A 72,089-nucleotide genomic window follows, 5' to 3' on the forward strand; every position below is an offset into this window, starting at 1 on the left:
TTATGTACCAGTCACTTATTTACTTCTGCTGTCGACCAAAACTTCAGATTACAATGTCTATGTGTTAGGATTAAGGAAAGCTATTCCACTCATTATTCAATATGCTATCAGACGGTCCCATTATTACAAAAAACGGAGTATTCTCAGCTCATCAAACAAAAATAAAAGTCACTTCATCAGAATAGATCATGACAAAACCTGGATTTTTTTGTAAAGGATTCTTTGGCCTTTTGACCTCTGATAGATGCAGACTAACTTTCTGAGTTTAATTTATCCACTTATTCATCAATTTGAGCATTTATCGTGTCTATTTGGTGGAGAAATTACATTAAAAGAAGGTAATGGAAATTAAAAATACCCATAAATCAGCTTTAAACCGACTGTCTAGAATACTTACACTCACTACTTTAGGACTTTAGGCTGTAAAGGAAAAGTCTGTCATCTTGGCTCCTGGTTTTCACCCAAAGGTATTAGTTAAAGAAATACCCAGATGGTTTCAAAAGTAGTGTTTTTTCCACATGTATTTCCCAGCATATCCTAAATGTGTTGAGTTTTCTGCGGCAAGGCGACGCTTACCCTTTAGTTTACACTAAATATTATCAAAGGAGGATTACAAAAATGCAGATTAAGTGAATTCCAGAAGTGAGTGACTTGATTTCCAGCCAGTTGTATTCATAGAAAGAAATGGACACCGATTCATTCCCCATTGTAACTACCTGTGTACGAACATATCATATCATGTGGATCATAGTTGAATATTATTAGTTGTGCGCTGTGAGGAATCCCTCCATTTTGTTCACTGTACAAACTCCGTGTTTCTGTTTCTCAGTTGCTTTGGAGGCATTTATTACCCATGTTGTGTTGTAATGGTTGATTTTTGCTGATTGTGTTAATTTATTCTGTCGTGGGGAACATAGGACTTCTGGGAGCAGACCACCAGGGGGCGCTGTGGGCTTAATTCATATGTATCTACCAAAAAAAACAAAACGTGAAAGCTCCTGTAGGTGCGGCTTTTCTTAACATTATGAAATCACCAATGATCAGAGGTGTTAAGAAATGCTGCCTTTTATAATGATGGGAATGGAAACCTGGGATCAAACCAACGGGAGGATAGGAACTGTCTGAATGTACCATCCAATGTGAAGTATATATTTTATATGCATTTATTTCTTGTCTTCTTGTGTTCACTTCTGCGTGCTTTTGTTGTTCATTGATCTCGGAAAGCACGAAGAGTGTGTGCAGACGGAGAGATGTGTTTTCTAAAAAGCTGTTAATGTAGGAAATGATCCATAACCGCCCCGTGAGGCGCATCCCAACGTGATAGATGACACGGAGAATAGGAATATTCAGCAATATATCGTAAACAATATCTATTTAAGAGTTTATTATGTAGTAAGGAAAATATGAAAACGGTCTGGTTCATAGAGATGTGTGTTTAGTGATGAAGGAAAGTGAGGTTTTGCAGATTGTGGAAAACAGCGCTGTAATGCAGCTCAGTGTCCATTAGATTAGAAGGACACTTTAAATATTATATTTTGGCTCATTATTGGCTTCTTATCCGGCCAGTTTCGTGTGTGAAGTAAAGCAGCCAAGACATTTTTTTGATTGAGATTTAATTTGGTTCATATGTGTCTCTTCTTTCATTCACACTTAAGATATTACCACGTGGTTTTATGGCCTGGATGCAAAGTCAAATAAGGATACTAAAAGTTAACATGGACAAATAAGAGTGGAAGGAAATGATTGTAGTTCATAATCTTCCTTTTGTAGAAGTAGTTTCATTGTAAGGCTTTAAGGCAAAATAAGGATATTGATGCAGCCTGGATTTAATTGATTATTATTATTATATATTAATTCTGATTACAAATCAAACGTATATTCTTATAGAGATGGTACTGGTGGGGGTTATACGTGTGTCTTCAAAAAGTATGACGGTGGTTGTTTTTCAAAGATGTCTCGATGGACCTTTGAAGCAACGGTTTCATTTGGGACGTAATGGTGTGTTAAAGTATCTGTGTGCGAGTATTTGACTTGTGATTCAGTCTTAAAGGTTTCATGGAAAGACAGACTCTTGATGGATTTGGATAAACTCAAAGTCAGCGGATTAAATTCTGCAGATTCATCTGAACAAGTCATTTTGAACACTGTGTTGTTGTTACTGATCCGTCTACCTGAATGCAGAGGAAACGCAGAATGTATTTGATTTTTCAGAATGAAAGCTTCACACCGCGGGACATCAGGCATCTGCTCATTTCCATATGGTGATTTCTCTTGTGTTGATTCAATGCCTTTCTTTCTGTGACAATTAAAGGGCAACTCCACCTTTTTTTTTTTCATTCAGAATGAAGTCAGTCTTTGCGGTAAATGAACCACTTCTCCCAAAATATTTTCTAATTTATATCGCTCTGAAATCTTTACTTTAATCACGAGTGTTCACCAAACACGACTGAATTCATCTGGATGTAAAAAAATGTTCCGCGTTGCTCTTTAAAAGGTTTGAATGAGTGAACCTCAGAAATGTATCTGTACAAAAATATTGCTGATAATCATTCCATTGCACATAGTTTACTTTGCGTTTATATGCAATATCTTAATTTTGTGGGGAAAATCTGTTTTGTTGTTAATGTTATTATTATTGAAAAAAAAGTGTAAATATTCCATTGAGGCTAGTGAGCCGAATTACATTTATATAAAAATCTTCTGATCTTATGGATTAAAATGATATTAATAAGCAGCAGACTTTTTAAGAAACTATATTTGTTACACTTCTATTGTGAATAAAAAAATCTTTTAATACGTGTGTTTTTTAAAGTCTTTTTTGAAGCATTTTTTCGTCATAATACAAAAATAAATAAGGTTTTTGTATTTTTTAAAACCAATTCCTACTGATTATAATACATTAACCTCTTGAGGGTTATGATACGTTCTTTGTAACCAGTTACATAATGAACGGAAAAGAGGCTGAAATAGACCAAATAATATGTTCCTAAGTATGTTTTAAAGGTCACCTATTAGGCAAAGTCCACTTCTCCATGTCTCTTCTACATCAACATGTGTCCCCTCTTCCTCATGTCTCTTCTACATCAACATGTGTCCCCTCTTCTTCATGTCTCTTCTACATCAACATGTGTCCCCTCTTCTTCATGTCTCTTCTACATCAACATGTGTCCCCTCTTCTTCATGTCTCTTCTACATCAACATGTGTCCCCTCTTCTTCATGTCTCTTCTACATCAACATGTGTCCCCTCTTCTTCATGTCTCTTCTACATCAACATGTGTCCCCTCTTCTTCATGTCTCTTCTACATCAACATGTGTCCCCTCTTCTTCATGTCTCCTCTACATCAACATGTGTCCCCTCTTCTTCATGTCTCTTCTACATCAACATGTGTCCCCTCTTCTTCATGTCTCTTCTACATCAACATGTGTCCCCTCTTCTTTCTGAAAGTTTCAGGAACAAAGATTCTCTCTCTTTTTGATCCATTTCTATAAAAACCTGTCTGAAAATGAGCTGATCAGATTTTGGCCACTTTATGATGTCATAACCATTAGCCAATCAGCAACCAAGGTACCCCCCCCCCCCCCCCCCCCCCCCCCTGAATATCACCTGAATTATTAGCCGCATTCACACCGCAGGACTTTCCCTGGTACTTTGGTTCTTGAGTTCCGTTAGTACCAATAATGTCGCGTTCACACCGCCGGGACTAATCGGTGCCGGGAACTCTTTTGGCCATTTTCAGTCCCTGCTAGAGAGGTGGTACGAACCTGGTGATAAAAGAGTGCCAATTTCTATTCTATTTCTATTGGCTGGGCGACTTGCAAACCACGCCCCGTTAGACTCTGAATTTGTTTTGTTAGGCAGCCATTTTTTTCCTCGCTACAAAACCACATCCACACCTGAGCGAGTAGTTTTTTTGTACTTTAAAGCAGTTATGACCACACGTACTACAACACCGGAGCGGTGGAATGATGAGGAAGTGTCGGCGCTTCTGGCAATTGACTCTGAGGACGGGATGCAGCAGCTTCTACAGAAAGCAGTTCCCAACTCCAAATGTTTTGAGCGATGTTCGCAAAAGCTACTTGAGCGGCGTGATGCCGTTATTGTTATGTCTTGACTGTGCAATAAAACAAACAAACTGGCGAAGCTTTATTTATTGTGTCCCACCCCAAATTTGCAGAATAGAAGAACGTGAGAGCAGACAGGTGGTTGAATTTATCTACAATGTTGCAACCTTGTGCAGCAATGGAAGAAACACAAGTCTTACACACATAAACAGAAGTCATGTATCATGTCATTTGTTTTAGATAAATAAGGGAAAAACACCAAACAACGGTTAATGTACTTTTCCAAAATCAGCCTGAGGGGGTAATATATAATAAATACATAAAGATAAAGTCCATTGTTATAATGGGGTATTTTATTTGTAAATGACCCTTATAACCCAGCCTCATGGTGCACATGATTCTTTGATTGGACATTTTGTTGGTTTGAGTCATTTGAGCTCGGATTCTAGTAGGGACATAAAGTAACACGTATCTTAGGAAGATATGAACTTCATCTTGGTGAAGTTGATGCTGAATTCACTATTTAGTAGATAATCATGTGACATTTTATGTTTGTACTACGGTCTGTCTGCTGAGCCTACCTATTATATATATATACTTACTTTGAGTTTTGCCTATTTCTTTTGAATATTGTAAAGGCCTATATTCTTTGTTGCATGTGCAAATGTTTGTTATGTTATTTTGAGCAAACACATCACAACATCTTCTAAACCATCGGAGGCCAAGCAACACTTCAAACTGTGAGTAATTTAAGGAAAGAAACGAGTTAGAACTGTCTGTTTAAGGCCACTGGAAATACAAGGAAGGAAGCCACGACAATATATATATATCATGTACAGCAGGTGGGCTTTATAGCCCCTCCCCCGTGTAGTTCTTCTTCTCTCATTTTTTTTTGTACTCTCCGTGAAGTGGTTTTGCGGCCTGCCAGTAAACTCCGAGAAGAAGAAGACGAAATGACGTCAGCGTAATCTTGACTCGGGGAAAGTACTGCGGTGTGAATGCGATTGGCACTAGCCCCATGGCGGATTCAGTGCCGTGGTACTTTAGTGCCGGCACTAAGGTACGGCAAGTCCTGCGGTGTGAAAGCGGCTAATGTGTTCGTTGTAACCAAATGTCTCTCAGAGGGGCGTGGGGAGGTGCTCCTTATTTTCATCTAAAGTAACAGACTTTGGAAAACAGGGCTGAAACAGAGGGGATTATGGGTAATGCTGCAATGATCTGTTTGGTGTTTGGAGCCAAACACTTCAGAGACATGTTTTGTATATATCTGAGACCTGTAATATATTGATGAAAAGCAGTATATTAGTGGACCTTTAAATAGTAAAGAATCCCTCAAAAATAGTTTAAATGTCTCCTTAGGATAATCCTTAGCTCGTGAACATGTAAGGCTACTAAACACATAAAGTTATTAGAATCAATTACTATATACTGTATATAATGATTTGCCACAGTTTTGACCACTTTTTCACTCTTTCTATTATAATTCAAGTTATGAAATGAGTCCATTGACAAATGTTACGGATTTAGATTCTCTCTTCTGTTTTACAGGAAATATAACAGAGTATATATTCCTTACTGACACACAGGCCACTTTGTTCCTCACTAATTTAATTATTTCAGACTTATTCTCTCCGTCTATCTCTCTGCCATGTTTCTGTTCTCAGTCTGAGGTGCCGCTGTGGGGAAGCAGGAAAAAGAAAAGATAATTGTTCATCTTTATCACCTCCGCTCTGTCCCGACACGATGAAAACAATACTGTCATCTTTTCAATTCATCCTTTATTGCTTTTGGAGGGAAGGGACCAATCAGGAGGAACGGTTTCCTGATAGGAGGACACTTTATTTGTTTGAGAGGTTTTTCATATCCAGCCTCTTACATTTTACAGGAGGGATGCTACGGTAAGAAAACAGTTTTTAAAGTAAGTAAATGCAAAAATATGACTGATGTATTTCAACTTTTCACATTCCTCCTTTCCTGAAGTTTGTTATATCGGTTTTTATGCATGTAAAATATTTAGTGATTTAGAGACATCATTACATAACATTTGCGCTTCTATTGGCTAGCGCTCCAACACATTGTACTGTACGTGATAAGGGGCGGGACATCTCTAAACGGTTGACCAATCACAACAGAGCCGGCCAGCTAACCAATCAGAGCAGACTGGACTCTGGTTTTCAGACAGAGGGTGAAAAGAGGTGCTGCAGCACAGGCAGTATGAGAACAATAAAGAGCTTTTTGAACATTAAAGCATGGAGACATGTAGAGACACTACATACTGATATACACCTGAACATCAGCAGGAGAGGACTCTTTAAAGTAGAGACACTACATACTGATATACACCTGAACATCAGCAGGAGAGGACTCTTTAAAGTAGAGACACTACATACTGATATACACCTGAACATCAGCAGGAGAGGACTCTTTAAAGTAGAGACACTACATACTGATATACACCTGAACATCAGCAGGAGAGGACTCTTTAAAGTAGAGACACTACATACTGATATACACCTGAACATCAGCAGGAGAGGACTCTTTAAAGTAGAGACACTACATACTGATATACACCTGAACATCAGCAGGAGAGGACTCTTTAAAGTAGAGACACTACATACTAATATACACCTGGACATCAGCAGGAGAGGACTCTTTAAAGTAGAGACACTACATACTGATTTACACCTGAACATCAGCAGGAGAGGACTCTTTAAAGTAGAGACACTACATACTGATTTACACCTGAACATCAGCAGGAGAGGACTCTTTAAAGTAGAGACACTACATACTGATATACACCTGAACATCAGCAGGAGAGGACTCTTTAAAGTAGAGACACTACATACTGATATACACCAGAACATCAGCAGGAGAGGACTCTTTAAAGTAGAGACACTACATACTGATATACACCTGAACATCAGCAGGAGAGGACTCTTTAAAGTAGAGACACTACATACTGATATACACCTGAACATCAGGAGGAGAGGACTCTTTAAAGTAGAGACACTACATACTGATATACACCAGAACATCAGCAGGAGAGGACTCTTTAAAGTAGAGACACTATATACTGATGTACAACTGAACATCAGCAGGAGAGGACTCTTTAAAGTAGAGACACTACATACTGATATACACCTGAACATCAGCAGGAGAGGACTCTTTAAAGTAGAGACACTACATACTGATGTACACCTGAACATCAGCAGGAGAGGACTCTTTAAAGTAGAGACACTACATACTGATATACACCTGAACATCAGGAGGAGAGGACTCTTTAAAGTAGAGACACTACATACTGATATACACCTGAACATCAGGAGGAGAGGACTCTTTAAAGTAGAGACACTACATACTGATATACACCTGAACATCAGCAGGAGAGGACTCTTTAAAATAGAGACACTACATACTGATATACACCTGAACATCAGCAGGAGAGAACTCTTTAAAGTAGAGACACTACATACTGATATACACCTGAACATCAGCAGGAGAGGACTCTTTAAAGTAGAGACACTACATACTGATATACACCTAAACATCAGCAGGAGAGGACTCTTTAAAGTAGAGACACTACATACTGATATACACCTGAACATCAGCAGGAGAGGACTCTTTAAAGTAGAGGCACTACATACTGATATACACCTGAACATCAGCAGGAGAGGAGTCTTTAAAGTAGAGACGCTACAGTATACTGATATACACTTGAACATCAGCAGGAGAGGACTCTTTAAAGTAGAGACACTACATACTGATATACAACTGAACATCAGCAGGAGAGGACTCTTTAAAGTAGAGACACTACATACTGATATACACCTGAACATCAGCAGGAGAGGACTCTTTAAAGCAGAGACACTACATACTGATATACACCTGAACATCAGCAGGAGAGGACTCTTTAAAGTAGAGACACTACATACTGATATACAACTGAACATCAGCAAGAGAGGATTCTTTAAAGTAGAGACACTACATACTGATATTGAACATCAGCAGGAGAGGACTCTTTAAAGCAGAGACACTACATACTGATATACAACTGAACATCAGCAAGAGAGGATTCTTTAAAGTAGAGACACTACATACTGATATTGAACATCAGCAGGAGAGGACTCTTTAAAGTAGAGACACTACAGACGGATATTGAACATCAGCAGGAGAGGACTCTTTAAAGTAGAGACACTACAGACGGATATTGAACATCAGCAGGATAGAGCCCCTTTAAGTTGTTTAATGGCAGCAAAAAGCAGGACTTTCAGAATTCCTTTATGCATAATCAGTTTTCTTTCCTTGCAGGCTTATGGTGATGATGAAGATGATGCAGTGACCTACACTGTGATAGCTCCCTCCTCTTCCTCTGCTGCCTCCGCTGATCCCAGCCTCCTCATTGTCAACAAACCAACAAAATAGTTTAATGCTGTATTTTAAACTATGGCACAATTGTTATAAACATGTTACAAGGGCAAAGCGAGCAGAGTTAAAATAAGATTTATATTGACCAGGTTTTTGCTTTGTTTGGCTTAATAGCATCAAAGTGAGAGTACAGCAAAACATGTGAGTCCCTCTAGAGGTGGATCGTGGAAAAGGGGCAGACATGTTGGAGAGTTACTGTATTCTGTATTCTTACTTTTTACAGTGTGGGCATAATGAAGGTTTTGTAAAGTTGATTCTGTCTTTTTTATTACAGTTTTTTCTTTAATATAATTCAATGGAGTATTGCTTTTTCTTCAGTACATTTGACTGTTTTGTACTTTACTAAATAAAGTGATATATTGGCCTTACAAGAGTTCAGATGTATTTATTGGTATGTTTTTTCCTAATATGACTTTCTCTAAACATCAGGTGTGTTCTTAAAGTACACAGTTTCACTAGTGACTCCACTGATCAACAACACTGCCTTTTGTTATCGCTGCATATTCATTTATACATTAAGGTATATTCATATCCACCCCTTGCTGTTTATTTTTATGTTTTATATATATTCATTACTTTATGTACATCACTCTGCACGGTTCTGCTTCTTGATCTTATCTGGTCAGCATCAGAGGGTAGCACCTCCAGAGCTCTGCTGCTGCTGTTAGCCACATCCTCACAGAAACACTTCTCCTTCAGTTCTCAGAAGAGAAATGAAGAAGCTGCCGGTCAGAGACTCTGACAGTCGAGAGCCAGAGCCCGAGAGAGAAGCACGATGTCTGAATTCAGAAGGATCATGATGTCTTCATTCCTGATGCTGCTGCTCCACTTTCCAGGTGAGGATGCAGAGAACACACTTTAAATAAAACAGCTTTAATATCACTAACGGTACTTTACTACGTACTGTTCCTTTAACTGAGAATGATGAGTTGTGTTTGTAACGTGGTGACTTTAGTGAACTCTGTCTGTGTGCTCAACAGCAGCAAATGGGGAATATTCCTTCTTGACTGTCAGAGCTGGAGATGAAGCCACTTTGCCTTCTGACAATGTGAAACATGATCAGGATAAGTGTGACAGTACTACCTGGATCTTCTCTTATTCAACAAGCACACCAGCAGTGACGCTGTTTAAAGGCGGGCAGATTCTCAAAGAAGCCAAAGCTAAATCAGACAGACTGAGACTAACAGAGAAATGTTCTCTGGTTATAAAGAAGGTCAAAGAGGAGGATGCTGGTCTTTACTCCTGCAGACAGTTCAGATCAGGAGAACAACAAGGTCAAACGTCTTGGGTTTATCTGTCTGTTGTTTCCAGTGAGTATTTACATCATAACAGTCTTGTTGAAACCATTTCTTGAAACATTAAAATAATTATGATTACAGGGATGAAGTTAATGTTACTCTTGTTGTCTTTCTCTCACAATATCTCTATCTTCAGTGACTGAGCATCAGGTCAATGGTGAGGTGACGTTGCGCTGCTCTGTGTTGACATATGGAGGGTGTAGACACACAGTAGAGTGGCTGTTTGAGGATCAAAATGTGGCTAAAGATAACGGAGACATTCAGACATCACGGACCTACTGCTCAGCTGCCGTTACATTTTCTAGTTATTCAAATGAGATGCCAATCCATCGTGGGTTGTTTAAATGTCAGTTGATGTATAGTTACAATAAAGAAGGAAAACAGCTGTTCCCCTTCAGCCCCCCTCAGCCCCCAGGTGAGGTTATGATCAACTGTTTCAAAACACATGTGGATGTTACACAATATATATTATTTGTATCTAAAGTTTTACTATAAGAGAATTCTATGATTGTTCTATTGTATTTGTTAAGGTGATGATGAAATGACAACTACATCAGAACAAGAGAAAATGAGCTCATCAGAAGAGACGACCAAAACTGCATCTGAAAACAACATTCAATCAGAACAAGACGGGAAACATCCAGGTAGTGAAAGAACAGACACATCAACAGTTAGAAAATAAACTTAGCCAAAATACATGTTGTTCATCCAGATGTTAAAGACGAAGAGATAAAAGCCTCTGAGTATATGTAACTCTTCTGACTTCTCTCTTCCAGGGTGGTGGTGGTGGATCATCGTTGTGATCGTGGGTGTTGCAGCACTCACAATAATCACTGTGGCTGTCAGCAGACGGAAGAAGACTCAAGGTGAGGACATTCACACATTATACTGTCATGTCTCGAAAGATCATTTTAAAGTTGTGTTCTTTAAATGAGCTTTTGTCATGTCCCTTTGTCCTGTCCTTCCTGTTTTATTTTGAAAAGTAATCCTCCCTCTCGTTCCAGGTCACTGTGCTCCCCGCCCCTATGTGTCTCCTGCATTTTTGATTGTCTACCCCGCCCTGATTGTTTCCACCTGTGCCCCTTACCTTGTGTGTATATATTGTCTTAGTCTCCACCTGTCCTGTGCCAGTTCGTCTTCTCTCGTGACTCGACATACCAGCGTACTTTCAAGCCTGATCCATTTCTGTTGTTTTGTTTCAAGCTCCTTATGGTAGTAGTTAGTTTTCCTCGAAAGAGTGATTTTGTGTTCTCTATTTTGTTACTGTGAAATATCCAGTTAAGTACTTTATTTTTTAAACCATCTGAGTCTGAGTTCATGCCTCCGAGTTCACCCCTTGACATATACTTTATAAACAAGAAGCTTTTGAGAAACATGGATTTTAAATGTTGAAGCTAAAACCAACTTTATGTTTTGTTCTGTTTAGGGAACGAAACCCAGACCGATGACAACGTGGTGAGTTTAAATATTATAATATTCACTTTTTTTTCAACACACACAACAGTCTCAAAATGACCACAGAGTTAAAGGTATAATAATGGCAGTATTTTTCTTTGCTCTGTTGCCATTGGTTACAATGCATGGATGCTGAATACGATGAAACCTGTAGAGCAAGTAGAATTCAATGAGTAGGGAATAATAGTAGGTCACTTTAACGCTGCATGATACAGAGCAGATGTTATTTTTTCTTCACTGAAAGGATAACAATACATTTTATTTGTGCAGGCTGATCCTGAAGATGATGTTTCCTATGCCTCCATCAGCTACACCAGGAAGAGCAGCAGGAAAGCCAGGGTAAGATTTCTCATTGATTACAGAGTGACCGACTCCGCCACTGACAGACAGCGTCGGCGACACACACACACACACACACACACACACACACACACACACACACACACACACACACACACACACACACACACACACACCATTTCCTGCTCTCTTCCGTTAAGGTTTAACACTTCCCCTCCCGTTTCTGTAGCGCGACCATGAGTGCACGCTTCTGAGTCTACAATTTAAACATGCAATAATCTAAAGTACACGATGCTTGCATGACGAAATAAATGAAGAAACTATTGACATTATTTAGAGTCTACGCATATAGGTTTTAGTGCATGTGAATGTTCTGCAAACGCAATAATCCCTGTGGTCCCTCCAGAGGGAGTTTCTTTAACCACTACATACTGATATACAGCTGAACATCAGCAGGAGAGGACTCTTTAAAGTAGAGACACTACATACTGATATACACCTGAAAATCAGCAGGAGAGGACTCTTTAAAGTAGAGACACTACATACTGATATACACCTGAACACCATTAGGAGAGGACTCTTTAAAGTAGAGACACTACATACTGATATACACCTGAACATCAGCAGGAGAGGACTCTTTAAAGTAGAGACACTACAGACTGATATACACCTGAAAATCAGCAGGAGAGGACTCTTTAAAGTAGAGACACTACACACTGATATACACCTGAACATCAGCAGGAGAGGACTCTTTAAAGTAGAGACACTACATACTGATATACACCTGAACATCAGCAGGAGAGGACTCTTTAAAGTAGAGACACTACATACTGATATACACCTGAACATCAGCAGGAGAGGACTCTTTAAAGTAGAGACACTACATACTGATATACACCTGAACATCAGAAGGAGAGGACTCTTTAAAGTAGAGACACTACATACTGATATACACCTGAACATCAGCAGGAGAGGACTCTTTAAAGTAGAGACACTACAGACGGATATTGAACATCAGCAGGAGAGGACTCTTTAAAGTAGAGACACTACATACCGATATACACCTGAACATCAGCAGGAGAGGACTCTTTAAAGTAGAGACACTACATACTGATATACAGCTGAAGATCAGCAGGAGAGGACTCTTTAAAGTAGAGACACTACAGACTGATATACACCTGAACATCAGCAGGAGAGGACTCTTTAAAGTAGAGACACTACATACTGATATACACCTGAACATCAGCAGGAGAGGACTCTTTAAAGTAGAGACACTACAGACGGATATTGAACATCAGCAGGAGAGGACTCTTTAAAGTAGAGACACTACATACCGATATACACCTGAACATCAGCAGGAGAGGACTCTTTAAAGTAGAGACACTACATACTGATATACAGCTGAACATCAGCAGGAGAGGACTCTTTAAAGTAGAGACACTACAGACTGATATACACCTGAACATCAGCAGGAGAGCACTCTTTAAAGTAGAGACACTACATACTGATATACACCTGAACATCAGCAGGAGAGGACTCTTTAAAGTAGAGACACTACATACTGATATACACCTGAACATCAGCAGGAGAGGACTCTTTAAAGTAGAGACACTACATACTGATATACACCTGAACATCAGCAGGAGAGGACTCTTTAAAGTAGAGACACTACATACTGATATACACCTGAACATCAGCAGGAGAGAACTCTTTAAAGTAGAGACACTACATACTGATATACACCTGAACATCAGCAGGAGAGGACTCTTTAAAGTAGAGACACTACATACTGATATACACCTGAACATCGGCAGGAGAGGACTCTTTAAAGTAGAGACACTACATACTGATATACACCTGAACATCAGCAGGAGAGGACTCTTTAAAGTAGAGACACTACATACTGATATACACATGAACATCAGCAGGAGAGGACTATTTAAAGTATAGACACTACAGATGGATATTGAACATCAGCAGGAGAGGACTCTTTAAAGTAGAGACACTACATACTGATATACACCTGAACATCAGCAGGAGAGGACTCTTTAAAGTAGAGACACTACAGACTGATATACACCTGAACATCAGCAGGAGAGGACTCTTTAAAGTAGAGACACTACACACTGATATACACCTGAACATCAGCAGGAGAGGACTCTTTAAAGTAGAGACACTACATACTGATATACACCTGAACATCAGCAGGAGAGGACTCTTTAAAGTAGAGACACTACATACTGATATACACCTGAACATCAGCAGGAGAGGACTCTTTAAAGTAGAGACACTACAGACGGATATTGAACATCAGCAGGAGAGGACTCTTTAAAGTAGAGACACTACATAACGATATACACCTGAACATCAGCAGGAGAGGACTCTTTAAAGTAGAGACACTACATACTGATATACACCTGAACATCAGCAGTAGAGGACTCTTTAAAGTAGAGACACTACAGACTGATATACACCTGAACATCAGCAGGAGAGGACTCTTTAAAGTAGAGACACTACATACTGATATACACCTGAACATCAGCAGGAGAGGACTCTTTAAAGTAGAGACACTACATACTGATATACACCTGAACATCAGCAGGAGAGGACTCTTTAAAGTAGAGACACTACATACTGATATACACCTGAACATCAGCAGGAGAGGACTCTTTAAAGTAGAGACACTACAGACTGATATACACCTGAACATCAGCAGGAGAGGACTCTTTAAAGTAGAGACACTACATACTGATATACACCTGAACATCAGCAGGAGAGGACTCTTTAAAGTAGAGACACTACATACTGATATACACATGAACATCAGCAGGAGAGGACTATTTAAAGTATAGACACTACAGACGGATATTGAACATCAGCAGGAGAGGACTCTTTAAAGTAGAGACACTACATACTGATATACACCTGAACATCAGCAGGAGAGGACTCTTTAAAGTAGAGACACTACAGACTGATATATACCTGAACATCAGCAGGAGAGGACTCTTTAAAGTAGAGACACTACACACTGATATACACCTGAACATCAGCAGGAGAGGACTCTTTAAAGTAGAGACACTACATACTGATATACACCTGAACATCAGCCATCAGCAGGAGAGGACTCTTTAAAGTAGAGACACAACATACTGATATACACCTGAACATCAGCAGGAGAGGACTCTTTAAAGTAGAGACACTACATACTGATATACACCTGAACATCAGCAGGAGAGGACTCTTTAAAGTAGAGACACTACATACTGATATACACCTGAACATCAGCAGGAGAGGACTCTTTAAAGTAGAGACACTACAGACGGATATTGAACATCAGCAGGAGAGGACTCTTTAAAGTAGAGACACTACATACTGATATACACCTGAACATCAGCAGGAGAGGACTCTTTAAAGTAGAGACACTACATACTGATATACAGCTGAACATCAGCAGGAGAGGACTCTTTAAAGTAGAGACACTACAGACTGATATACACCTGAACATCAGCAGGAGAGGACTCTTTAAAGTAGAGACACTACATACTGATATACACCTGAACATCAGCAGGAGAGGACTCTTTAAAGTAGAGACACTACATACTGATATACACCTGAACATCAGCAGGAGAGGACTCTTTAAAGTAGAGACACTACATACTGATATACACCTGAACATCAGCAGGAGAGGACTCTTTAAAGTAGAGACACTACATACTGATATACACCTGAAAATCAGCAGGAGAGAACTCTTTAAAGTAGAGACACTACATACTGATATACACCTGAACATCAGCAGGAGAGGACTCTTTAAAGTAGAGACACTACATACTGATATACACCTGAACATCGGCAGGAGAGGACTCTTTAAAGTAGAGACACTACATACTGATATACACCTGAACATCAGCAGGAGAGGACTCTTTAAAGTAGAGACACTACATACTGATATACACATGAACATCAGCAGGAGAGGACTATTTAAAGTATATACACTACAGATGGATATTGAACATCAGCAGGAGAGGACTCTTTAAAGTAGAGACACTACATACTGATATACACCTGAACATCAGCAGGAGAGGACTCTTTAAAGTAGAGACACTACAGACTGATATACACCTGAACATCAGCAGGAGAGGACTCTTTAAAGTAGAGACACTACACACTGATATACACCTGAACATCAGCAGGAGAGGACTCTTTAAAGTAGAGACACTACATACTGATATACACCTGAACATCAGCAGGAGAGGACTCTTTAAAGTAGAGACACTACATACTGATATACACCTGAACATCAGCAGGAGAGGACTCTTTAAAGTAGAGACACTACAGACGGATATTGAACATCAGCAGGAGAGGACTCTTTAAAGTAGAGACACTACATAACGATATACACCTGAACATCAGCAGGAAAGGACTCTTTAAAGTAGAGACACTACATACTGATATACACCTGAACATCAGCAGGAGAGGACTCTTTAAAGTAGAGACACTACAGACTGATATACACCTGAACATCAGCAGGAGAGGACTCTTTAAAGTAGAGACACTACATACTGATATACACCTGAACATCAGCAGGAGAGGACTCTTTAAAGTAGAGACACTACATACTGATATACACCTGAACATCAGCAGGAGAGGACTCTTTAAAGTAGAGACACTACATACTGATATACACCTGAACATCAGCAGGAGAGGACTCTTTAAAGTAGAGACACTACATACTGATATACACCTGAACATCAGCAGGAGAGGACTCTTTAAAGTAGAGACACTACATACTGATATACACATGAACATCAGCAGGAGAGGACTATTTAAAGTATAGACACTACAGACGGATATTGAACATCAGCAGGAGAGGACTCTTTAAAGTAGAGACACTACATACTGATATACACCTGAACATCAGCAGGAGAGGACTCTTTAAAGTAGAGACATTACAGACTGATATATACCTGAACATCAGCAGGAGAGGACTCTTTAAAGTAGAGACACTACACACTGATATACACCTGAACATCAGCAGGAGAGGACTCTTTAAAGTAGAGACACTACATACTGATATACACCTGAACATCAGCCATCAGCAGGAGAGGACTCTTTAAAGTAGAGACACAACATACTGATATACACCTGAACATCAGCAGGAGAGGACTCTTTAAAGTAGAGACACTACATACTGATATACACCTGAACATCAGCAGGAGAGGACTCTTTAAAGTAGAGACACTACATACTGATATACACCTGAACATCAGCAGGAGAGGACTCTTTAAAGTAAAGACACTATATACTGATATACACCTGAACATCAGCAGGAGAGGACTCTTTAAAGTAGAGACACTACATACTGATATACACCTGAACATCAGCAGGAGAGGACTCTTTAAAGTAGAGACACTACAGACTGATATTGAACATCAGCAGGAGAGGACTCTTTAAAGTAGAGACACTACATACTGATATACAGCTGAACATCAGCAGGAGAGGACTCTTTAAAGTAGAGACACTACATACTGATATACACCTGAACATCAACAGGAGAGGACTCTTTAAAGTAGAGACACTACATACTGATATACACCTGAACATCAGCAGGAGAGGACTCTTTAAAGTAGAGACACTACATACTGATATACACCTGAACATCAGCAGGAGAGGACTCTTTAAAGTAGAGACACTACATACTGATATACACCTGAACATCAGCAGGAGAGGACTCTTTAAAGTAAAGACACTATATACTGATATACACCTGAACATCAGCAGGAGAGGACTCTATAAAGTAGAGACACTACATACTGATATACACCTGAACATCAGCAGGAGAGGACTCTTTAAAGTAGAGACACTACATACTGATATACACCTGAACATCAGCAGGAGAGGACTCTTTAAAGTAGAGACACTACAGACTGATATATACCTGAACATCAGCAGGAGAGGACTCTTTAAAGTAGAGACACTACACACTGATATACACCTGAACATCAGCAGGAGAGGACTCTTTAAAGTAGAGACACTACATACTGATATACACCTGAACATCAGCAGGAGAGGACTCTTTAAAGTAGAGACACTACATACTGATATACACCTGAACATCAGCAGGAGAGGACTCTTTAAAGTAGAGACACTACAGACGGATATTGAACATCAGCAGGAGAGGACTCTTTAAAGTAGAGACACTACATACTGATATACACCTGAACATCAGCAGGAGAGGACTCTTTAAAGTAGAGACACTACATACTGATATACAGCTGAACATCAGCAGGAGAGGACTCTTTAAAGTAGAGACACTACAGACTGATATACACCTGAACATCAGCAGGAGAGGACTCTTTAAAGTAGAGACACTACATACTGATATACACCTGAACATCAGCAGGAGAGGACTCTTTAAAGTAGAGACACTACATACTGATATACACCTGAACATCAGCAGGAGAGGACTCTTTAAAGTAGAGACACTACATACTGATATACACCTGAACATCAGCAGGAGAGGACTCTTTAAAGTAGAGACACTACATACTGATATACACCTGAAAATCAGCAGGAGAGAACTCTTTAAAGTAGAGACACTACATACTGATATACACCTGAACATCAGCAGGAGAGGACTCTTTAAAGTAGAGACACTACATACTGATATACACCTGAACATCGGCAGGAGAGGACTCTTTAAAGTAGAGACACTACATACTGATATACACCTGAACATCAGCAGGAGAGGACTCTTTAAAGTAGAGACACTACATACTGATATACACATGAACATCAGCAGGAGAGGACTATTTAAAGTATAGACACTACAGATGGATATTGAACATCAGCAGGAGAGGACTCTTTAAAGTAGAGACACTACATACTGATATACACCTGAACATCAGCAGGAGAGGACTCTTTAAAGTAGAGACACTACAGACTGATATACACCTGAACATCAGCAGGAGAGGACTCTTTAAAGTAGAGACACTACACACTGATATACACCTGAACATCAGCAGGAGAGGACTCTTTAAAGTAGAGACACTACATACTGATATACACCTGAACATCAGCAGGAGAGGACTCTTTAAAGTAGAGACACTACATACTGATATACACCTGAACATCAGCAGGAGAGGACTCTTTAAAGTAGAGACACTACAGACGGATATTGAACATCAGCAGGAGAGGACTCTTTAAAGTAGAGACACTACATAACGATATACACCTGAACATCAGCAGGAGAGGACTCTTTAAAGTAGAGACACTACATACTGATATACACCTGAACATCAGCAGGAGAGGACTCTTTAAAGTAGAGACACTACAGACTGATATACACCTGAACATCAGCAGGAGAGGACTCTTTAAAGTAGAGACACTACATACTGATATACACCTGAACATCAGCAGGAGAGGACTCTTTAAAGTAGAGACACTACATACTGATATACACCTGAACATCAGCAGGAGAGGACTCTTTAAAGTAGAGACACTACATACTGATATACACCTGAACATCAGCAGGAGAGGACTCTTTAAAGTAGAGACACTACATACTGATATACACCTGAACATCAGCAGGAGAGGACTCTTTAAAGTAGAGACACTACATACTGATATACACCTGAACATCAGCAGGAGAGGACTCTTTAAAGTAGAGACACTACATACTGATATACACATGAACATCAGCAGGAGAGGACTATTTAAAGTATAGACACTACAGACGGATATTGAACATCAGCAGGAGAGGACTCTTTAAAGTAGAGACACTACATACTGATATACACCTGAACATCAGCAGGAGAGGACTCTTTAAAGTAGAGACACTACAGACTGATATATACCTGAACATCAGCAGGAGAGGACTATTTAAAGTAGAGACACTACACACTGATATACACCTGAACATCAGCAGGAGAGGACTCTTTAAAGTAGAGACACTACATACTGATATACACCTGAACATCAGCCATCAGCAGGAGAGGACTCTTTAAAGTAGAGACACAACATACTGATATACACCTGAACATCAGCAGGAGAGGACTCTTTAAAGTAGAGACACTACATACTGATATACACCTGAACATCAGCAGGAGAGGACTCTTTAAAGTAGAGACACTACATACTGATATACACCTGAACATCAGCAGGAGAGGACTCTTTAAAGTAGAGACACTACAGACGGATATTGAACATCAGCAGGAGAGGACTCTTTAAAGTAGAGACACTACATACTGATATACAGCTGAACATCAGCAGGAGAGGACTCTTTAAAGTAGAGACACTACATACTGATATACACCTGAACATCAACAGGAGAGGACTCTTTAAAGTAGAGACACTACATACTGATATACACCTGAACATCAGCAGGAGAGGACTCTTTAAAGTAAAGACACTATATACTGATATACACCTGAACATCAGCAGGAGAGGACTCTTTAAAGTAGAGACACTACATACTGATATACACCTGAACATCAGCAGGAGAGGACTCTTTAAAGTAGAGACACTACAGACTGATATTGAACATCAGCAGGAGAGGACTCTTTAAAGTAGAGACACTACATACTGATATACAGCTGAACATCAGCAGGAGAGGACTCTTTAAAGTAGAGACACTACATACTGATATACACCTGAACATCAACAGGAGAGGACTCTTTAAAGTAGAGACACTACATACTGATATACACCTGAACATCAGCAGGAGAGGACTCTTTAAAGTAGAGACACTACATACTGATATACACCTGAACATCAGCAGGAGAGGACTCTTTAAAGTAGAGACACTACATACTGATATACACCTGAACATCAGCAGGAGAGGACTCTTTAAAGTAAAGACACTATATACTGATATACACCTGAACATCAGCAGGAGAGGACTCTTTAAAGTAGAGACACTACATACTGATATACACCTGAACATCAGCAGGAGAGGACTCTTTAAAGTAGAGACACTACAGATGGATATTGAACATCAGCAGGATAGGGCCCCTTTAAGTTGTTTAATGGAAGCAAAAAGCAGGACTTTCAGAATTCCTTTATGCATAATCAGTTTTCTTTCCCTGCAGGCTCATGATGAAGATGATGCAGATGATGATGAAGATGGTGAAGTGACCTACAGCACTGTGATAGCTGCCTCCTCTTCCTCTGCTGCCTCTGCTGATCCCAGCCCCCTCTACGCCACCGTCAACAAACCCAAAAAATAATACAGTTTAATGCTGTATTTTAAACTATGGCACAATTGTTATAACCATATGACAAGGGCAAAGCGAGCAGAGTTAAAATGAGATTTATATTGACCAGGTTTTTGCTTTGTTTGGCTTAATAGCATCAAAGTGAGAGTACAGCAAAACATGCGAGTCCCTCTAGAGGTGGATCGTGGAAAATGGGCAGACATGTTGGAGAGTTACTGTATTCTGTATTCTTACTTTTTACAGTGTGGGCATAATGAAGGTTTTGTAAAGTTGATTCTGTCTTTTTTATTACGGTTTTTTCTTTAATATAATTCAATGGAGTTTTGCTTTTTCTTCAGTACATTTGACTGTTTTGTAATTTACTAAATAAAGTGATATATTGACCTTACAAGAGTTCAGATGTATTTATTGGTATGTTTTTTCCTAATATGACTTTCTCTAAACATCAGGTGTGTTCTTAAAGTACACAGTTTCACTAGTGACTCCACTGATCAACAACACTGCCTTTTGTTATCGCTGCATATTCATTTGTACATACATTTGTACAGGTATATTCATATCCACCCCCTGCTGGTTATTTCAAATTGTGTGTGTGTGTATATATATATATATATATATATATATATATATATATATTCATTACTTTATGTACATCACTCTGCACGGTTCTGCTTCTTGCTCTTATCTGGTCAGCATCAGAGGGTAGCACCTCCAGAGCTCTGCTGCTGCTGTTAACCACATTCTCACAGAAACACTTCTCCTTCAGTTCTCAGAAGAGAAATAAAGAAGCTGCCGGTCAGAGACTCTGACAGTCGAGAGCCAGAGACCGAGAGAGAAGCACGATGTCTGAATTCAGAAGGATCATGATGTCTTCATTCCTGATGCTGCTGCTCCACTTTCCAGGTGAGGATTCAGAGAACACACTTTAAATAAAACAGCTTTAATATCACTAACGGTACTTTACTACGTACTGTTCCTTTAACTGAGAATGATGAGTTGTGTTTGTAACGTGGTGACTTTAGTGAACTCTGTCTGTGTGCTCAACAGCAGCAAATGGGAAATATTCCATCTTGACTGTCAGAGCTGGAGATGAAGCCACTTTGCCTTCTGACAATGTGATAGATGATCAGGATAAGTGTGAGAGTACTACCTGGTCCTTCTATTATTCACCAAAGACACCAGCAGTGACGCTGTTTAAAGGCGGGCAGATTCTCAACGAAGCCAAAGCTAAATCAGACAGACTGAGAGTAACAGAGAAATGTTCTCTGGTTATAAAGAAGGTCACAGAGGAGGATGCTGGTCAATACACCTGCAGACAGTTCAGATCAGGAGATCAACAAGGTCCAGACTCTTGGGTTAATCTGTCTGTTGTTAACAGTGAGTATTTACATCATGACAGTCTTGTTGAAACCATTTCTTGAAACATGAAAATAATTATGATTACAGGGATGAAGTTAATGTTACTCTTGTTGTCTTTCTCTCACAATATCTCCATCTTCAGTGACTGAGCATCAGGTCAATGGTAAGGTGACGTTGCGCTGCTCTGTGTTGTCAAATGGATGGAGGTGTAGACACACAGTAGAGTGGCTGTTTGAGGATCAAAATGTGGTTAAAGATAACACAGACATTCAGACATCACGGACTGACTGCTCAGCTGCTGTTACATTTTCTAGTTCTTCAAATGAGAAGCCAATCCATCCTGGGTTGTTTAAATGTCAGGTGATGTATACTTACAATAAAGAAAAAAAACAGCTGTTCCCCTTCAGCCCCCCTCAGCCCCCAGGTGAGGTTATGATCAACTGTTTAAAAACACATGTGGATGTTACACAATGTACAGGACTGTCTCAGAAAATTAGAATATTGTGATAAAGTTCTTTATTTTCTGTAATGCAATTAAAAAAAAAAAAATGTCATACATTCTGGATTCATTACAAATCAACTGAAATATTGCAAGCCTTTTATTATTTTAATATTGCTGATTATGGCATACAGCTTAAGAAAACTCAAAAATCCTATCTCAAAAAATTAGAATAGTTCCTCAGACCAAGTAAAAAAAAACGTTTATAACAGCAAAACACAATCAAACATTTGAAAATGTCCATTAATGCACTCAGTACTTGGTTGGGAATCCTTTTGCACGGATTACTGCATCAATGCGGCGTGGCATGGAGGCAATCAGCCTGTGGCATTGCTGAGGTGTTATGGATGCCCAGGATGCTTCAATAGCGGCCTTTAGCTCATTAGCATTGTTGGGTCTGGTGTCTTTCAGCTTCTTCTTCACAATACCCCACATATTCTCTATGGGGTTCAGGTCAGGGGAATTTGCAGGCCAATCGAGGACAGTAATGCCATGGTCAGTACACCAGTTACTGGTGGTTTTGGCACTGTGGGCAGGTGCCAGATCATGCTGGAAAATGAATTCCTCATCTCCATAGAGCTTTTCAGCAGACGGAAGCATGTAGTGCTCTAAAATCTCTTGGTACACAGCTGCATTTACTCTGGGCTTGATGAAACACAGTGGACCAACACCAGCAGCTGACATGGCTCCCCAAACCATCGCTGACTGTGGGAACTTCACACTGGATTTCAAGCAACTTGGATTTTGCTCCTCTCCAGCCTTTCTCCAGACTCTGGCGCCTTGACTTCCAAATGAAATACAAAACTTGCTTTCGTCTGAAAAGAGGACTTTGGACCACTGTGCAACTGTCCAGTGCTTCTTTTCCTTAGCCCAAGTCAGACGCCTCTTCCGTTGTCTTGAGTTCAGAAGTGGCTTGACCATGGGAATACGGCTATTGTAGCCCATTTCCCGGACACGTCTGTGAACAGTGACTTTTGATACCTGGACTCCAGCTTCAGTCCACTGTCTTTGAAGCTCCCCCAAATTCTGGAAGCGACTCTTCTTCACAATGCTGTTAAGGCTGCGGTGATCTCTCTTGGTTGTGCAGCGTTTCCTGCCACATTTCCCCCTTCCAACAGACTTTTTGTGGATGTGCTTTGAAACTGCACTCTGTGAACAGCTTGCTCTTTGAGAAATTTCTTTTTGTGTCTTACCCTCCTGATGGAGGGTGTCAATGACGGTCCTCTGGACAGCAGTCAGATCAGCAGTCTTCCCCATACTTGTGATTTAGTTTACTGAACCAAGCTGAGTGTTTTTCAAGGCTCAGGAAACCCTTGCAGGTGTTTCGAGTTAATTAGACGATTCAAGTGATTCGTTGAACACCCTACTAGTATACTTTTTCATGATATTCTAATATTTAGAGATAGGATATTTGAGTTTTCTTAAGCTGTATGCCATAATCAGCAATATTAAAATAATAAAAGGCTTGCAATATTTCAGTTGATTTGTAATGAATCCAGAATGTATGACATTTTTGTTTTTTTAATTGCATTACAGAAAATAAAGAACTTTATCACGATATTCTAATTTTCTGAGACAGTCCTGTATATTATTTGTATCTAAAGTTTTACTATAAGAGAATTCTATGATTGTTCTATTGTATTTGTTAAGGTGATGATGAAATGACAACTACATCAGAACAAGAGAAAATGAGCTCATCAGAAGAGACGACCAAAACTGCATCTGAAAACAACATTCAATCAGAACAAGACGGGAAACATCCAGGTAGTGAAAGAACAGACATATCAACAGTTAGAAAATAAACTTAGCCAAAATACATGTTGTTCATCCAGATGTTAAAGACGAAGAGATAAAAGCCTCTGAGTATATGTAACTCTTCTGACTTCTCTCTTACAGGTTGGTGGTGGTGCAGGACCATCGTTGTGATCGTGGGTGTTGCAGCACTCACAATAATCACTGTGGCTGTCAGCAGACGGAACAGGACTCAAGGTGAGGACATTCACACATTATACTTTACAAACAACAAGCTTTTGAGAAACATGGATTTTAAACGTTGAAGCTAAAACCAACTTTATGTTTTGTTCTGTTTAGGGAATGAAACCCAGACCGATGACAACGTGGTGAGTTTAAATATTATTCACTTTTTTTTCAACACACACAACAGTCTCAAAATGACCACAGAGTTAAAGGTATAATAATGGCAGTATTTTCTTTGCTCTGTTGCCATTGGTTACAATGCATGGATTTTGAATACGATGAAACCTGTACAGCAACTAGAATTCAATGAAATGGGAATAATAGTAGGTCACTTTATAATAATAATAATAATAATAATAATAATAATAATAATAAAAATAATAATAATAATGGGTTCCATTTATAAAGCACTTCATATTTGATTTCAAATCCCGAAATGCTACAAGCAGTGAGCATGAACATTATAAATAAACATTACACAACACGGTAGAATTAATAAAAAGCAATACAAAAATAATAAAAATAAAAATAAAAGGGTGATAAAAGAGGTCTAGGCAAAGGCTCTTTTGAAGAGATGGGTTTTGAGGCCTTTTTTAAAAGCCTCCACGGTCTGTGGTGCTCTCATTTGGTCGGGGAGAGCATTCCACAGACTGGGAGCAGCCGAGCAGAAGGCCCGGTCTCCCATGGTACGGAGCTTAGTCCTGGGGGGTTTGAGGAGGTTGGAGCTGCTGGAGCGGGTGGTCCGCAAGGAGGTATGGGGGGTGAGGAGTTCCTTGAGGTAGGGAGGGGCAGTTCCATGGACACACTGGTGGGTGAGGACGGAGACCTTGAATTCGATTCTCAGTTCCACGGGTAGCCAGTGTAGTGCTTTAAAGATGGGGGTGATGTGTTCATATTTGCGCACCCTCATCAGGATCCTAGCAGCGCTGTTCTGAATGTATTGGAGCTTCTGGATGCTTTTGTTAGGGATCCCGATGAGGAGTGCATTGCAGTAGTCCAACCTGGAGGAGACAAAGGCGTGGACCAGCTTTTCGGCGTCAGACAGAGTGAGTGTGGGGCGGAGTTTGGCGATGTTCCTGAGGTGATAAAAGGAATTCTTGCACAGCTGTTTAATGTGGGCCTCAAAGGTCAGATGGGCGTCCATTTTCACACCCAGGTTGGTGACTATTGAGGAGAGGGTAATGTCCTGGCCGGAGAAGGTGATGGTGGTGATGGTGGATGACCGAACCTGGTGTGGGGTGCCAACTATAATGGCTTCGGTCTTGGAGCTGTTGAGTTTCAGGAAGTTTTGCTTCATCCATGCCTGTATCTCCTCCAGGCAGGCAATGAGTGTGGGTGAAGGCAGGGCTGCAGAGGAGGTAGGGTTGATCCTGAGGTACAGTTGGGTGTCATCAGCGTAGCAATGGAATGATACTCCATGTCGGCTGATGATAGAGCCAAGGGGGAGCATGTAGAGTGTGAAGAGGGTGGGGCCGAGAACTGATCCTTGAGGGACACCACATGTGATGTTGTGGGTACCCGACTCTGCCTCGCCCAAGGAGACGTACTCTGTTCTCCCGGTGAGGTATGATCTGAACCAGTCAAGGGGAGAGTCAGAGAGTCCGATGGTGGAGTGCAGACGATGGAGGAGGATGCCGTGATCGACGGTGTCGAAAGCTGCAGTGAGATCGAGGAGGATGAGGAGAGAGGGAGAGCCAGCATCAGCCGTCATCAGCAGGTCGTTGGTGACCCTGACCAGGGCAGTTTCTGTGCTGTGGCCTGAGCGGAAACCAGACTGGAACTTCTCAAATAGGTTGTTGGAGTTTAGGTGGTCCTGGAGCTGAGCAGCAACTAGTTTTTCCAGCACCTTTGATAGAAAAGGAAGGACTTTCAAATCAAATCAAATGAGGTTTTACTTATATAACACATTTTAAAACGATTTTTGGTCGAGCCAAAGTGCTGTACATGCAAATAATAAATAACACATTACTACAATTGCAAAACAGAAGACAATACATTTCAACAGCAAATATAAAAATCAACCACAGGGAAATGTCAGGAATCGTACTCCGCTCTGATTAGAAGGCCAGGGAGAAGAAGTGAGTCTTAAGAGTAGATCTAAAAACCCCTAGGGTCTGGGCCGACCTCACATGGAGGGGCAGAGTGTTCCAGAGCCTGGGGCCAGCTGCTGCGAATGCTTGGTGCCCTCGGGTTTTGAGCCTGGTCTTTGGCACTACCAGCAGCAGCTGGTCAGCCGACCTTAATGCTCTGGCTGGGGTGTAGCGATGGAGGAGTTCAGCTATATAGTCCGGAGCCAGTCCATTTAGGGCTTTGAAAACAAATAAAAGGATTTTAAAATCAATTCTGAACCAAATTGGAAGCCAGTGCAGTGAGGCCAGAATTGGGGTAATGTGGTCACGCTTTTTGTGGCCAGTGAGAAGACTTTAACGCTGCATGTTACAGAACAGATGTTATTTTTTCTTCACTGCAACAATAATACATTTTATTTGTGCAGGCTGATCCTGAAGATGGTGCTCCCTACGCCTCCATCAGCTACACCAGGAAGAGCAGCAGGAAAGCCAGGGTAAGATTTCTCATTGATTACAGAGTGACCGACTCCGCCACTGACGACACACACACACACACACACACACACACACACACACACACACACACACACACACACACACACACACACACACACACACACACACACACACACACACACACATACACATACACATACACATACACACACACACAGTAGAGACACTACATACTGATATACACCTGAACATCAGCTGGAGAGGACTCTTTAAAGTAGAGACACTACATACTGATATACACCTGGACATAAGCAGGAGAGGACTCTTTAAAGTAGATACACTACATACTGATATACACCTGAACATCAGCAGGAGAGGACTCTTTAAAGTAGAAACACTACATACTGATATACACCTGAACATCAGCAGGAGAGGACTCTTTAAAGTAGATACACTACATACTGATATAAACCTGAACATCAGCTGGAAAGGACTCTTTAAAGTAGATACACTACATGCTGATATACACCTGAACATCAGCAGGAGAGGACTCTTTAAAGTAGAGACACTACAGACGGATATTGAACATCAGCAGGATAGAGCCCCTTTAAGTTGTTTAATGGCAACAAAAAGCAGGACTTTCAGAAGTCCTTTATGCATAATCAGTTTTCTTTCCTTGCAGGCTCATGATGATGATGAAGATGATGCAGTGACCTACACTGTGAGAGTTCCCTCCTCTTCCTCTGCTGCCTCCGCTGATCCCAGCCTCCTCACCGTCAACAAACCAAAAAAATAGTTTAATGCTGTATTTTAAACTATGGCACAATTGTTATAACCATATGACAAGGGCAAAGCGAGCAGAGTTAAAATGAGATTTATATTGACCAGGTTTTTGCTTTGCTTGGCTTAATAGCATCAAAGTGAGAGTACAGCAAAACATGTGAGTCCCTCTAGAGGTGGATCGTGGAAAAGGGGCAGACATGTTGGAGAGTTACTGTATTCTTACTTTTTACAGTGTGGGCATAATGAAGGTTTTGTAAAGTCGATTCTGGCTTTTTTATTACGGTTTTTTCTTGAATATAATTTAATGGAGTATTGCTTTTTCTTCAGTACATTTTACTGTTTTGTAATTTACTAAATAAAGTGATATATTGACCTTACAAGAGTTCAGATGTATTTATTGGTATGTTTTTTCCTAATATGACTTTCTCTAAACATCAGGTGTGTTCTTAAAGTACACAGTTTCACTAGTGACTCCACTGATCAACAACACTGCCTTTTGATATCGCTGCATATTCATTTATACATTAAGGTATATTCATATCCACCCCTTGCTGGTTATCTTTATGTTTTATATATATTCATTACTTTATGTACATCACTCTGCACGGTTCTGCTTCTTGCTCTTATCTGGTCAGCATCAGAGGGTAGCACCCTTAGAGCTCTGCTGCTGCTGTTAACCATATTCTCACAGAAACACTTCTCCTTCAGTTCTCAGAAGAGAAATAAAGAAGCTGCAGGTCAGAGACTCTGACACTCGAGAGCCAGAGACCGAGAGAGAAGCACGATGTCTGAATTCAGAAGGATCATGATGTCTTCATTCCTGATGCTGCTGCTCCACTTTCCAGGTGAGGATGCAGAGAACACACTTTAAATAAAACAGCTTTAATATCACTAACGGTGCTTTACTACGTACTGTTCCTTTAACTGAGAATGATGAGTTGTGTTTGTAACGTGGTGACTTTAGTGAACTCTGTTTGTGTTGTTCAACAGCAGCAAATGGGAAACCTTCCTTATTGACTGTCAGAGCTGGAGATGAAGCCACTTTGCCTTGTTACTATGTGAATGGTGATCAGGATAAGTGTGACAGTACTACCTGGATCTTCTATTATTCAACAAGCTCACCAGCAGTGACGCTGTTTAAAGGCGGGCAGATTCTCAAAGAAGCCAAAGCTAAATCAGACAGACTGAGAGTAACAGAGAAATGTTCTCTGGTTATAAAGAAGGTCAAAGAGGAGGATGCTGGTCTTTACTACTGCAGACAGATAGGATCAGGAGATCAAGATCCAGACTCTTGGGTTTATCTGTCTGTTGTTTCCAGTGAGTATTTACATCATAACAGTCTTGTTGAAACCATTTCTTGAAACATGAAAATAATTGTGATTACAGGGATGAAGTTAATGTTACTCTTGTTGTCTTTCTCTCACAGTATCTCTATCTTCAGTGACTGAGCATCAGGTCAATGGTAAGGTGATGTTAAACTGCTCTGTGTTGACATATGGAGGGTGTAGACACACAGTAGAGTGGCTGGATGGGGATCAAAATGTGGTTAAAGATAACAGAGACATTCAGACATCACGGACTGACTGCTCAGCTGCCGTTACATTTTCTAGTTCTTCAAAGGAGAAGCCAATCCATCGTGGGTTGTTTAAATGTCAGGTGATGTATACTGACAATAAAGAAAAACAGCTGTTCACCTTCAGCCCCCCTCAGCCCCCAGGTGAGGTTATGATCAACTGTTTCAAAACACATGTGGATGTTACACAATATATATTATTTGTATCTAAAGTTTTACTATAAGAGAATTCTATGATTGTTCTATTGTATTTGTTAAGGTGATGATGAAATGACAACTACATCAGAACAAGAGAAAATGAGCTCATCAGAAGAGACGACCAAAACTGCATCTGAAAACAACATTCAATCAGAACAAGACGGGAAACATCCAGGTAGTGAAAGAACAGACATATCAACAGTTAGAAAATAAACTTAGCCAAAATACATGTTGTTCATCCAGATGTTAAAGTCAAAGAGATAAAAGCCTCTGAGTATATGTAACTCTTCTGACTTCTCTCTTCCAGGTTGGTGGTGGAGGATCATCGTTGTGATCGTGGGTGTTGCAGCTCTCACAATAATCACTGTGGCTGTCAGCAGACGGAACAGGACTCAAGGTGAGGACATTCACGCGTTATACTTTACAAACAACAAGCTTTTGAGAAACATGGATTTTAAACGTTGAAGCTAAAACCAACTTTATGTTTTATTCTGTTTAGGGAATGAAACCCAGACCGATGACAACGTGGTGAGTTTAAATATTATATTATTCACTTTTTTTTCAACACACACAACAGTCTCAAAATGACCACAGGGTTAAAGGTGTAATAATGGCAGTATTTTCTTTGCTCTGTTGCCATTGGTTACAATGCATGGATGCTGAATACGATGAAACCTGTACAGCAACTAGAATTCAATGAAACAGGAATAATAGTAGGTCACTTTAACGCTGCACGTTACAGAGCAGATGTTATTTTTTCTTCACTGGAAGGATAACAATACATTTTATTTGTGCAGGCTGATCCTGAAGATGGTGTTTCCTACGCCTCCATCAGCTACACCAGGAAGAGCAGCAGGAAAGCCAGGGTAAGATTTCTCATAGATTACAGAGTGACCGACTCCGCCACTGACAGACAGCGTCGGCGGCACACACACACACACACACACACACACACACACACACACACACACACACACACACACACACACACACACACACACACACACACACACACACACACACACACACACACACACACACACACACACACACACACACACACACACACACACACACACACACCACTTCCTGCTCTCTTCCGTTAAGGTTTAACCCCTCCCCTCCCGTTTCTGTAGCGCGACCATGAGTGCACGCTTGCGCGTCTACAATTTAAACATGCAATAATCTAAAGCAGTGGTTCTCAACAGGTCAGGCCTCGGGACCCACTTTTTCCTTAGTCAATAGATCGGGACCCGAAATGTTGAACCACTCAAATCTATTCAACAAAAAATGGTGCAGGAAAGATACTCTTTTCAGCATACATTATTAAATAAAGTGAAGTACAGTGCATATATCCCTTCACAGAACAAAAGTATGCCTTTTTAAAAAAAGGTTTAATGAGATGATGGAATCAAAGCTGAACTAACATAAAAAGGCACACATGCTGAAAACCTCCCCCAGGAGATTTTTAGAAATACTAACATATAAACTACGCATTCAGGTACACTCTGAGAAGAAAATAAATAAATCTATTACTACCCAACATTTTAATAATATTTTATGCCATTGTTTGTTTTTCACTTTGTTCTGACAGCTGAACTTGCTGCTCATCACAGAGAGAAGAGTAAAGAGGAGAGAGTCTGTGCATAGCCGTGGGAACATGTTTCAAATGGGGGGTGCTGTGGGGATGACACCAGGGCTGGTTCTGACCAATGTGCTGCTCGGCAAGATTTTAGCTGGTAATGAAAAACCTCTACAAAAGACCAATACACTGCAAAAAGAGAAATATATTGACATGGTGCACAGCTTATATAACAAGGCTTCAAATTTATTATATATTATAACATGTTTTAATTCGGGGGGTGGACTTCACATCCTCTCGGGGGGTCCGGGGTACCCCCCCGGGAAGATTTTTTTAACATTTTAAAGTAAAATGCTTCAATCTGGTGCACTTTGAGCGCCCAATTAGAGACCGATCTAGGGGGTACAACTCTAAACACCCATATGAAAAAGATCGGTTTGCATTTTATTAATCAAATAAGTAGGTATGTGAACATTTCCAATAACCTACCATAGCCAATAACAAATACATGTAACTTATTTTATTTGTGTTGTTCATTTATATCTTATTTTACCAGTTAACATTTATTTATTTATGTATATTTTAAAATCTCTCCAGTTTTAAACAATATTTTTGGTTTACTGTCCTATAGTATACATTGGAATGATTTCAAACCTGTTTTTATTTATCCTAATAATTATAAAGGTGTGCCTTGGAAATATTTGTTTACATAAATTGTGATCAAAACGTTTGAGACCCACTGAGATAACTTCGACTAAAGTGAACTATCTAAGCCCTCAGAGTCCTTTACCTCACTGAACCTCTCAGTCTGACAGGAGAGAACTCTCCCTCCACATTATTGTAGAAACAGCTTCTTATATCCGTTAGCGCAGCAGAAGCTAACAACAATCCCCGCCGGTACCGCGGTATCCCCTCTCTCTATCTCTCTCACTTTGGCTGTGAGCTGCGGGCGCCTGCTAAGCCAACATCCCCCACTTTCATCACTTACAGCGCCCATCGTACAGGGCAAATGGAAAATGTAACCGGGGTGAAAAGGGTGTTATCTTTACTTAATTATGAATGTTGTCACATCAAGCCTGAAAAATCTTTTTTTTTTTATTATATCTTGTGGAATTGCAGATCCCCTGTCCTCCACCAGGGGCTGCTGCAGCACCCTCAGCACCCCTACTTCCCACGGCCCTGAGTCTGTGTGACTTACTTTAAATTGTGGGTAAGGGTAGATAGCTCCCATTGTTCTGTGACCTGTCAATCGTCAAACCGGGGGTCATATTTCATTATGTGTTCATCTTTATATGAAGTTGTACCCATGGATGTATAAAGAATAGTATTCTGCAAAGTTATTCTCCGTGGGGACTTCCGGCAACAATCTTGATTCTGATTGGCCAGACAACTCGAAAAAACGTCAGCAAAGACGTTTTATTGAGAAACCGTTTATGGTCTAAACTATTCCTGCTTTACCGCGACCGCTATAACTGCCGAAGAAGAAGTCTATGACGCTAAAGCTAAATTCTTGAGTAATGCGGAAGTGGGCCTGGTTAAATCTAAACTGGGTTGGAATAACGATAGACGCCTCCGGTACTTCCAGTCCAACGCCTACTGCATGCAAAGCGTTAGAAAATTGGGCCTTCAAAATAAAAGTTTAACCTTCTTCCAAAACATTTTTTTTTTTTCTTTTTCTTCAATTTCTTTTCTTCACTCACTCATCTGCGACCCACTCGAAACGGGTCCGCGAGAGAACCACTGGTCTAAAGTACACGATACTTGCATGACGAAATAAATGAAGAAACTATTGATATGATTTAGAATCTACTCATATAGGTTTTAGTAGTAGAGACACTACATACTGATATACACATGAACGTCAGCAGGAGAGGACTCTTTCAAGTAGAGACACTACATACTGATATACACATGAACGTCAGCAGGAGAGGACTCTTTAAAGTAGAGACACTACATACTGATATACACCTGAACATCAGCAGGAGAGGACTCTTTAAAGTAGAGACACTACAGACGGATATTGAACATCAGCAGGAGAGGACTCTTTAAAGTAGAGACACTACAGACGGATATTGAACATCAGCAGGAGAGGACTCTTACAGTAGAGACACTACATACTGATATTGAACATCAGCAGGATAGGGCCCCTTTAAGTTGTTTAATGGCAGCAAAAAGCAGGACTTTCAGAATTCCTTTATGCATAATCAGTTTTCTTTCCTTGCAGGCTTATGGTGATGATGAAGATGATGCAGTGACCTACACTGTGATAGCTCCCTCCTCTTCCTCTGCTGCCTCCGCTGATCCCAGCCTCCTCACTGTCAACAAACCAAAAAAATAGTTTAATGCTGTATTTTAAACTATGGCACAATTGTTATAAACATATGACAAGGGCAAAGCGAGCAGAGTTAAAATGAGATTTATATTGACCAGGTTTTTGCTTTGTTTGGCTTAATAGCATCAAAGTGAGAGTACAGCAAAACATGTGAGTCCCTCTAGAGGTGGATCGTGGAAAAGGGGCAGACATGTTGGAGAGTTACTGTATTCTTACTTTTTACAGTGTGGGCATAATGAAGGTTTTGTAAAGTCGATTCTGGCTTTTTTATTACGGTTTTTTCTTTAATATAATTCAATGGAGTTTTGCTTTTTCTTCAGTACATTTGACTGTTTTGTACTTTACTAAATAAAGTGATATATTGGCCTTACAAGAGTTCAGATGTATTTATTGGTATGTTTTTTCCTAATATGACTTTCTCTAAACATCAGGTGTGTTCTTAAAGTACACAGTTTCACTAGTGACTCCACTGATCAACAACACTGCCTTTTGTTATCGCTGCATATTCATTTATACATTAAGGTATATTCATATCCACCCCGTGCAGTTTATTTCTAATTGTGTGTGTATATATATATATATATATATATTCATTACTTTATGTACATCACTCTGCACGGTTCTGCTTCTTGCTCTTATCTGGTCAGCATCAGAGGGTAGCACCTCCAGAGCTCTGCTGCTGCTGTTAACCACATTCTCACAGAAACACTTCTCCTTCAGTTCTCAGAAGAGAAACAAAGAAGCTGCCGGTCAGAGACTCTGACACTCGAGAGCCAGAGACCGAGAGAGAAGCACGATGTCTGAATTCAGAAGGATCATGATGTCTTCATTCCTGATGCTGCTGCTCCACTTTCCAGGTGAGGATGCAGAGAACACACTTTAAATAAAACAGCTTTAATATCACTAAGGGTACTTTACTACGTACTGTTCCTTTAACTGAGAATGATGAGTTGTGTTTGTAACGTGGTGACTTTAGTGAACTCTGTCTGTGTGTTCAACAGCAGCAAATGGGAAACCTTCCTTCTTGACTGTCAGAGCTGGAGATGAAGCCACTTTGCCTTGTTACTATGTGAATGGTGATCAGGATAAGTGTGACAGTACTACCTGGATCTTCTATTATTCAACAAAGACACCAGCAGTGACGCTGTTTAAAGGCGGGCAGATTCTCAACGATGCCAAAGCTAAATCAGACAGACTGAGAGTAACAGAGAAATGTTCTCTGGTTATAAAGAAGGTCAAAGAGGAGGATGCTGGTCAATACACCTGCAGACAGATAGGATCAGGAGTACAAGGTCAAGACTCTTGGGTTTTTCTGTCTGTTGTTTCCAGTGAGTATTTACATCATAACAGTCTTGTTGAAACCATTTCTTGAAACATGAAAATAATTGTGATTACAGGGATGAAGTTAATGTTACTCTTGTTGTCTTTCTCTCACAATATCTCTATCTTCAGTGACTGAGCATCAGGTCAATGATGAGGTGACGTTGCGCTGCTCTGTGTTGACATATGGAGGGTGTAGACACACAGTAGAGTGGCTGGATGGGGATCAAAATGTGGTTGAAGATAACAGAGACATTCAGACATCACAGACTGACTGCTCAGCTGCTGTTACATTTTCTAGTTCTTCAAAGGAGAAGCCAATCCATCCTGGGTTGTTTAAATGTCAGGTGATGTATAGTTACAATAGAGAAGAAAAACAGCTGTTCCCCTTCAGCCCCCCTCAGCCCCCAGGTGAGGTTATGATCAACTGTTTCAAAACACATGTGGATGTTACACAATATATATTATTTGTATCTAAAGTTTTACTATAAGAGAATTCTATGATTGTTCTATTGTATTTGTTAAGGTGATGATGAAATGACAACTTCAACAGAACAAGACGGGAAACATCCAGGTAGTGAAAGAACAGACATATCAACAGTTAGAAAATAAACTTAGCCAAAATACATGTTGTTCATCCAGATGTTAAAGACGAAGAGATAAAAGCCTCTGAGTATATGTAACTCTTCTGACTTCTCTCTTCCAGGGTGGTGGTGGTGCAGGCTCATCGTTGTGATCGTGGGTGTAGCAGCACTCACAATAATCACTGTGGCTGTCAGCAGACGGAACAGGACTCAAGGTGAGGACATTCACGCGTTATACTTTACAAACAACAAGCTTTTGAGAAACATGGATTTTAAACGTTGAAGCTAAAACCAACTTTATGTTTTATTCTGTTTAGGGAACGAAACCCAGACCGATGACAACGTGGTGAGTTTAAATATTATATTATTCACTTTTTTTTCAACACACACAACAGTCTCAAAATGACCACAGGGTTAAAGGTGTAATAATGGCAGTATTTTCTTTGCTCTGTTGCCATTGGTTACAATGCATGGATGTTGAATACGATGAAACCTGTACAGCAAGTAGAATTCAATGAAACGGGAATAATAGTAGGTCACTTTAACGCTGCACGTTACAGAGCAGATGTTATTTTTTCTTCACTGGAAGGATAACAATACATTTTATTTGTGCAGGCTGATCCTGAAGATGGTGTTTCCTACGCCTCCATCAGCTACACCAGGAAGAGCAGCAGGAAAGCCAGGGTAAGATTTCTCATTGATTACAGAGTGACCGACTCCGCCACTGACAGACGGCGTCGGCGGCACACACACACACACACACACACACACACACACACACACACACACACACACACACACACACACACACACACACACACACACACACACACACACACACACACACACACACACACACACACACACACACACACACACACACACACACACACACACACACACACACATACACATACACACACCATTTCCTGCTCTCTTCCGTTAAGGTTTAACCCCTCCCCTCCCGTTTCTGTAGCGCGACCATGAGTGCACGCTTGCGCGTCTACAATTTAAACATGCAATAATCTAAAGCAGTGGTTCTCAACAGGTCAGGCCTCGGGACCCACTTTTTCCTTAGTCAATAGATCGGGACCCGAAATGTTGAACCACTCAAATCTATTCAACAAAAAATGGTGCAGGAAAGATACTCTTTTCAGCATACATTATTAAATAAAGTGAAGTACAGTGCATATATCCCTTATATCCCTTCACAGAACAAAAGTATGCCTTTTTAAAAAAAAGGTTTAATGAGATGATGGAATCAAAGCTGAACTAACATAAAAAGGCACACATGCTGAAAACCTCCCCCAGGAGATTTTTAGAAATACGAACATATAAACTACGCATTCTGGTACACTCTGAGAAGAAAATAAATAAATCTATTACTACCCAACATTTTAATAATATTTTATGCCATTGTTTGTTTTTCACTTTGTTCTGACAGCTGAACTTGCTGCTCATCACAGAGAGAAGTGTAAAGAGGAGAGAGTCTGTGTGAATTACTTTAAATCGCGGGTAAGGGTAGATAGCTCCCATTGTTCTGTGACCTGTCAATCGTCAAACCGGGGGTCATATTTCATTCTGTGTTCATTTTTATCTGAAGTTGTACCCATGGATGTATAAAGAATAGTATTCCGCTAAGTTATTCTCCGTGGGGACTTCCGGCAACAATCTTGATTCTGATTGGCCAGACAACTCGAAAAAACATCAGCAAAGATGTTTTATTGAGAAACCGTTTATGGTCTCCGGTACTTCCAGTCCAACGCCTACTGCATGCAAAGCGTTAGAAAATTGGGCCTTCAAAATAAAAGTTTAACCTTCTTCCAAAACATTTTTTTTTCTTTTTCTTCAATTTTCTTTTCTTCACTCACTCATCTGCGACCCACTCGAAACGGGTCCGCGACCCACTTTTGGGTCGCGACCCACCAGTTGAGAACCAATGATCTAAAGTACACGATACTTGCATGACGAAATAAATGAAGAAACTATTGATATGATTTAGAATCTACTCATATAGGTTTTAGTAGTAGAGACACTACATACTGATATACAACTGAACATCAACAGGAGAGGACTCTTTAAAGTAGAGACACTACATACTGATATAGGCCTACACCTGAACATCAGCAGGAGAGGACTCTTTAAAGTAAAGACACTATATACTGATATACACCTGAACATCAGCAGGAGAGGACTCTTTAAAGTAGAGACACTACATACTGATATACACCTGAACATCAGCAGGAGAGGACTCTTTAAAGTAGAGACACTACATACTGATATACACCTGAACATCAGCAGGAGAGGACTCTTTAAAGTAGAGACACTACATACTGATATACACCAGGGGCCGTATTCACAAAGCATTTTATCTTACTGCTAGGAGTGCTCCTAACTCGCGCTAAAACATTTTACGTAGGAGTTTTTTCTTAAAAGTTATTCACAAAGCCGCTGAGACCTACTCATACTAAGGATAAATCACTAAGAGTGAACTAAGAGTGACGGGCCGTTGCTATGGATGACGTCGATTCTCGTGCATGAGTTTAGAAGCGGTCAGTACGGTGATTGGTTGTTCAGAGCAGGCGGTCTCGGTGAAACTCATCCGCAACATCCCACAAACGAGCCCACTAAATCACCGAAAAACAAGGAAATAGCCTAGGCTAGAAATGTATTCCTATCAAATAGTTATGGACAGTGCAGTTAGCAGAATACACGCATGATGACAAGTTTGTGCAGACCACGATAATGACGTTGTATATGCACGTTAAAGAGAGAGAGCAAACAATAAAAATACGTAAATTGCATTAAATCAAGGAGGCAATTAAAAGCACCCTGCAAACTATTATCCAATGAGCATATTTCCAGCACTTAAACACTTTCAATAACAGCCCATACCGCCGTTCAAGTCCCCTATCATGATGAATGAAAACAATCTGCGTGTTGATGGAATGTACTTTCTTTCTATTGACGAACACGTCCTCATCTTTTGATGGCGCAATTATTTTTATGTGCGTCCCGTCAATAGCACAGACCACACCAGGCATACCTGCAATTGCCATGAAGTTGGCTTTGATCCTGTGTAGTTGTTGATTGTCCAAAGGAAACCGGATAAACTGTTGGATGATATGTGGTCAAGAGAGCGCGTTGATGGCTTGGTTTATGGCACAGCTGACTGATGGTTGCGATATTCCTAAATCGTCGGCATTGCAAAGTTGCATTTTCCCTGTTGCTAAATATCGTAGTGTTGCCAAACATTTTATTTCCGGACTAATCGGGTTATTGCATCCCGCACTAATTCCACAACAAGTTTGATACCCTCACGATTTAGCCTATATCTCTTGATCAATTCACAGTCTTCCATTGTCTCCAAAACATTTCGTCTCTCAGCCATTTTCAGATTCTTTGTGAATAGGTCTTACTGAGTTAGGAGTCCTCTCGAGGACTTTTAAGCTCTCCCAGACTTAGGAGCTACTTTTAGGCCTAAAATACTTTGTGAATTGCTCTTAGTGAATACAATTAGGAGTCCTAAATGTAAGACTGACACGCCCATTATGCTTAGGAGTTTCTCCTAAATTCGCCAGTTAGGAGCTACTTTTAGCCCTAAGATCCTTTGTGAATACGGCCCCTGAACATCAGCAGGAGAGGACTCTTTAAATTAGAGACACTACATACTGATATACACCTGAACATCAGCAGGAGAGGACTCTTTAAAGTAGAGACACTACATACTGATATACACCTGAACATCAGCAGGAGAGGACTCTTTAAAGTAGAGACACTACATACTGATATACACCTGAACATCAGCAGGAGAGGACTCTTTAAAGTAAAGATACTATATACTGATATACGCCTGAACATCAGCAGGAGAGGACTCTTTAAAGTAGAGACACTACATACTGATATACACCTGAACATCAGCAGGAGAGGACTCTTTAAATTAAAGACACTATATACTGATATACACCTGAACATCAGCAGGAGAGGACTCTTTAAAGTAGAGACACTACAGACGGATATTGAACATCAGTCGGAGAGGACTCTTTAAATTAAAGACACTATATACTGATATACACCTGAACATCAGCAGGAGAGGACTCTTTCAAGTAGAGACACTACATACTGATATACACCTGAACATCAGCAGGAGAGGACTCTTTAAAGTAGAGACACTACAGACGGATATTGAACATCAGTCGGAGAGGAGTCTTTCAAGTAGAGACACTACATACTGATATACACCTGAACATCAGCAGGAGAGGACTCTTTCAAGTAAAGACACTATACAGTATACTGATATACACCTGAACATCAGCAGGAGAGGACTCTTTAAAGTAGAGACACTACATACTGATAATGAACATCAGCAGGAGAGGACTCTTTAAAGTAGAGACACTACAGACGGATATTGAACATCAGCAGGAGAGGACTCTTTAAAGTAGAGACACTACATACTGATATTGAACATCAGCAGGAAAGGACTCTTTAAAGTAGAGACACTACAGACGGATATTGAACATCAGCAGGAGAGGACTCTTTAAAGTAGAGACACTACAGACAGATATTGAACATCAGCAGGAGAGGGCCCCTTTAAGTTGTTTAATGGCAGCAAAAAGCAGGACTTTCAGAACTCCTTTATGCATAATCAGTTTTCTTTCCTTGCAGGCTCATGATGATGATGAAGATGATGCAGTGACCTACAGTACTGTGAGAGCTCCCTCCTCTTCCTCTGCTGCCTCCGCTGATCCCAGCCTCCTCACCGTCAACAAACCAACAAAATAATACAGTTTAATGCTGTATTTTAAACTATGGCACAATTGTTATAACCATATTACAAGGGCAAAGCGAGCAGAGTTATAATGAGATTTATATTGACCAGGTTTTTGCTTTTTTTGGCTTAATAGCATCAAAGTGAGAGTACAGCAAAACATGTGAGTCCCTCTAGAGGTGGATCGTGGGAAAGGGGCAGACATGTTGGAGAGTTACTGTATTCTTACTTTTTACAGTGTGGGCATAATGAAGGTTTTGTAAAGTCGATTCTGGCTTTTTTATTACGGTTTTTTCTTTAATATAATTCAATTGAGTTTTGCTTTTTCTTCAGTACATTTTACTGTTTTGTACTTTACTAAATAAAGCTATATATTGACCTTACAAGAGTTCAGATGTATTTATTGGTATGTTTTTTCCTAATATGACTTTCTCTAAACATCAGGTGTGTTCTTAAAGTACACAGTCAGTTTCACTAGTGACTCCACTGATCAACAACACTGCCTTTTGTTATAGCTGCATATTCATTTGTACATACATTTGTACAGGTATATTCATATCCACCCCCTGCTGGTTATTTCAAATTGTGTGTGTGTATATATATATATATATATATATATATATATATATATATATATTCATTACTTTATGTACATCACTCTGCACGGTTCTGCTTCTTGCTCTTATCTGGTCAGCATCAGAGGGTAGTACCCCCAGAGCTCTGCTGCTGCTGTTAACCACATTCTCACAGAAACACTTCTCCTTCAGTTCTCAGAAGAGAAATGAAGAAGCTGCCGGTCAGAGACTCTGACAGTCGAGAGCCAGAGACCGAGAGAGAAGCACGATGTCTGAATTCAGAAGGATCATGATGTCTTCATTCCTGATGCTGCTGCTCCACTTTCCAGGTGAGGATGCAGAGAACACACTTTAAATAAAACAGCTTTAATATCACTAACGGTACTTTACTACGTACTGTTCCTTTAACTGAGACTGATGAGTTGTGTTTGTAACGTGGTGACTTTAGTGAACTCTGTCTGTGTGTTCAACAGCAGCAAATGGGGAACCTTCCTTCTTGACTGTCAGAGCTGGAGATGAAGCCACTTTGCCTTGTTACTATGTGAATGGTGATCAGGATAAGTGTGACAGTACTACCTGGTCCTTCTATTATTCAACAAGCACACTAGTAGTGACGCTGTTTAAAGGCGGGCAGATTCTCAAAGAAGCCAAAGCTAAATCAGACAGACTGAGAGTAACAGAGAAATGTTCTCTGGTTATAAAGAAGGTCAAAGAGGAGGATGTTGGTCTATACATCTGCAGACAGATAGGATCAGGAGATCAACAAGGTCCAGACTCTTGGGTTTATCTGTATGTTGTTTCCAGTGAGTATTTACATCATGACAGTCTTGTTGAAACCATTTCTTGAAACATTAAAAATAATTGTGATTACAGGGATGAAGTTAATGTTACTCTTGTTGTCTTTCTCTCACAGTATCTCTATCTTCAGTGACTGAGCATCAGGTCAATGGTAAGGTGATGTTAAACTGCTCTGTGTTGTCATATGGAGGGTGTATACACACAGTAGAGTGGCTGGATGGGGATCAAAATGTGGTTAAAGATAACAGAGACATTCAGACATCACGGACTGACTGCTCAGCTGCCGTTACATTTTCTAGTTCTTCAAAGGAGATTCCAATCCATCGTGGGTTGTTTAAATGTCAGGTGATGTATATGAACAATAAAGAAAAAAAACAGCTGTTCCCCTTCAGCCCCCCTCAGCCCCCAGGTGAGGTTATGATCAACTGTTTCAAAACACATGTGGATGTTACACAATATATATTATTTGTATCTAAAGTTTTACTATAAGATAATTCTATGATTGTTCTATTGTATTTGTTAAGGTGAGGATGAAATGACAACTACATCAGAACAAGAGAAAATGAGCTCATCAGAAGAGACGACCAAAAGTGCATCTGAAAACAACATTCAACCAGAACACGACGGGAAACATCCAGGTAGTGAAAGAACAGACACATCAACAGTTAGAAAATAAACTTAGCCAAAATACATGTTGTTCATCCAGAAGTTAAAGACAAAGAGATCAAAACCTCTGAGTATATGTAACTCTTCTGACTTCTCTCTTCCAGGTTGGTGGTGGTGGATCATCGTTGTGATCGTGGGTGTTGCAGCACTCACAATAATCACTGTGGCTGTCATCAGACGGAACAGAACTCAAGGTGAGGACATTCACGCGTTATACTGTCATGTCTCGAAAGATCATTTTAAAGTTGTGTTCTTTAAATGAGCTTTTGTCATGTCCCTTTGTCCTGTCCTTCCTGTTTTATTTTGAAAAGTAATCCTCCCTCTCGTTCCAGGTCACTGTGCTCCCCGCCCCTATGTGTCTCCTGCATTTGTGATTGTCTACCCCGCCCTGATTGTTTCCACCTGTGCCCCTTACCTTGTGTGTATATATTGTCTTAGTCTCCACCTGTCCTGTGCCAGTTCGTCTTCTCTCGTGACTCGACATACCAGCGTACTTTCAAGCCTGATCCATGTCTGTTGTTTTGTTTCAAGCTCCTTATGGTAGTAGTTAGTTTTCCTCGAAAGAGTGATTTTGTGTTCTCTATTTTGTTACTGTGAAATATCCAGTTAAGTACTTTATTTGTTAAACCATCTGAGTCTGAGTTCATGCCTCCGAGTTCACCCCTTGACATATACTTTATAAACAAGAAGCTTTTGAGAAACATGGATTTTAAACGTTGAAGGTAAAACCAACTTTAAGTTTTATTCTGTTTAGGGAACGAAACCCAGACCGATGACAACGTGGTGAGTTTAAATATTATATTATTCACTTTTTTTTCAACACACACAACAGTCTCAAAATGATCACAGGGTTAAAGGTATAATAATGGCAGTATTTTCTTTGCTCTGTTGCCATTGGTTACAATGCATGGATGTTGAATACGATGAAACCTGTACAGCAAGTAGAATTCAATGAAACGGGAATAATAGTAGGTCACTTTAACGCTGCATTTTACAGAGCAGATGTTATTTTTTCTTCACTGGAAGGATAACAATACATTTTATTTGTGCAGGCTGATCCTGAAGATGGTGTTTCCTACGCCCCCATCAGCTACACCAGGAAGAGCAGCAGGAAAGCCAGGGTAAGATTTCTCATTGATTACAGAGTGACCGACTCCGCCACTGACAGACAGCGTCGGCCACACACACACACACACACACACACACACACACACACACACACACACACACACACACACACACACACACACACACACACACACACACACACACACACACACACACAGTAGAGACACTACATACTGATATACACCTGAACATCAGCAGGAGAGGCCTCTTTAAAGTAGAGACACTACATACTGATATACACCTGAACATCAGCAGGAGAGGACTCTTTAAAGTAGAGACACTACATACTGATATACACCTGAACATCAGCAGGAGAGGACTCTTTAAAGTAGAGACACTACATACTGATATACACCTGAACATCAGCAGGAGAGGCCTCTTTAAAGTAGAGACACTACATACTGATATACACCTGAACATCAGCAGGAGAGGACTCTTTAAAGTAGAGACACTACACACTGATATACACCTGAACATCAGCAGGAGAGCACTCTTTAAAGTAGAGACATTACATACTGATATACACCTGAAAATCAGCAGGAGAGCACTCTTTAAAGTAGAGACACTACATACTGATATACACCTGAACATCAGCAGGAGAGCACTCTTTAAAGTAGAGACATTACATACTGATATACACCTGAACATCAGCAGGAGAGGACTCTTTAAAGTAGAGACACTACATACTGATATACAACTGAACATCAGCAGGAGAGGATTCTTTAAAGTAGAGACACAACCTACTGATATACAACTGAACATCAGCAGGAGAGGACTCTTTAAAGTAGAGACACTACATACTGATATACACCTGAACATCAGCAGGAGAGGACTCTTTAAAGTAGAGACACTACATACTGATACACACCTGAACGTCACGAGGAGAGAACTCTTTAAAGTAGAGACACTACACACTGATATACACCTGAACATCAGCAGGAGACGACTCTTTAAAGTAGAGACACTACATACTGATATACACCTGAAAATCAGCAGGAGAGCACTCTTTAAAGTAGAGACACTACATACTGATATACACCTGAACATCAGCAGGAGAGCACTCTTTAAAGTAGAGACATTACATACTGATATACACCTGAACATCAGCAGGAGAGGACTCTTTAAAGTAGAGACACTACATACTGATATACAACTGAACATCAGCAGGAGAGGATTCTTTAAAGTAGAGACACAACCTACTGATATACAACTGAACATCAGCAGGAGAGGACTCTTTAAAGTAGAGACACTACATACTGATATACACCTGAACATCAGCAGGAGAGGACTCTTTAAAGTAGAGACACTACATACTGATACACACCTGAACGTCACGAGGAGAGAACTCTTTAAAGTAGAGACACTACACACTGATATACACCTGAACATCAGCAGGAGACGACTCTTTAAAGTAGAGACACTACATACTGATATACACCTGAACATCAGCAGGAGAGGACTCTTTAAAGTAGAGACACTATTATACTGATATACACCTGAACATCAGCAGGAGAGGACTCTTTAAAGTAGAAACACTACATACTGATATACACCTGAACATCAGCAGGAGAGGACTCTTTAAAGTAGAGACACTACATACTGATATACACCTGAACATCAGCAGGAGAGGACTCTTTAAAGTAGAGACACTACATACTGATATACAACTGAACATCAGCAGGAGAGGACTCTTTAAAGTAGAGACACTACATACTGATATACAACTGAACATCAGCAGGAGAGGACTCTTTAAAGTAGAGACACTACATACTGATATACACCTGAACATCAGCAGGAGAGGACTCTTTAAAGTAGAGACACTACATACTGATATACACCTGAACATCAGCAGGAGAGGATTCTTTAAAGTAGAGACACTACATACTGATATACACCTGAACATCAGCAGGAGAGGATTCTTTAAAGTAGAGACACTACATACTGATATACACCTGAACATCAGCAGGAGAGGACTCTTTAAAGTAGAGACACTACATACTGATATACACCTGAACATCAGCAGGAGAGGATTCTTTAAAGTAGAGACACTACATACTGATATACAACTGAACATCAGCAGGAGAGGACTCTTTAAAGTAGAGACACTACATACTGATATACAACTGAACATCAGCAGGAGAGGACTCTTTAAAGTAGAGACACTACATACTGATACACACCTGAACGTCACGAGGAGAGAACTCTTTAAAGTAGAGACACTACACACTGATATACACCTGAACATCAGCAGGAGAGGACTCTTTAAAGTAGAGACACTACATACTGATATACACCTGAACATCAGCAGGAGAGGACTCTTTAAAGTAGAGACACTACATACTGATATACACCTGAACATCAGCAGGAGAGGACTCTTTAAAGTAGAGACACTACATACTGATATACACCTGAACATCAGCAGGAGAGGACTCTTTAAAGTAAAGACACTATATACTGATATACACCTGAACATCAGCAGGAGAGGACTCTTTAAAGTAGAGACACTACATACTGATATACACCTGAACATCAGCAGGAGAGGAATCTTTAAAGTAGAGACACTACATACTGATATACACCTGAACATCAGCAGGAGAGGACTCTTTAAAGTAGATACACTACATACTGATATACACCTGAACATCAGCAGGAGAGGACCCTTTAAAGTAGAGACACTACATACTGATATACACCTGAACATCAGCAGGAGAGGACTCTTTAAAGTAGAGACACTACATACTGATATACACCTGAACATCAGCAGGAGAGAACTCTTTAAAGTAGAGACACTACATACTAATATACACCTGAACATCAGCAGGAGAGGACTCTTTAAAGTAGAGACACTACATACTAATATACACCTGAACATCAGCAGGAGAGGACTCTTTAAAGTAGAGACACTACATACTGATATACACCTGAACATCAGCAGGAGAGGACTCTTTAAAGTAAAGACACTATATACTGATATACACCTGAACATCAGCAGGAGAGGACTCTTTAAAGTAGAGACACTACATACTGATATACACCTGAACATCAGCAGGAGAGGACTCTTTAAAGTAAAGACACTATATACTTTTATACACCTGAACATCAGCAGGAGAGGACTCTTTAAAGTAGAGACACTACATACTGATATACACCTGAACATCAGCAGGAGAGGACTCTTTAAAGTAAAGACACTATATACTGATATACACCATAACATCAGCAGGAGAGGACTCTTTAAAGTAGAGACACTACAGACGGATATTGAACATCAGCAGGATAGGACCCCTTTAAGTTGTTTAATGGCAGCAAAAAGCAGGACTTTCAGAATTCCTTTATGCATAATCAGTTTTCTTTCCCTGCAGGCTCATGATGAAGATGATGCAGATGATGATGAAGATGGTGAAGTGACCTACAGCGCTGTGATAGCTCCCTCCTCTTCCTCTGCTGCCTCTGCTGATCCCAGCCTCCTCTACGCCACCGTCAACAAACCCAAAAAATAATACAGTTTAATGCTTTATTTTAAACTATGGCACAATTGTTATAACCATATTACAAGGGCAAAGCGAGCAGAGTTAAAATTAGATTTATATTGACCAGGTTTTTGCTTTGCTTGGCTTAATAGCATCAAAGTGAGAGTACAGCAAAACATGTGAGTCCCTCTAGAGGTGGATCGTGGAAAAGGGGCAGACATGTTGGAGAGTTACTGTATTCTTACTATTTACAGTGTGGGCATAATGAAGGTTTTGTAAAGTCGATTCTGGCTTTTTTATTACAGTTTTTTCTTTAATATAATTCAATGGAGTATTGCTTTTTCTTCAGTACATTTGACTGTTTTGTACTTTACTAAATAAAGTGATATATTGGCCTTACAAGAGTTCAGATGTATTTATTGGTATGTTTTTTCCTAATATGACTTTCTCTAAACATCAGGTGTGTTCTTAAAGTACACAGTTTCACTAGTGACTCCACTGATCAACAACACTGCCTTTTGTTATCGCTGCATATTCATTTATACATTAAGGTATATTGATATCCACCCCCTGCTGTTTATTTCTAATTGTGTGTGTGTGTGTGTATATATATATATATATATATATATATATATATATATATATATATATATATATATATATATATATATATATGTATATATATATATATATGTGTGTGTGTGTGTGTATATATATATATATATATATTCATTACTTTATGTACATCACTCTGCACGGTTCTGCTTTTTGATCTTATCTGCTCAGCATAGGGTAGCACCTCCAGAGCTCTGCTGCTGTTAACCACATTCTCACAGAAACACTTCTCCTTCAGTTCTCGAAAGAGAAATAAAGAAGCAAGAGGAGAGGACTCTTTAAAGTAGAGACACTACATAAGGGATAATGTGCAGCGAAGCGGTCTCGCAGTTTGATTGAACTGTATACAGTTCAATCAACTGGACTTCTTTCTGCAGATGTGAGCGTCCTTAACAACGGTCAATAAGTGCTTGACAGCGGTCTTCAGTACTGGATTAACAACGTGTCACGTGTTCTGAGTTGACCAATCAGAATCGAGTATTCAACTAAGCCATGTAATAAATACTGATATACACCTGAACTTCAGCAGGAGAGGACTCTTTAAAGTAGAGACACTACATACTGATATACACCTGAACATCAGCAGGAGAGGACTCTTTAAAGTAGAGACACTACATACTGATATACACCTGAACATCAGCAGGAGAGGACTCTTTAAAGTAGAGACACTACATACTGATATACACCTGAACATCAGCAGGAGAGGACTCTTTAAAGAGACACTACATACTGATATACACCTGAACATCAGCAGGAGAGGACTCTTTAAAGAGACACTACATACTGATATACACCTGAACATCAGCAGGAGAGGACTCTTTAATGTCATGTGTTAATTCAGCAGAAACCAGTCTGTTCTCACTCTCTGAACACCAGACACATGTATTCTTGTGAAAAGCCCTGGATGGTTCTATTTGTGTGAATAAACAGGATTGTGCTCGGTGTCAGCTTCTTGATATTTGAACCTGAAAATGAGCATAATATTTCCTCTTTAATAGAAATAAAACATGTTACAGGTTGTTACAGAAATGCTCCTGATCTCCAGCAGAGGGCAGCAGAGGACCATAAGAACAGCTGCATAATGATAGTTTCTGTGCTCAGTCTGACCATCATGACTCTTATTTCCACTTACATCTAAACTCTCCATTATATATTATAGATTTTTAATATTTTATCATTTGTTTTGCCACATTTAAACTCCCAAACATCCAGCTTCTTGTTGCTCTAAAAGGTTTCTTTGTGTATGTATTTTTCTTCCTCGAAGCCTCTGGCAACATCAGCACTTAGGCCTGATGTGAAAACAGGAAACATCCCATAATAACCCTGCATAAAGCTGGCCTGTCCTCAGCCGGTTTCAAAGAAGACCCTGTGGGGAAATGTGAATTATTTTATGGTTAAAACGGACAAAAAAGTACGCAGATTTTTGCTGTTACACATTGTTATAATGGACCGTTTTATGCTGACCATCACCCATAAAACCTTCCAAAAGGAGGTCCCAAATATCTGTCGAGACGATCACTGCTCTGCAACGTATTTTAATCTTTCTAGATGTTAGCCTTCGATGGTTAATACACTCCAATATCTCTTAAACCCACCGAGGCAGAGAGGTTTCATGCAGAAAGGGACAGTAAGTCGTCTCTAGGGGATCTTGAAGAAATGAACTTTTTATTTTATTTCCACTAAGAGAGATAAAATGGATATTGTAATTGTACCTTTCTGTGCAACCAGCCTTGGCATTTTGCTTCTCCCCGAAGTTAAGAGTTTTTAAATTCGCTAATAAATACAATTTATTTAGAAAAAGTTACTTTGCAAGAGTTTGATTTGAACATTTGAGGTTATTTTTCAGCATTAAAGGTGGGGTAGGTCATTTTGGAGAAACCAGCTCGAGAATTTGAAAATACACAACCAGAAAGAATCTGCCACTTCCTTACAGAGCCCCTCCTCCAACACACACGAACGCGCACATGACCATTGAGGGCACGAGATAAGTTCGTGTGCACTGATGGAAGCAGTTGCGGCTGGTGGAAAATATTTTAGGTGGGACTGTGGAAATGGTGACCAAACAATACGAGGGGGGTCCGGGGGGATGCTACCCCTGTAAAGAAAATTGAGAAAAGAGCCCTTATGACTTCTGGTGATGTTAGAGGGCGGGGGGGAGGACAAATTGAGGCTTAAAAATATGAGAAGACTGATCAATACCTCCATAATCTTCAGTGTGGTTAGCTATGAATCTTCCAAAACTTCCAAACACCTTGTCCTGGACATAGTTTCTACAGTATAAACTGTGCAACAGTACAGTAGGCCCACACAAACTGCAGAACACCGGGGCTTTGGGAACACTCAAAATTACTTAAAATTATTTAATTCCCATTTAACCCTTTATGGGGCGATTTGACGACGCTGATTGGCTGAAATTATGTTTCGGCGGCATAGTTTAAAGATAGCAACAGTTGGCTTCTGCTGCACTTGCTGCACTCTCGTCTGGGCACTGTGCATAGCGCCCAGACGAGAGAGGGTAATGATACATGGCAAGGTCAGGCAGGAAACAGATGACTTATCAGTAACTTTAGACATCGTAACACAATTTTAAACGAGATTTTATTGTAGATTATTCATTTTACTGATAATAATTATATAATATTCACCTTGTTTATTAAAAATAAAATAAAAAAAATATTTTTTAAATATATATATTTTTTTTTAATGTGGGAAGAGGGGGGGGTGGCACCCCTAGCGCCAGGGGCGCCGGAAGCAGGGGGGCCAAGGGGCCATTGGCCCCCCCACTTTTATTGATCAATTCAAAAATATACGTGTATTTGTGTAAAAAAATATTTTTCCGGGGTTCGAGTTTTTTGTTTGATTTTAAATAAGCAAAGTCTTGGCTTTCAGAATATGAAACTTTTATTTCCAAAAACAAACGATAAATACAGTTTTGAAGCTTGTAAAGGGAAGAAGACAGGCACCTCGCTCTCACTCGGCTCCCCCTCAGCGCAGCAGCAGCAGCAGCTCCCCTCCCCCTCCCTCTCACTGAAATTATTAATGTAAACCGTATAGTAATCTAGATAACACGGCAGGGTCCGTGACAGTTTCATCTGATTTCAAATAAACAAAGTCTTGGCTTTCAGAATATTAAACTTGTTTCGGCAAATCCAGATGATAAATACAACTTTGAAAGCTTGTAACGGCATAATTACAAGAGGAGAACGGAGTAATTTAACGTCACAGGGCATAACAACAGCCGGTGTTTCTCGTCTGTGTGTTTAACACAGACACACTTGCGAGTTTACCCCAGACAAGTAATCCAAACGAAAATATTTTCCCTCCATAGCTACTCTGGTCATTTGCCCCGCTAATAATCAATCAGATCGATGGATTCCAGAGAAGAGGAAACTTTGAACGTCTTTTTCTCAAAATTATGACTCGGTGGCAATCATTATATAATGTGACATTTTGCTTAATATTTGGAGTACAACAACAATCCTGATATCATTAGAAAGCTAGGAATCTCCTCTTTCCAACAGTGTATACAACTCAAAATGTGTCTTTGGGTCAATGCGAGCAGTTCAAATATTGCACTAGGTAAAATAAAGCAGGCAAACATAACAGGAAGAATATGTACATTTTAATCCAATCAAAGAGGACTTTGTCACACCATTCAAATGTATCAAGTAGCCTACATTACAACCAATAAAAAAGCTGAGATTTGTTTATTTGTTACGTTGTTCTGTGTGTGGCAGCCGTTAACCTAGAAAGATAAACTTAGCTCGCAAACATGTCAGAAGAACCAGCGCATAAGAAAATGAAATACAGTCAAACTAAACTTAAATTCAACCACTTCAATGTCACATCCCTGACATCCACCACAACTCCGGAGCCTGGACCTTCAACTATAGAACCAGCGCAGCCAGATAAACCCAAAAGCAGCAGCTCTGCGGCCGCAGAGACTGTCAAAACCGCAGGCCTCGTTGAACCGAAACAGGCTGGTTCCGACTGCGTGGAGGCTTGTTGTCGCGACATCGAGACGGGTAAAGCTGCACAGCTAATTGTTGATAAAAAGGAGACCGCTAGATCGTTTGGACAAAGAGAAAGGTACTTTAATGCAGAATGGTACAAAAACCGAGAGTGGCTAATTCTTTGTAAAACCACTAAACGGGCCTTCTGTGAAATTTGCAGATTTGCTGCTGTCAAACGGCTGGTAACTTTCTCAAAATGTGGAGATGACAGTTTTGTAAATACCGGATGTAATAACTGGAAAAAGTGCCCAAGCCTCCTGGACAGCCACGAAAAGTCCAATGTTCACAGAGAGTGTGTTCAAAAAAAGTGTGCTTTCTTCAGTCAAACACCAGTCAACATCCAGCTTGTCCAACAGGAGCGTATTGAGCAGGAAAAAAGAAGAGATGGGATGATGGAGCAGCTGCGCTGTCTGCAGTTTCTAACCCGACAGGGCCTAGCAATCAGGGGGCATGAGGATAAGGAGAGCAATTTCAAAAGGCTAGTAGAACTCGTAGCTGATAAAAACCCCACTCTGAGAAGCTTCATGCTCACCGGGAAATATGCATCACACGAGACAATCAATGAACTCATAAACCAAATGTATCGGGAATCTCTCACCACTTTATTAACAGAAATTAAAAACAATGCAGAACATTATGCAGTTATTGTGGATGAAACTCGCGATTGCTCCGGGCATGAACAATTGTCTCTGACTGTACGATGGGTATCAGCTGATTATGTTGTCCATGAAGACTTCATAGGAATGTATGACTGTCCTAAGACTGACGCATTATCAATAACGCTTACTATTAAGGACATGTTACTGAGATGCGGCCTGGACATTGGTGACATGAGAGGGCAAACCTACGATGGCGCATCTGTTCTACAGGGACAAATGTCAGGTGTGACCAAACGTTTTAAAGACATCAATCCCAAAGCAATCTCAATGCATTGCACTAATCACAGCTTAAACCTCATACTCCAGGAAGCTGCTTCAAAGTGCAACATGGTACGTGGTGCCTTCAGTTTAGTTCACGACATACATGAGGTCATCAACAACTCACCAAAATGACTTGCCATCTTTAATACCATTAGGGATGCTGCAGCTGCTGCCTCTCCTACTGTCAGTGGCCTCACACCGCTCTGCCCCACTCGCTGGACAGCCAGAGGCAGTGCAATAAAATCCCTGCTTGCGAATTATGAAGCCGTCTACGACACGTTGGATGAAATAATCCGAATGGGGGGGAACACAGAAGCAAGCAAGAAGGCACCAGGGCTGCAGGCATTGATGACTCAATTTAGTGTGTTCTTCGGATTGAAAGTGTGTCTTACACTGTTTTCTTCTGCGGAAGAGGTGGCTCGGGTGCTCCAGTCCAAAGACCTCTCAGCAGAGACAGTTAAGTCAGCATTGCAGATGCTCCAGACACACTACACAAACCTGAGGTCCACAGAGGCATTCCACAGCATCTTTGAAGAGGCCCAAAGAACGAACATGAGCGACCTGGTCCAGGCCCCGGCTCTTCCTCCAAGGCGGCGCGCTCCACGCCGTTATGATGATGGGGATGCGTCTCATCAGTGGGAAAATCCAGAGGACTACTTCAGGAGCCAGTTTTTTGAGGTAGTTGACCTGCTCACTTCTGAGCTGACTCGCAGGTTTAACCAACCCACTCTGCAGCTGCTGATGAGTATGGAGCAGGTACTCCTCACAGCAGTAAACAGTCCCCCTGGTTTCGGCAGCATCAACATCCCCCAAAATCTGGTCGACATGTACACAGGTGATATTGACATGGAACGGCTGTCCACCCAGTTGTCACTGTTTCCAGCAGTTTTGCAGGCACACAACAGTAGTTCCGCCGCTGAAAGACCCATCATGCAGGTGACAAAGGTGTCCACAATCACCGACATGCTGGCGGCACAGGGACGAGGCACGCAATCCCTCTTCAGTGAAGTGGATAAACTTCTACGGCTGTATTTGACTGTGCCAATGTCAAATGAAACAGCTGAGCGGAGCTTCTCCAGCCTCCGTCGGTTGAAGACGTTCCTCCGTTCAACAATGTCCGAGCGCCGCTTAAATCACCTTCTCTTCCTCCACATCCACAAAGATTTGACCGACGGCCTGGACCTCAAAAAAGTGCTCCGGAGCTTCTGCTTTGCCAGTGAGCGAAGGGAGGTTTACTTCGGCAAAATCTAGGAAGATTGTGTAGATTTAGCCACGTGGAAATGTTCTTTAGCTTTAGCCTAATGTCGGACATTTGTTTGAAGGGTGCTCCGCCTCCACCCTCACCTGTGATTGGACATTTGAGTCATGTGATTTTGATTACATGACATCACAGCTTGTGTTAGGTGTTATTAACCAATAGTTTCATTGGAAGACCTATTTTATTATACAGTTAATATTACGCCCCAGCCAGGCCAGTTCGAGTGGCTCTTCGTCCTTTTCGTAACTGTATTACAACTATTGTTCATCGGTTGAATAAATAATTTATGTCAATTTCTTGAATTTCTTTAAATAAGTTTCATGAATTGCATTACCTCCTGTAGCCAGAGAGGCGGAGTGATTACCACTCCGCCCTGGCGGAGGCACTGGCGGACTGATTACCACTGTAGATTTAGCATTTCTTTCACATACACACACACACACTTTTTGGCCCCCCCACTTCTGAAATGAATCCGGCACCGCTGCCTAGCGCCCCTATGGGCCGGTTATGGCTAGAAAGGATCCGTCTTGTGTAAATATGACGTCACGTTCTCGTTGTAACTCTCGTTGTAATCGGAGCGGCTCGGAAACACATCTACAGCAGTAACATGCAACATACACATTAATGCAGCAGCAATATTAATAGAGAAACATCAGACATAATAGTAAAACACTGAAAGGGAACACTTTTATTGCACCAGGAGCTATCTTGGGACTTTTACTGCGACAACGTTGACTTGCCTCGCCTGTAAATAAAAAATAAACCAGTGTTGGTGATCTACAGTGTTGTCATTCTTCTTTGAACAGCAAGACCGCTAACACCCTATTTCAACAATCACACTCCCTGTAATTGACATAATTAATAGATGGTTTAGCTTCTCACCATCATTTGCTGTGGCCCACTGATGTTAACAATCGTAACTGAAAGGCTGCCTGCCAAACGTAAACATTCAGCCACGTGACTTGCAAACTCTCGCGAGAGTTATATACTAGACGGATCCTTTCTACCCATAACCCTATGGGCCCGCCGCCACTGGATGGAAGGCTGACAGGCAGGTAGGCCATCCAGTTATTTTAGCCGGGCCGGCCACAGATGACATTTTTTTATGGATTTGTTGTCAAAGCACTTAAAATATTCATTGCTATCCGGATGATAAGAGCATTCCAAGGAATATAACAAAAAGTGTATCTCGAGCCGGTTTCTCAAACCCCACCTTCAACAAAGGTCTTTGGTTTGGATTAGATAAACATTATTCATCCCAAATTAAAGATGTATTTGTGTTAACAGCAGCAAACATAAACTGTAAATAAATACACATCATCAGTAGTAAAGATATATTTTAATAGTTGAAAGGGGCTTTATTTTCAAATATAATTTTAAAAAAGAGTGTTTAATAAATCAACATTTAAAGGGGACTTATCTTGCAAAATGCACTTTGTGATGTCTAGTATACATAAAGATGTGTCCCCGGTGTGTCGGGGAACTCGTGCAGCGTCAGAAAATAAAACCCTCTCTCTTGTCCTCCGTACCCAAATCTCTAAAAACGGGGCTACAACGGAGCTGATCCAGATTTGCGTCCGATATGACGTAATATCGGAAATGTAGGCGGGCTTTACACCCACGGCACTATCAGAAAGTTGCTATCAGAAACAATGCCCGACTGTTTTGGATGAAATATGGTCGGTGTTTACATTAGCATCGCTAACACTCAGAGCTAACCTGTACTGGAGAGCATGTGTGTGAAGAAGCAGGAAGTAAAAAGGAACTCACCTTGTGGTATAACCGGCAAGAGAGAAAGCCTTTGAGCTCCATACTGTTTCAGAGAGAATCCTTGATAATCCATGATATGGCGTTTCATCACGGCAGTATTTAGTTTAAACAGTAGCTGCCGGGTCCCGCATGAGCTCAGCCCCCTCCTTTTTTTTAAAGCTTTATACCCAAATCAGCACTTTTGAAACAGGAAGTGAAATAGAGGGATATGAGGCATGGCTAGAATGGGTGATCTGTTTGGTATTTTGAGCAAAACACTTCATAGACATGTTTTTTATATATTTGTATATATCTGAGACCTATGCTATTGCCTAAAAATAGCATGATAGGTGACCTTTAATGTTTATAGCCAAATTGAACAAAGAAAATTATCTTTATAGATCAATAAAAATGAATTACTATTTAAAAGGAGATACTAAAATACAAGGTGGAATTTAAAATATAATAAAATCAACAAAAAAAGCTATAAAATATATAAAAATACAGAATACATTAGAAAAAACTCTAAAATAAACAAATTTACAAAAAAACTGGAAATTACACACTATTATATTATTATATAAATTACAGAGAAACTTTCCAAAAGTACAATTCCTCAGTTGCAAATAATAAAGCATCAATAAGACAAAAATAAAATAATATCTTGACCCATGTGAATAAAGATCCTTCCCTTTTCTGAGCAAAATAAAATAACCTTATTCTTCCTGTTCGTGCACATTGATAACCATCATCATTTAAAATTATTTAGTCTGCTGGTTAAATCTTGTTCACACTCTTGAGTTGATTCAGAGTCTGAGATGTGTTGATCTGAAGGCGTAATGTTGGAGGGAAACATGTCGTTGATTGAGACTTCATGTCAATAGCTGCTAATCTCTGACGGAGCTGTGAGTCAGTGGATTCCTCGGGGACTCGTCTCTGTTTTCATTTTCCTCTAATGATCCGATCAGATGATGGATGATCCGTCAGCTGCCAGTTGACACAGCGCTGATTTATATTCAGAAACAGAGAGGTAGAAACTGAGCAACTGGATGATAATAAACAGAGACAGATGTGGAGTAACTAACTACTTTTAGTCAAATTCATGAAACTGTTCCTTGATCTTGGTTCTGTATTTCAATCTTATGCAGCTGTATGCGTATATTCCACTAGTCTCAGAGTAACATATTGTAATTTTTACTTCACTTAATTTGTTTGATGACCTTTCATGTCCAGTGAAAACCATGCATGTGTTTGTGATAAAGCTCTATTATGCTAATTTTCAGGTTTATATCAGTATGTAGTGTCTCTACTTTAAAGAGTCCTCTCCTGCTGATGTTCAGGTGTATATCAGTATGTAGTGTCTCTACTTTAAAGAGTCCTCTCCTGCTGATGTTCAGGTGTATATCAGTATATAGTGTCTCTACTTTAAAGAGTCCTCTCCTGCTGATGTTCAGGTGTATATCAGTATGTAGTGTCTCTACTTTAAAGAGTCCTCTCCTGCTGATGTTCAGGTGTATATCAGTATGTAGTGTCTCTACTTTAAAGAGTCCTCTCCTGCTGATGTTCAGGTGTATATCAGTATGTAGTGTCTCTACTTTAAAGAGTCCTCTCCTGCTGATGTTCAGGTGTATATCAGTATGTAGTGTCTCTACTGGGACATGTCTCCATGCTTTAATGTTCAAAAAGCTCTTTATTGTTCTCATACTGCCTGTGATGCAGTACCTATTTTCACCCTCTGTCTGAAACCAGAGCTCAATCTGCTCTGATTGGTTAGCCGGCCGGCTCTGTTGTGATTGGTCAACCACTTAGAGATGTCCCGCCCCTTATCACGTACAGTACAATGTGTTGAAGCGCTAGCCAATAGAGCCGAGTGTTACACTGTGATGTCACTATGTTCAGGAAGTAAACAAAGGACTCCAATGGAGGCTTCAAACACAGGATTGCTCAGGATTTTTATTGGAGTATTTTGGAAATGGCATTAGTACTTTTACTAAGGTAAACTATCGAAATACTTAACCATAACTGTATAGAGCTTATACTGAGTCTTGCATATTGATAACCACACTTGATGGTATACTCATTATACTCATTATTTTAAATATCTCATTAACACATTCTCTTTGTGGAGTCTGGTCAAACTTTTTGTTTAACATCCTGCTACCATCCTTTCTCTCTGATGCATCTTCTCTCCTTCCTCTCTGTCCTTTCGTCTACCTGCAGAATAACAGAGACTCAGATTCTGTTTAAACAGGAAGAACAGAGCTTTACATAGTAAACAACGCAGCAGCAGATTACCGAACAAGAGAGGACAAAACCTCCTGAAACATCCTGATTCATGTGTGTGTGTAAATCTGCTGAACCACAATAACCCTGGAGGAGGAACTGTTTCTCTCTCCTGCTCGTCTTTTATTGAACAACGCAGGCGAGATATAACTTCAGGGTTTTTACTCTCATTTAGGCTTTGTACATACGCGATTATATATATACACTTATTGAAAAAAAGTTCTGAGAGTCTCTTGCAGGCAGTTTGATGGATGTTTCGGCGTGCAGCATCTCGTTGTTCAGTATATTGACGCTGCAATTGTTTCTAAATGTAATCCTCCCACAGAAAACGGTGAAGTATTGTGCTGTGATTGTATTCTCTAGCTGTGGTATATTATCGTAGAATTTTTTTTTGTTTTAATGTAGCTGTGGTCTCCTCCCTCCACAGCCTCATCACTCTGCTGAATGTACTTTCTGTGAGGTTTTATCTGATACGGCCCCAACTATTCAGTTTTAAAGGTCCCCTATTATACTGTTTTTCATCAATATATTATAGTTCTCAGATATATACAGAACATGTCTGAAGTGTTTGGCTCCAAACACCAAACAGATCATTGAAGCATCCCATAATCCCCTCTATTTCAAAAGTGCTGATTCTGTGGGTGTTTCTCAATGTCAAGGAAGGATGCTCCAGAGCCACTATTTCAAGGATGCTACGTCATCGAGTCCCGCCGAAGGACTGTTCCAATGTCCAGGCTCCTTGGAATTCTACCGAGGCCGGCGTCCTTTGTAGCGAGACATTTCGAGGCTGTACATGTGTATCCTCCGCGGTCTTAAAATCCCCACAATGCTTTGCGCATGGACCAATTTCCAAATCTTTGACGGAAATTGCACTCCATTTAAGGCGGGGCCTCGCATATGACGCACACCTGCACACCTGTTAGCCTGTTAGCCTGTTAGCCTGTTAGCCTGTTCCACCATTCTTCGCTTTCCGAGGTTAGGAAGGATTCTTGCCTCGCTTCTGAAGGAAGTGACTCGGAAGACATGTGCTACCAAGGAAGCGTCCTCGACATTGAGTAACACCCTGTGTCTGTAGCTTTAAATGCTCATGAGCTGCTGCAGGCCACGCCCCTCTGAGAGATGATTGGTTTACATTTGAAAAACAACACAATGGTGCTCTAGGAGGAGATTCAGGTGATAAGGTGTGTGTGTGTGTGTGTGTGTGTGTGTGTGTGGGGGGGGGGGTTACCTTGGTTCGTGATTGACTAATGGTTACACAACCCAGAAAAACATTATGACATCACAAAGTAGCCAAAATCTGATCAGCTCAGACAGGTTTTTATATGAATGGATCAGGACAAAATGAGAGGGGGTTTCTCAACACAGAGGGGACACATCTGTATCTATAAAAGACAGATGTTTGCATAATAGGTGACTTTAAAGTCTCAATCACACTTAATTGGAAGCAAGATCCAATTCCTTTTTGTTTACGGCACATACAGTAGGAGGAAAGAGCCAAATCTAAAGATACAAACACATTAAAGACGGAAAGAAAAGACAGACGGAAAAGAGGCCATCTTCATGCCAACCCATTTAAAATATGTAGGTCAAGCAAAAGTCTGTTGTTGTGAGATTTTAACAAGAAACAGTTTTTCAAAGTTTCCCAGAGCACATGAACACAAAGACAAACTGCAGATCAAGCCAACAGCAGCAGTCAGATTAATTTAAAGGGGACCTATCATGCAAAATGCACTTGTGTACGTCTTTTATACATGAACATGTGTCCCCGGTGTTCCAGGGAACTCACCAAGTGTCAGAAAACACAACCCTCTCTATTTTCCTCCAGACCCAAATCTCTAAAAAAGGGGCTGCAACGGATCTGATACAGACTGATCCAGATTTGAACACTTCTATGACGTCACAGAAGTGGCGCTACGGCTATTGGGCCAACTCCACCAATCAGGAGGAGACAGCCACGGACATTGCCGTTGGAAAGCGCTGGAGACGCTGTAGTACATATGCCAGGCCTGTAGATGGTGCTGTTCTCACAGAATCAGCCCGTGCAAAGACAGTGTTAAATTGAGCGAAATGAGGAATGGCTAAAATGCATAATCTGTTTGGTATTTTGAAAAATAAAAAGTATAAATATGCCTTATATAGGTATGGTCCTACACTATATTATTCAAATATAGCATGATAGGTCCACTTTAATGAAAAGAGGGAGAAACCGTCCAGAAAGGGAAACAGTGCCATCATTGTAGCAGCCAAATACAGTTATGTACAAAACTTCACTATGAGACGTGGAAATGAATGTTCATATGGGATCTAACTTCTTCTTTACAAAAATCTGAATGAATTTAAACTGCAGGTTTTCTTTTTGTTACCCTTATGGCCACACGTGCGCCACCTTCATGCTGCCGTCACCTTCCTATTAACTGAAACATGAGCCTGCACTCCTGGCAGCATTTATCCAAAAAATTATATTTAACATGAAAATACTGGCAATTTAATCTCAAACTAAATAAAAAACTCAAAATGTAACTGTAACCAAGGAACCAGGGAGCATATTTGGACCAGGCAAGCATGATGTTTTGTAAATAAACAAAGAACATGGTTGGTTATAATAACATTATGAGCAAAATATTGAAGTGATTCATGAAAAAAACTGAAAGCAAATAAATTAAAGTTGAATTATTTTGTTTGTGTGTGTGTGTGTACGTGCGTGCGTGTCCTGGTATTACTATACTTGTGGGGACCTAAATCTGTTTACACAGTCACGTGTGGGGACTCACCTCCCTTAAGGGGAATCATTAATTTTAGGGTGAAGACTTGGTTAGGGTTAAGATTAAGGGTTAGGGTTAGGCTTGTGTTGGTTATGGTTAGGATAAGTCTCCAGAAAATGCATGTAAGTCAATATAATGTCCCCTGAGGTGATACATGGTGTGTGTGTGTGTGTGTGTGTGTGTGTGTGTGTGTGCGTGTTAAACACATATTGACATGATGTTTTCCCAGATTGTGATCCATTTTAGAGCTTATTCGTTACATAACGTATTATTGTCTGTGCCTGTCTACTGTACAGCCCTCTGAGTGAAGCACAGATTATATAACCTGATTTAATATACAGTTTTTATATATATATATATATATATATATATATATATAATACATCAGTAAATTAAAATGCATGTAATACTGCAGCTGCCTCTGCCGACTTAGCAAGAACATTTGTAAAAATCTGAATGTAGGATTATTTTGATTTCTATTGACCTTTTTCTTGATGGAGTATATCATTTGTCTACTCGTATGTGAATTATTTTTCACTTGTCCAATATTCCAACATGATAATATTCTAATGAGACAGTCAGCGTGATTTAATTAAAAGCTTTTTTATTCATGCAATTATAAAAGTTGCATAATTTCAGCGACAGTAACAACGCCAATGCTTTTAATGTGATGAATATTCTGATTACCCTCCTTTTGATGTAATAATGTGTCTTTCTCACACACACACACACACACACACACACACACACACACACACACACACACACACACACTTTTATTTTTAGCTCTGGACAATTAGCTTAACAAAATCATTTTAACTCATGATCTGCTTACAATTTAGAGATTGTTTGGGGGAAGTTGTTACTTTGAAAATAGCCAGGCGAGCCTTTTCCCCCTGTTTCCAGTCGTTGTGCTAAGCTAACCATAATTCATAGCCATATTCAGCATTTGGACAGAGCAACCATGTCTCCTTTTATAATGCAACCTTATTTATTGGTTAGGTTTATTTGTATTAATGGTTCTGGCTTTAATTATAACTAATGGGTTATTGAAGTCATGGATGTAAAAATAAGTCAAGAAGTCAACATTGACCACATTTTCACACTTGAATTCATACTTTCCCAAAAATGTGGTGAGCTACCATGGTTAATATAAATGTAATCAACAAAACATTTCAGCAATATGAGTGAAATAATGTCCTTTTCTAGCGATGATATTATTATTCTGTGACTGTATATTTATTGTTTCTCCAGTTTAATCCTCCTGCTGACTCAAAGCAGTCGGCTCTGTGCCAAATATATCGGACAGTCATGCAGCAGAGCAATGATGTTAAAATAACAAAAGGCAGCATTTGATCTTTAAATTCAATACAACACATCAAAGCACAGAAAGTAGAAAAACGATTTTCTTCTGGTCCCTAAACCAATAACTTGTTTTTTTTTTAGGTTGCTTGGTCATTCTTTGTTTCCCTTGACAGACAGTATTTCCGAGTTTGAAAAATAAACATGTGAGAAAAAGCTCTGAAGCAACAAAAATATACAATCTAGTTTACTCCTAATCAGCTGCAGCCTGAGAACAATAGTCAATAATCTCATTGTGTATCTTGGATATCTTAGCCCCCGTAAACTTCATTATCTGAGGAATAACTTATTGTGTGTTGTTTACTTCTCCTCCCCCACTGGATCTCAAGCTGCCGGGCCTGAGTCACCTCCTCCTGCAGAGAGACTCCCGATTGGCTCGAGCAGGTGCACCGTGTCCCAGAATATATTCAGACAGTAGGTAAATAACAAGTTTCTACTGAGCACAGCTCCCCTTCACCAAGTCTCCTGCTTTTCTTCAAGGTAAAACCCCTACAGCACTCGCTTGCCCTTGAGCAAGGCACCGGACGCCCCCCTTACTCCCATTGCTCCCGGGTGCTGTACAATAGCTGCTCCTAGTATTAGACTCCTGGTACTTGGATGGGTTAAAAGCAGAGAACACATTTCACTGTGTGTTCTGTGTGCTCTGCATGTGTGACCATTAAAGAGGGTGTCATCCCCCCCCCCCAATTCTGTATTCTATTCTCTCTTAATCAACAAATCCTCCAGCCTGAAAGCATCACCTTTTTATGCAGGTATTTTTTCAGGTGTGCAATGCCCAATATAAAACAACAAGCTATTTATTTCGAGCATGTTTTGGCTTGTTTATTAACACCAGGGCTCCAAAAGATTGTGGAACAACTCTCCATATCAGGATTGCTGAAAATCTACAAATATTTCGTCATAGAAGGAAAACCGTCCCGTTTCGACTTGGCCATTAAACCTAACACAAACACAAAAAAAGGTGTTGTATTGAAACTAATGCACCAGCACTCACAATGGTTTGGCTTATTTGAGTATATATCTACTTTTTTTATTTTAACTTAATCCAAGGCACTGTGGATAAAACCATCTAAAGCTAAATTAAATGTAATTAAACAATATTAAAATGTCTTCAAAGTCATCCGCAGGCAGTAGATCTCTTGTTCCATCACAGGAAGGGCCTTTCCTTGTAAATAATGGGATGTACATACATACAAGTCTTACAGAGCACCAGCCAATTAAGAGATACATTTAAACTCTTGACTCCAAGTAGTTAAAATGTTCTTCATACTGTACTAACAACAACATTGTTTTCAAATAACATAAGGACCTTTCTGCCCACAGGTCTTTAGTTGCATGTAAAATCACTACATGAGTCATTATAAGCTGTGAGTAACGGAGGAACAGTACAGTCTCCAGCACTTTGCTATACTGTAGTCTCTCTCTCTCTCTCTCTCTCTCTCTCTCTCTCTCTCTCTCTCTCTCTCTCTCTCTCTCTCTCTCTCTCTCTCTCTCTCTCTCTCTCTCTAAAGAGCCCATACATACATATGCATGCCTGTTTGGCATTCTGTGTCGGTGAAGCTCGTCCTGGGACACGCAGAGGAGAGGAGGAACAAAAGGTGAAAAGTAAAACATATAATAGATACAGTAGGAAGAACTTTTCCCACTCCTGTGAGTAAAAATGCATGTTTTATTTATAATTGTTGACACATCATTCAGAATATTTAAATGTGACCATCAGGGAGTAAAACATTTCTTATTTTATCAGATGATTCTTATATGATGAGACTAAAAACAGATCTATTTTAATCCAACTTTTTACGTCTGTTTACATTCATGCTGCACCAGGATGTTAGGCCCACTCCCCACTCGTGTAAGTAGTAAGAATAGCACTTTACCCCTGCTTAGTTACACCTATATGCCGTCACCGTGCGCTGATTATCAAGCCTTCATTGTAGAGTATACTGTGTATTTGTGTATGTGCATGTGGGGAGTGTTGCAGTAGAACATTCCACTGTAGCGCCCGGTACCTTAATGGGAAACCCTACATGTTTGAGCACCCTCTATGAAACGTCAAGCTAACCCACAGCACCCCCACTGCTATTCTGTGTCATCATTTTATATTATTATTATTCAACAATTATTATTAGTCAATTGTACTAACCTAATTGTTAAACAACAGAAGTAACCCCCACTTTTAAGGTATGTTTATGTGAGTTTAAAAAATATATTAAATACTACTAAACTTTTCTATTCTTTCATCTGCACTAACTTCCTGTGCACTACCAGATGATTCTCTGCCTGAACCTTTTTCTGGATAAGTTTGCTTATCTAGAAGCATCTAGCTAACAATAGTTTGCTGAGCATCCAGCCGACATGAGTTTGCTAAAAACAGTGGTTTATCTATCTAATGCTGGTTTGCTAAGGACATACATATCTAGCTAATGTGCATGTGTTAACACATTAGCATATCTAGCTAACGTTATTTTGCTAAGGACATTAGCATAGCTAGCTAAAGCTATTCTGCTTAGATGATTTGCAAATCTAGCTAATGTTAGTTTTCCAAGGCCATTAGCATATACAACTCATAAGGTAAGTAGAAATTAGAAACGTTTTACTTTTCCTAATAATAAGTTAAAGTTATTGGGCGAGATTGGACAGGACACAGTGGACCAGATGTAATGTATGATGTTATGCAATTAATACATAGCGCTATAGACTACAGTGGCTTGTCAACTTTATTTATTGAAAAGGAAATGTGATAAACTCATGTAACTTTTTCACTATGGGTCCTGATGTTTGAGGTGGGTCTGAGCCTGTTGCCATGCAGCAGGAGTATATTGGTCCAATGATACCATCCTACAACAAATATGTCCTTACCCAAACATTAGTAAGACATGATCACACTGACCAGCCAGCTTTTGATTTGTTAACAATAGCATGTAACCTCACACAGTTAATGCTTACTTAGGTGTCACAGAAGGTGATGTTGCTGCTTTAGGAAAACATTTTTACTGGAGCTGCAGTTACGATCTGACTGATAGGCTTTGAATTTATCTATTACTGCTTCCTGTGTAAAACTTGCTCACACTATAACCTTCTGCGGAGTTAGGCAATTATGTTTGAATCTGATCGTTTGCCCTGCAGTGTTAACGCTGCACGCTGGATATTTCAGCTAGCAAAGTGAGATTAGATTGTTGTGTTTATTACGTTGTCAACTTTATTACTTTTTGCGAGAGCCACCGGGCTCACCTAATTGGATTGTGGTAGTCTGAATTCCCCTCGGCACGAGCAAGCTTAAACCTATACAATATTCCATTTATTAAGCTTGAGGAAGTGAAGTGGAATGTGTGCCTTCATTTTATACCGGCTAAAAATAGAAACACAGATGGATGAAAAACAAATTTGTGTCTACTGTATTTGTTTGCAGTTTCTGAATCAATCCCCCAACACAATGACACACAATAGAGAGCAGTCCATCATTGTGTTGCACCAGATGCAATCCATATTCCCACAGCTCCCCCCATTTTCATTTGTCTCTGAAACACCAGCACACCTCCTGTGTTTTTCTCGCCTTAGTCATTTTTAATGTGTCAGAAATACTAACGTACACAAACAGGGAAATGCACATCATAGATCTTCATTAGCCCTGCTTTGCTCTGTCATGTTGTGATTTAAAAAGCTGATACCCATTCACTCGGCCGCAGCTGAGCCAGCACGTCCCTCTTCATTATTCATCAAGAGCCACTTTAATGAGGATTTGCCCCATTTACAAATCACCACAAACTGTGATCAGTCTTTACATTAATGCTGGCATCACATACATATTTCATAAATGATCGGCAAAAATATGAAGCCATTAGTCTGTGCAAGGACCAAAGTAGGCCTAGTGGTGGGAAATATGTCTTCCGGTAGAGGAGTATCTGTCATGTTTAAACACTTTTTAATACAAAAATGTGATGTAATACATTGATTGTATGATATTTGAAGTTAGTTAGAAGTTAGTGGGACTGATTTAACCTCCATTTACAACTTAATTTTATAAAAGTATAAATTGGCCTGCCCAATCAAGTGCAGCAATGCTAACAAGAGTGATGGAAATGTTATTCAAAATATGCACCCACACAATCCTGAGGTCTCGTCAACCAAAAATACTGTAAGTGTGTGTTTACTATGGGTGTGCAGGACCTTGTTAGCCAACAACAGTAAGGTCCTCCCTGTCAAGTTTACTTTTTGTTGTCATTCGTAATTCCTATCTTATTCTTTTACTCACGTCTCCTCTCGCTTCATAGTCACCACTTCCTGTGGTGTGGTGACACACGCAGGTGTGTGTCTCTTCCTTACGGAGTTTTTTGACTTGATGTCAAGGGTTTCCTCTTGCCACTATAGAGCGGGGTTGACGACACGCACTCCAAAACAATAAGCAGCCGAAGGTTTTCAGTCATAAATATGTAATTTATTAACAAAAAAGTATTGACTTAAATAGTCTCAAAAATAACAAATCTTTAAACAATATTTCGGCGGTATGCTTTCCTATATAAAACTAAACTATACTTTGTTTGCAGTCCAGTTTGCAACACTAATTTCTTTCGGCAATTTGCGGTTAAAAAACTGTTCCGCTCCCCGTCTCATCAGGTCTCCGAGCACGCCGGCTGTCCTCAATTACCTCACTTAAATACACACCGGAAGGTACACGGAAACAGATCATATTTACGATATAAAATTAAACAATCACTTCATCAAAACATATTCACCATGGCAATATAAATAATTTTCTATCATTAAATCATTTATCAAATTATGAATCGAAATAATAACTTTGTGGCTCTAACAGTAGTCATCCCAGTTCTTATGTGACCCATTATCATCCCTCTCACTGTGTTTTTAGTCTGCGTGCCCATTCCCCTGGTTACCAGTTGTACCGCAGAGTCAAGTGTTCAAGCAGCCGTTCTTCCCCTCGTGTTCATCGTGTACCTCATCTTGCTATGTTACCTGATCCTGCGTTAGCCTACTCCTCTGTCTGTTGCAGTTTGACTGATCCACCGTGTACCAACCTTTTGCTAAGTAAAGACTGTTTTCAAACTGAAGCCTTTGTCTCTAAGTCTTGCTGTTGAGTTGCCTGTGTTCACTCCAGTCGCCACACATTCCCATCAAATAATTATATAAGATGGTTTTTAAATTGTAAACTTTAGAAAGTACCCTATATGGAGATATACATTAGCTTCCATAAACCAAATCGTATTCAAGCAAGAGCAGGCTTTCCTGACTTTTGGATTGTAAACAAGTCACAAAATACCCTTTTCATTTAACTATATTATACCCTCAAAATATTTTTTAATTAAAAATACATGTCAACTAATAAATGATGGTAAGATAAGATAAGACTTTATTCATCCTGAAGGAAATGGTTGTGCCAGAGATACACAAATACAATAAACACAGCAGCACAATAATAATAAAACTGTACAGTGTAGTAAAACAAGAGCAATTCAATAACTACAGAAAAAACATAGATGGTCACATAATTAATGTAAATATTAACAATATTTAGTATTCAGTAGTGCAAAAACCGTAGTGGTAGTTATGTAATTGCACGTTATATGATATATTAGTACAGGTCTATCTACCCAGCAGCAAACACTACAGAGTCATTCATATTGGCTCAAGCTGTAACTGTAATGCATTACAATTATAATACATTATCCAAAAGATCTGAATACTTCATCCACCTCCAATTTCCATCACAAATGTTGAGCTGCCCACTCTTCCCTTCAGAATCCAGAACTGCTGCTAATGTTCCCTAAAAATCGTCCTTTTTTTTCCGTTCCACTTCCCTCCAACCACCGCCTGCAGCAGCTGCTTCTCCTGATGAACACAGCTGCTGCAGGGCCTGGTAGGCGACTCTTTCCTGGTGCGGGGTGCAGACCTGTGGCTCAGGGGAAACACTGCCACTCAGCGTGTGTGTGTGTGTGTGTGTGTGTGTGTGTGTGTGTGTGTGTGTGTGTGTGTGTGTGTGTGTGTGTGTGTGTGTGTGTGTGTGTGTGTGTGTGTGTGTGTGTGTGTGTGTGTGTGTGTGTGTGTGTGTGTGTGTGTGTGTGTGTGTGTGTGTGTGTGTGTGTGTGTGTGTGTGTGTGTGTGTGTGTTTGCAATGCCATTTATTTCAGGTGATAAACACCAGTTCAGGAGAGCAAAAACAGAAACCTGTGGCACTAACATCCATCTCTGCTTTAGAGTGAAGAAGTGTTTGCCCAAATTACACAACTTTAATACTAATACTAGTTCAAATGCATTCCGGTGTATGATATATCCGAATAGAGAATTTCTGTGTCACATCTGCTGTAATTGCAAACACATGAGGCCACATTTGCTCATTTATAATCCTATCAATGGGGGTGACAGTCCTGTTGGTCCTTTATTTGACTCAAACTTGTTAAACAATAATTATTTGAATATTTCATGCATTGTTTGCACACCACTTTGCCACAGAGAATTAAAAGTAATATGTATGCACTTAAACATGCCCATCACAGGTGTTAGCATAATTAAAGTCAATCTACTCCCAGACTGGACCAATCAGAGCAGATTAACAATACATACAACCTTAGGAGATACAATTTACCAATACTTGCAGTGACAAAAGAAAATATTTAAAAACAAGAAGTGTTTTGGAAGAACATACTAGAAATCTATCTACTATCTACAAAAATTCTATAAAATTCAAAGCAAAAATCCCATAAATGAATGACACTACACATTAACATTACATTAACCAGTGACATAGACAGTAGGACTATACAGGAAACAGTTATATTAGCACATCATATTGACTTTCTTACAAAAAGTTGAATATTGAAATACTTACTAGCAACAAAAACACAACAAAATCACATCGTAGTGAGATCATGTATTTTTAGGTGATTGCAATTAAACCACTGTTTTTGTCATTATGTATCCCTCAGTAAATAAGCCTGGCTGCCGGTGACAGAGTGTCCAGCATTTACACTTACTGTAATACGATGTTGTGTCCAAACACAGGATTTAATAAACAAAGTGACATGAGGCTGATGTTATTCTGTTCCTGTCGCTTAAGATGAATTTGTTGCAAAACCGAGAAAGAAAGCCAAAGATCCCGGCCCTCTTCGAGTGTATCTTAGTGTTATTGATTTGCTGATATGAGGAGAGGAGTAAAAGTCCCCTGGCACTCCACCTCAATGCCATACACATAAAGCCAAAGGAAAGTGGCCTTCAAAGGCCTGGGCTCAGTAAATAATGGTTGTTTTCCCTATATAACAGCCTCAGTTAACAGAAGAATACTGATACAAATGCAGTTTAATAGCCCGGCCTATGGGACCAAACATCCCTATAATTCAGACACATTTCTCAAATTAAGCCTTATGGTGAGTGTAGGAGCCGCATTTAAGTTTATTTTGTTTTGATTTATGTGGAACCTATATTAATGCATTTTTCTGTTTCAGTAATGCCCCTTTCACACCAACGCGTTTACAGCTCCGGCTCGGAGCTGGAGCCTGAAAAGTACAGTTTTTTCCTGTTCACACCGCAGAGGCGCCGCCTCTTAGCTCCGGAATCCGGTTCACTTCCAGCTCCAAAAAATTGTCGGTCTAGAGGCAAGAACTTTGGAGTTAAGAGGCGGCGTCGCTTACGCCTCTCTTACGTCGAGGCGTGCAGGAAACTAAACCCACCTCCCTTGAACATGGGTCGACTGAAGAGTCTCGTCATGCCTGCCTACAAGCAGTAGTGCTTATAAACACACTTTATAAAGTCAGGCAACACTAACCAGGCTTTGTGTGATTCTGTTTATTTGTACCTTACTTTGACCATCCGTTCACTGTTATTGATCATTGTGGAGAGCAGGCAGAAGTTTTGTTTTGTATTATAGCAGCTATCGGATGGAATCAATACATGGGCTGCAAAGGTTGTCGTGTCCGACTATCACAAGTAGAATCATAATAAAAATACGCCGGTAAAATGTGCCTGTAGAAAACAGTTTATGCCACAATAGGATAGCAATAGCAAGTAGTCAGTTTAGCTTCGGTTGCTATGCTAACATCACCCATTTTATACCAGAGAAACTTTCATAACAGCGTTGTGATGCTAAACAGCGTCAATTCAGACTGACACACATTCACTTAAGGGGAACTGGGGATATGTGCTGCTTGTGTGACAGTTAGACAGTGAATACTTTAGAGAGGCCGCTGCAGTGTGAGCTAACCCGGACCTAACGGGAGAATAAACTCCTGTGGAAGAGCAGCTAGCACTGCAGCGGTCGGTAAATGCCGCTGAGACACATTAATAACCAATGAACCACGGCACTCTGGAGAAAAGCATAAGGTTGGAGAAGTCGTTATTTAATTTAATCTGGCTTCGTGCGATTAAAAGCAACACGATCATCGACCCGACGCAGTCCCCCATTGTTGTTGTTGTGAGAGCCGTAACGCCGTTGGGGAGCAAATCAGCGATGTAAACGGTGACGTCATGACGCAGCAGCGGCAGCTCTGGGCGGTGTGAACAGAGCGGGAGCAGAAAAGGGAAACCGGAGCTGAACCACCTAAGAGGTGTACTTTGCTCAGGTGAAGGGGGCGGGGCTAAGGCTTTAAATTGGAGGTGCGGTGTGTGAGGGGAGAGCAGCAGGCAGCAGCAATACCGTCATTGACACGCAGACGCATCCTTATACTTAGTCAAATACAGATTATTAGGATCTGCTGTTTAAGTTTATGTTAAATATTGTTTTTTCCGTATTTTGATTATGCTCGCTGGAAATAAACCTTGAAAAGCAACCGAAACGTCAACGCCCTGAAATGTGAATGTTTTTTTTCAACCCCTTTGACACGGGTGCGTTCACACCTGCCTTGTATAGTCCGGTTGAATCGAACCCTGGTGCGTTTAGCCGCTTGGTGCGGTTCATTTGCGTCGGTGTGAACACAGTCCGAGACCTCTTAAGTGAACTAAACAACCGGACTCTGGTCCGCTAAAATAGGTGGTCTCGGAGCGCTTGCTTGCGAATTCTGGAGCGGTTCATTGCTGATGTGAACGCAGTCCGCACCAAAACATAGGAGGCGCAGTATTTACGTGTCACAAGAACGCGGATATCTTCAACGAAGCGGAGGGATCGAGATCGGCATGAAGGTGTTATTTTCCCCATAATGACCAAGTCGCTGCACATTATCCCGCTTATTACATGGCCACATTCTCAACAAACATGACTCCCAATATTAATTTAAATGCTTTTGTGGATTTAGAAAATGATTTTATTGATTTAAAAAAATAGTTGTATGTATTTATTTAAATTGACATGCATCCGCTGAGAAAAATAGTCCGTTGTTACTGATTGAACTAACGTAGCAACGGCAGGAACTGCTTCGATAGCGTTTTTGAGGAGCTTTTTGATAACAGATTTGAAAACATCGTTGCTTGCTTTAAAAGTAGCACAATTCATTATGTCAAACCTTGGAAAGTATCTCCCTGCCCTAATGCCAAAGTAACTGGCAACTGAATATGTGTCGCCGTCTGATGTCTATGTCTGGACCGCTGCGGAAAAAGGAGGATTTCTGCCCGTTACTTCTCCGCTGTTTTCTTGTCGCTCTTTTCTTGTCAGTTAGAAAAGCAAACTGCATGCACTTTGCTTTTCAGCCAAACTGTATACAGTTAAATAGAACGGACTTCTTTGTGCAGATGTGAGCTTCCTTAACAACGGTCAATAAATCCTTGACAGCGGTCTGTCTGTTCTCGATTAACAACGTGTCACGTGTTCTGAATTGACCAATCAGAATCGAGTATTCAACAAAGCCATGTAATAATGTTTTTTAACGGACGTTGTCTGATTATATAATCATATACCGGGCCGCTAGTGTCTGTTGATCTCCAGATTAACAGCAGCATGAGAATAACCTGCCGAAAGTGCCGATGCTCCATGGCGGGATTTGCGTTTTCACCCCCTTAATGTCTGACCAATGGTTGAACAGCATTTCCGAGCACATGACTTGTGTTTAAAGTTTATAGTCCATTTGAGTTTTGCCCGTGTGAACGCAAACCGAACCTTCTGAAAAATGAAACCATTAACAAACTGTGGTCTGGTGCGCATGAGAGAATAGAGACTATTAGGTGTGAATGCACCCTTGTGAATGTACAAACTAGTGAGAAGGAATTACACCATGAGTGCAGTTATCTCTCTAAACAGATTCTACTTTATATGCATTCAAACATTCATTGTTATTTTGGGGAAAGTATGTTAGCTTCAGAAGTG

General features: G+C 40.2%; 3 protein-coding genes and 1 long non-coding RNA gene across 7 annotated transcripts in view; all 4 read left to right on the forward strand.

Moving 5' to 3' along the window:
- man1a1 (mannosidase, alpha, class 1A, member 1) overlaps positions 1-2,796 on the forward strand; it is a 168,112-nt gene extending 165,316 nt beyond the window's left edge. The window contains exon 12 of the mRNA XM_079644772.1: positions 1-2,796. This exon is cut by the window's left edge and continues 2,206 nt beyond it. The gene's annotated coding sequence lies outside the window, so the exon portion shown is untranslated.
- Positions 2,797-10,118: 7,322 nt separating this feature from the next.
- LOC307014726 (uncharacterized protein) lies at positions 10,119-20,996 on the forward strand. Its single transcript, XM_079642836.1, has 6 exons — positions 10,119-10,201; positions 10,317-10,430; positions 10,563-10,652; positions 11,213-11,241; positions 11,512-11,580; positions 20,628-20,996. The coding sequence occupies exons 1-6, from the start codon at positions 10,141-10,143 to the stop codon at positions 20,763-20,765; spliced, it is 501 nt and encodes a 166-aa protein (XP_079498962.1). The 5' UTR covers positions 10,119-10,140; the 3' UTR covers positions 20,766-20,996.
- A 3,508-nt stretch (positions 20,997-24,504) lies between these two features.
- Positions 24,505-28,187, forward strand: LOC307017489. Its single transcript, XR_013802197.1, has 4 exons — positions 24,505-24,600; positions 24,703-24,731; positions 27,083-27,151; positions 27,796-28,187. It is a non-coding gene; the product is annotated as an uncharacterized lncRNA (long non-coding RNA).
- A 423-nt stretch (positions 28,188-28,610) lies between these two features.
- On the forward strand, positions 28,611-47,396 carry LOC307016832 (uncharacterized protein). 4 transcript variants are annotated; one of them, XR_013801925.1, is made up of 8 exons: positions 28,611-28,741; positions 28,887-29,213; positions 29,323-29,613; positions 29,729-29,842; positions 42,397-42,897; positions 43,047-43,075; positions 43,345-43,413; positions 46,780-47,396. XR_013801925.1 is itself a non-coding variant. In XM_079646154.1 (8 exons), exons 1-8 carry the CDS (start codon positions 28,681-28,683, stop codon positions 40,265-40,267), a joined length of 1,101 nt encoding a protein of 366 aa, XP_079502280.1. In that variant the 5' UTR covers positions 28,611-28,680; the 3' UTR covers positions 40,268-40,639. The 4 variants fall into 4 exon arrangements, 3 of the variants coding, with proteins under 3 accessions (XP_079502280.1, XP_079502281.1, XP_079502282.1); XM_079646154.1 differs by lacking the exons at positions 42,397-42,897; positions 43,047-43,075; positions 43,345-43,413; positions 46,780-47,396 and adding exons at positions 35,608-35,700; positions 35,803-35,831; positions 36,101-36,169; positions 40,151-40,639; XM_079646155.1 differs by lacking the exons at positions 42,397-42,897; positions 43,047-43,075; positions 43,345-43,413; positions 46,780-47,396 and adding exons at positions 29,975-30,064; positions 30,167-30,281 and having other exon boundaries at positions 29,729-29,845.
- The last annotated feature ends 24,693 nt before the right edge of the window (positions 47,397-72,089 follow it).

Source organism: Notothenia rossii (assembly GCF_949606895.1).
Source record: "Notothenia rossii genome assembly, chromosome: 8".
In the NCBI taxonomy this organism is placed as follows: domain Eukaryota; kingdom Metazoa; phylum Chordata; class Actinopteri; order Perciformes; family Nototheniidae; genus Notothenia; species Notothenia rossii.

Excerpts from the sequence above, each read along its gene's own strand:
- LOC307014726 (XM_079642836.1), top strand. The coding sequence starts at position 10,141 with ATGTATAGTTACAATAAAGAAGGAAAACAGCTGTTCCCCTTCAGCCCC. Across the intron at positions 10,202-10,316 it reads CAGCCCCCCTCAGCCCCCAG|GTGATGATGAAATGACAACT; the intron begins GTGAGGTTATGA and ends GTATTTGTTAAG. Across the intron at positions 11,242-11,511 it reads CCCAGACCGATGACAACGTG|GCTGATCCTGAAGATGATGT; the intron begins GTGAGTTTAAAT and ends TTATTTGTGCAG.
- LOC307016832 (XM_079646154.1), top strand. The coding sequence starts at position 28,681 with ATGTCTGAATTCAGAAGGATCATGATGTCTTCATTCCTGATGCTGCTG. Across the intron at positions 28,742-28,886 it reads GCTGCTGCTCCACTTTCCAG|CAGCAAATGGGAAACCTTCC; the intron begins GTGAGGATGCAG and ends GTTGTTCAACAG. Across the intron at positions 29,843-35,607 it reads ACAAGACGGGAAACATCCAG|GGTGGTGGTGGTGCAGGCTC; the intron begins GTAGTGAAAGAA and ends TCTCTCTTCCAG.